Raw genomic sequence first — 72,089 nt, 5'->3', positions numbered from 1 at the left:
AAAGGCTGAAAGGAGACAGGCAATTGAGCAGGAGTACCAGGTTTTGTACTTCGAACTTTATACAACTTTCTTGTAATTTACTGATGCATGTTTACCAGTCTTCCCTGAGCTGCAAAACATCACTAATCCCATTCTAGTTTTTCTGCTCATCTAGATTTATACTGCATTCCTCAGCATTGTAGCTTGGTCATCTTATCTCAAAGAATTATATATATTTGGATGCATCACCATTAGCTGATAGGTGACCTATAAAAACAAAATTCAGTAAGATGAATTTGTAGCTACATATGTAACACTCTGATCCTTATGAGATACCATGAATTTGTCTCCACTGCCTGTGCTGGTGGTGCACACAGCTAAAGAGCTGAAAATAAGTACTTAAGACCATTTATATATAAATATATATGGAGAGAGAGAAGCATATAAATATATATACATATTGAGAGACAGTATGTACACATTCATATGATGTTCTTTGAAGAAAAATGTTTCAGAGGACAAAGCAGAGGGTCTAATAAAAGGGGTCATTCTTAGGCTTGAAAACCAGTGGTTTTGTATACAAGGAAAACCATGGATTTATCATATGTATGAGTATGTATAAAGACATGTGCATACATATCTTCAGATCAAAATATATCTTTCTTGCACTGAAGACACAAGACCTGGCCAGGCAAATAACATTGACCAGACTTGTATTAATGCCCCAAGTGTCTGCCAAGTGAAAATCTGCCAAGTCTCCAAGAGTGAAAACCAGGTGTTCTAATCTCTGCCTGCCTCAGCCTCCTTGCTAGAGAATACAGACTGCTCTGAGTCCCTGTTTCACAGTGTTAGAGCTGAGACTTCTGAGGGAGTATCCATAGATATATCATTTCTATTCTTCCCACATGTTTTAAAATCTACACTCCAAACCCTTGTGCATTGTCCATTTCTGTCCATCATTCACAGCCAAGTAAAATGAAGGACTATGAATAATGGTAATGTAAAAAGCAGCAGGCAAATGTGATCTACAGCAATGCTGGTTGGGGAGTAGCATGTCTGACTGGTCTTGGCTTGTGTTTATATGGGCTGCTATTAATAATAATCTATAATAAACTTCTTAGCCCTATGATAAGCATCATGTTCAGTATAGAGTTTGAAGATTTGGATCTGTCATTAGAAACTCTGAACCAACACATACATGACCAGATCTGAACCATCTGAATTGCTGGAAGTATAACTGTTCTGCAAAGCCCACTACAGTCAGGTCTGCTGCTGTGAGAGCAGGATTTACAGGCTCTCCCGAGGAGAAAGGTCACACTGGGCCAGGGTGGTTTTCAGGACTCACCTTCTGGTTAGTGATATTGTTAGACACGGAGAATATTTAAACACGGTTTATTGCAACTGGCAAATCGAATGCCATGAAGTGATATCTGTAACAAGGGAACTAAGGAAAGACTAAAAATGTAATCCCTAATCTAAAGCATCTGACATGTTTTCTGGACAGTAGTTTGATATTACCCAGATGTATGCTCACAGAGATGCCTTTGTAAAACAGAAACATCCATCATACTGAAACAAATTTAATTACAAAAGTTTTACTTTTCTAGTCAAGCTTTAATTTCAGTTATTCTTAATTTCACACTACTTAGCCTCTCCTTTTAAACGGCATTCTGCTGCAAATACATCATGCTAAAGCTGTTGGAATTATGAACATAAAGGAACACAAAGCTGCTTCCTAAAGACGGAGATGAAAACTTTCAAACCCCTATGTGTCTAATAGAATATGTTCCTTGTTCACTGCAATAATTTTTAATTATGAATTTATTAAAACAATGAGCAATAATAAGCATGAGCATGGTGGTGCATGTGGTGTTAGATCACAAGGACAATGGAGACCTACCACCACCCTGGCCTATAGTGTAGCTTGGACAGACTGCTGCTATAGGCTATTGTGCCTCTGTTTGGTAGTGCCAAAATACTCACCTCCCTGAGGTGAGCCCTGGAACTTAGTAACCCATGCACAAACCCCACTAGCCTAGGCGAGGCCAGTGGCAAGATTATCTTTATGCATGATAATTTCTTGTTCGTCCTAACATGTAGCCCTGGCTAGGGTCTCAGCTAGCCATGCCCATGTTACCATGAAGTTTGGGGTCAAGCTCCTGTCCCACAGGAGTGTGGTGCACAATAGCTTGAGTCCCCATGGCTCAGACCTGTCTTCCCATGACCAGGCTGCCTGGGCAAATGCCAGCCAGAACTCTGCAAACAGCAAGAGAAATCCATCAATGCAAGCAAGGCAGAACCAGGGCTGAGCTCAGTCCCCAACCCCTTTCCTTGAGCAGGCACCCTCAGACATGCCCTCACCAAGCAGGGCATGGGCTATAAAGTGAGGATATCCTTCCCCAGCCACTCTAAAGCTTTTCTTCTGTGTGGGAAGTCATATGCATGTGTCAGAAAGCTTCACTGAAGCCTGAAATAGTCCCTGAAGTCCTCCCGTTGTTTAAAAGTCCTGTAGTGTCATGCTGGCTTTCTATAACATGTGAGTAGTAAAAGTAGATAATTCCATGCTGATTACTTAACATTTTAAGTTGCACAGTTTATATTGATACAAAATATATTTATCTGTGGCCTTGCTCCTCTGAGACCTGTAAAGAATTTAATTCATCCATAGAAAACCTTGAAGACTGTTGCACTTGACCAAAATCTGTATTCCTGTGTCAGAGAAGTGCCTTAATGGTACCTTCATCCTTTAAATAAATGGTGATTAGATCACCTATATTCTCTTTTTAAATAAGTGCCATAGGCTGAGGTTTAATCTGCTGCTGTTCATACCATCCTGCCTCATTCCAGCTTGAAAATGATAGTGCTGACTGGAGCAAAGTGTTATGAGGGTTGAAGTTCACATTGTAACATGGGAGGCTTCCTGTACTGGTTGCTGCTTCTGGGTTCTGGGTTTTGGGTGCTGGCTCCTTTCCGAAGGCATGGTGGGGAGACAGGTTGGAGTTGGGTAGCATGCTGGGGGTTTTGTTTTTCTGTCTCATGCTGTTTTATTTCTTTCATTTTACCGTGCTTTCCTGCAAATAGGCTAAACTAAGGTAATTGCGATATTATGGTATATGCTATGTTATCTTTTTCTGCAAGTAGGCTAAGGTAATTATGAATTGTTATGTTATATTAAACTCTTATCTCTTTATCTCAACCTCAAATTTTGTGTGTAACCTTTCCCTCATTTCTGTGTTGGGGAAGCAGGCAGGTTAACCTGTTAGTTTTGCTTTAAACCATTGCAATAACTATATCACATCCGTATCTAATTGTTTTGAATCTGAAATTATGCTGAAGACTCTTTCCAGAAATTCTAATATAGAAACCCCCTGCCATAAAGTTGAGAATATGATAAAATCAGCTTTAAGCAGCTCTGTTGTGCTTGCAAGTAATTATTTACAGTGCCAGTTTGGCGAGGGATGCTAGTGCCTAGGATCCCAATCCTGCTGGCACTATGAGGCTGAGGTGAGATTGGCCTTTCACCTGTGAGGGAGAACAATAACAGGTGCCCACGATGACCTGTAAAAAGCAAACAGTGAAATACCGCTTGCTTGCTTCCCTCCCAGGTCTGGGAAGTCTTACTTGAGATTTCCAGTCTTTGGCAAAGATATAATCAAAGACTGTCTTTTGTAATGTGAACAAATCGTGTGTGGTAGTTAATATTATTATTGGAAAAAACATGCAGGTTTTCAGATTCTTTTCAGAGTGATGTTGTTGATTAATTTTTCTAAATGGTTTCGCAAGTATGTGCTCCTAATAAAGTACACCTAAGTGACCCTTGTTTTTACTGTCTGCAAGTAGCCTGCTATTTTTAGCGTTATGGAGGAAATAGGATGCAGATGGAATTAACAGGTCTGAATTTATATGCTCACTGCAGCTTCCTCAAGGAGCTGGGATTTACTTGTTAGAGATGAGTGGTCATTGCTTGGCTAGTTAATGTAAGTATGTGCTTCAACGGCTGATTTATCTCTGTTCCTTGAAGAACTGAGTTTGTAACAGTAAGAGTTCATATATTTTTTCTTCTTAAATTTCATAATGAGGAAGGGCCTTCATTATAACTAGTACTTTCAGAAATATTTAGCCTTACATTAACTATAAGAGGTTTCTGAACCTTTGTGGGTATGTGTGACTATTGGTCTGCAGTGAAGAATACAGGGGATGAAGGATTAAGCAATAAAGTTATGAGAATTTCTCTTAATTACTGATGATCTTGCAATTTGGCTTACAACATTTATTGAAATATAAGGGTATGATGCTGCATATGGAGAAGGAGACCACAGAACCTCATAAATAAACACAGCTTTCTTTTTCTGAGTACCTGGGGGAATATCTTTACTGGATGCTAATACAGGAAGTAAGTGTTTGATAGTCTACAATATAGAGTAGTAACATTTCTGTACCAGTGCTACAGATTCAAATTTAGCTTATTATTTCTAAGTCTAATTTTGGCAGCAATGATTCTGTCTGAGAGGTTTCATATTTACAAATGTGAATTTTTTTTTTCTTCCTGTTATTATTTCATGCTCACAATTATTTTTGGTGGTGAAAATGTAACTAAAGTAGGGCAGACACAGGTTTCCATTCTCAAAAGCCACCCAGAGCATTTCTTTCATAGAGCATGAAAATTTGAGGCAACATCTTGGTTTTTTTTGTAATGAAAATACAGTTTCTACCCCAAGCAGGGTTGAATGGTGCAGCTCTCCTGATAGGCTTCAGGCTAAGAGGATTCTTGTCACTCACTCCAGTCACTGCCTTAAACAGAGCTCAAGGCAGCTTTAATATGTGTGAAGTGTCATTTTTGCTGTGAAACCTTCTTTTGAATAAGAATTTGTTTCCTTCAGGAAAACCTGCTTTCCCCTCTGACTCCTTATTTGTAACATAACTATTTAAAATTTTTAATTGTATTTTCTCCTTTTGTTTAGAGCTGGCCACTGTAGCCTAATACAGTATGGTTTTACTACTGCTAAACTTCCTTTCCCTGATTAAAAAACTGGACAGTTGGTTAGCCACTACTTTATGAGCAGTTAAACCATTCAGCACATCAACACTAGTTCTGCATTAGCACCAACCCTGGGATTCATTACATGGTTCAGCAGTATAGAAACCTAATGCATTATGTCCCAGCAGGGTTCGCCTCAGCCTGAATTCTGTCTGATTTTCACAAACAAGTCAACAGTCTTGCAAGAGGCATGGTTAAACTAGCCAGCTTCTCTTTGGAGCATCCCTGTACACTTTCAGTGAGTATGTTAGTGAAAAGCACTGAACTGACACCAAATAAGAAGGCTGGGGGAAGACAAGAAAATGGTCATTCAACCACACACCAACGAAGCTTCCAGCAGTTACTGCTGTCCTCTGAGATGGTGTTTGTTGTGTAGAAATGCAGCCATTAGAAATATGAGAACCATCTGGTTCCTCTCTCCTTGGAGAGCAAACAGCTATCTGCCAAGGTGGGCTGAAGTCAGATGGATTATTTCACAATAAAAGCCTGTTTTCTTTCTGTAGTTCTTCTCAATCACCCAAAATAATAGCATCTCTTTATTTTTTACTAAGTACTAAGTATAGTTATATGAGGGGTCTCCCACTTAGCCCTCTTCTCTATCTGTTTGCCCCTTGCATCCTCTCCCTTCTCTTTCACCATTTCCATTTAGTTCCAGCTAAGTTCAGTATTTGCCTTTGAATAAAGCAGTGAAATAGCCGTGTAGTCAATTAAACAGTAAAGATTCATTTTCATCCATGAACTGAATTTTATTTAATATATTTCTTTAAGAATTGCTGGGATTTTCAAAGAGTTTTATCTCAAGGAAAAATCAAGGCATAGTTTTGAATGACTGCTGTTTTCTCATAGACTTCTACTACAAATAAAGAGGAGCCATCTAAGAAATGAGACAACTTATCAGGACAGTCCAGTTCTTAAAGATGATTATATGCAAATGTGGTCTACCAAATGAGTTTGACTTCATTTTTCCCAACGGAGCTTTTAAACTCTCAGCAACACTCCCCCTGCGACTCCATTCTTTGAGAAAATGACAAACTGCATGATACCAAATTTCAACAAATTTGTGAAAAAGAGAATTCTTCCTGGCAAGCAGAGAAACAGCAGTCTACAATTTGGAAATACATATATCGGTGTTTGGTTTCTTGCTGCTTCAAACATACTTTGAGGCTTCATTTAGCCTGAGATCAACTGCTGGTTGTTTATATAGGCTACTGGCTGTTTACATTAGGTCAATACAGAGAATGGGCTGTTTATACCAGACCAGCAACAAATTCTGCAGCACGCTCTGTGTCTACCACTGTTGATTTTTCATATGACCAGAGCTGCAAAGAAATTAAAAATTCAGCTCTGGAAATAAACAAGCAACAAACCCTTCTATACATGTAATATTCCCTCTTGCCTGAGAAATGACCAGCACCATAATGTTTTACTGGTATGTTCAAAAACACACAGCATGGGGAATTAACCTGGCACAACATGAGTGGCAAATAATGGGGAGGTGCTGAGAAGAAAGTGAATGGACCGAGCTGATGTTTGTCTCCACCTACAGGGGACACAGAAGACTCATTTATAAGCACTTGGTTTGTTTTAGCTGAAAACGAAGATTCGAGGCACACTTCATTCAGGGTGTAGCTTGTTCCAGCTCTAGTAATGAAAACACTCCTATTTAATTCAAAGTGTTTCTTTTCTAAAGTACTTCACAGGTTGATCTGACAGCTATATACAGAGCTCAAGTCTCCCATCCTGGATGAGCAATTCTATTTTTATCCTTCACAACTTTTGCAACACTACTAAAAAGTATCTTGACCACAGGTCAACAGGTTCCTGTAAAGCTGTGGGAGAATGTGAGTTTCTGTCCTGTTCTTAGCAGGATCTGAGCTGTCAATGTCTATCCCTATGAAATTCATCCCAAAATGAAGGATGACTTGGGCCTCAGCTGCCCACTGACTACCATGGCATTCCAGGTGTGCCCCTTCACTTTTCCAGGAAGGGTGCTACCTGTGGAGATAAAGGATAAAGTCCATCTTTAACTTATTTATCCTGCTGCTTCCAGTAATCTCATCAAAAATGCTGCTGACTCTCCTGGTGCTGCTAGGGACCTTAACACTCTGCTGGGTAAGTATGTATCCCTGGAGATCAGAAATACCTCATTGTTCCTGGAGAATGCAAACTTGATGCCTAAACCTGAACTTTTTTTTTTTTTTTGTACACATCTCAGCAGTTTTGCTTGCATTTGTCATATGACTCCAAACACATTTTTATTTCCTTTTGATTCTAGCCCTGCAGCTGCCTGTGTGTTTTCAGAGCTATGACTCTAGGGAGAAGTGCAATGAGAAAGAGCATAAGGTTGACCAACAATTATCCAGAAAGGGATTATTTCATCTACTGCCAGTTAGCTAAGCACCATTAACAGCTGATGGAGAGAAAACTCTCCCAAGGGTGATTCTTCCAACTAGATACAGAAATGAACATCATGTCTCGTCACACCTCATCTATGGACTATTGATTACAGAGGAAGCCTAGATGAGTAGCTTGCATTAGATATCTGACTTCTCAGTGACTAAGATGAAGGCAGAGGAATCCTATCTCATCTCCCCTAGTGCTTTGTGAGTGATCCCATGCCTGTGTGAACAAGCTTCACTGAAGTTACCAAGTATGGGAGTTGCAGATGCGTTTTGTGGAGATGCATGCAGAATTTGCAAGTCTTTCAAACTAGTCAGTCCCACAATTATTTAATGTGCCCAATCCTGCCACCACAGGAGGGTCATCTGGTAACTCCATAGCCAAAATTCAGGGTCTGACAGACCTGATTACCCAGTTTCCTGTCTTATTGGTTGTTTTTTTGGTTTTTTTTGTTTGTTTTTAGTTTCAGATGTGCATTTCTATAGCTGTGTCATACAGAATAAAACATTAATTATAATGTTAACAATAGATTTTATTAATAAATAGATTGTCACTGGTTTAGAAAAGCTTTGTTTCCATCAGGAACTAGAAGCCTGTTGGGGCTTCCTAATTTGTCCTCAAGCCAAGAGGTGATTTAATAAATGGTCTCCTCTCAGGGTTGACACACTTAAATCGCAGCAAGAAATTACTGCCATGATAGTTTTTCTGTTTTCTCTGAAATAATATCATCAGGGTGAATATAATATAGTATCAAGGCTTTGACCTGGTTTTATGTTTCAGATGGGCCCTTCTCAAACACTCCATTGTTACAACGCTGGTTCACAAGGCACCTCATTTGACATTTCTCTCCAAGTGTTGTGTTTTTTTTTTCTCTACCTGATTTTCTTGTGGCCATTGAGCTTGAAAACTCACCATCCTGAATCTCTGAAATTTTGCAGTTAAATGATAAAAGAAAATTTGGACACATTCCTGACAGTTATACAAGAAGGAACTGAAGCGTACAAAGAAACAGGAGCCTTAAGTTTTGGCAGCATTCAGTAAACTGTCTCCCCTTAATAAATAACTGACATAATTTTCAGTTTTTTATTTCTTTACAGATGCCTCTCACTTGGAGCTGGCTTCATCCCAGCCAAGAGAGGAGTGAAAACTGATGATTTCAGTTGGCAAAAGAGTCAAGAGGCTGAGGCTAAATGCTGCAACACTCTGGGGGGAAGCAGGGAGCAGCAGCCACTTGAAAAACCTTTTGCGAATAAAACATGTTCCGTTTTATCTTCTTTAAAAGGCTTTTCTCTGCCGTTTTTAACATAGAGCATGGATGTACTCTATGGGAATCTGCTTCCAACACTGCTTCACAGACTCCCTTTTCTCATGTTTCATGCTAAAGAGGACAAGCTGCATAGTATGTAGCAGCTGTGTGGATCAGGTTTGGAGAAATGAAAAGTGTTCATCCAGGCAAATCAATACCTGTCAGAGGGGATAAGGCATCTGTACCTTTCTTTCCTTCTCCCCTAAACGAGCCCCCTCTGCCTAGGCTCACACACTGGAAAGAAATGTTGTTGTACAACTGCCAGAGTTGCATTCTCACTGGGGCTGCGTCCATTCTTCAGCCCCTCCTGACCTGAGGAGGAAGAAATGTACCTCTTGCAGCTTAAATGCCTGTGTCTGATGTGAAGCATCACAGGCACTCCTAAAAATGGAAGAACAAAAATCCCACTCCAGTATTTAAACTTCAAATTGCCACCCTGTTGAGTTGCTGTTTGTGGTAAGCTTTGTCCCAGTGACTGTAGGCAGGTAGGAGCAGCACCCAGGCCCCTAGGAGGAGTGCCTGCTTTTCTATGAAATTCATAGATTCATAGAATGGTTTGGGTTGGAAGTGGAACCTTAAAGAATCACTTAGTTCTAATCCCCCTGTCACAGGCAGGGACACCCTCCACCAGACCAGATTGCTCAAGGCCTCATCCAACTTTGAGCCCCTTCCAGCAAACTCAAAGCCCTTCCCAGCAAAGTGGCCTACACTGGTCTTAACCTCAGGGAATGTCTTCTGCACCATGCAGGACTGGACCTGCAGCTCACACTCTAGCCTATTGGTACAGTATAAATTTGGAATGACTTAGGATTTGAAGCACTGTAACCCGAAGCAGAAATTTGCCCTTTGCAACTGTGCTACTGTTTGATGGGGCTCTGTGCCTGCTTGTTTAACGCAACTACCGCTTCAGTTTTCTAACAACAACTTTAAGTGCCATTCATCAATTTGGGCTGCTTGGCTTGTATTACATGCCACTGATTAACTACCATTAAATCAGCAGTTAGTGTAATCAGATATAAACATTCCTTTGTGGCTAAGCTGTTAAACTTTTTTTCCTTTTTACGGTTGCATGTAACACATATCGGCACAAGACAGGCTCAGTAATTTCACATTACTGAGGCTAAATTATGTTTGCGGGCTCCAGAAATGCTTCTGGTGCTACCAGGCTCGTAAACACCTACCTGGCAGGGAAAAGCTACAACTTCTGCTCCAGAGCATTCAGGGTTTAACAGGACGTGACCTAGTACAGTGAGTGAATTTATTACATAATTATGGGCATGGGCTTTGGGCAAGCAATTGACAAGAGGAGTTCAGAATTTGATTTCCTGTTGTTCCCCTCTGATTTTCACTCTGGGTCATGTTCATTTGTGTAAGTCAGCACCCAACTCATTACAAGGAGACTGTGTTTACAGTTTAAAAGGAGAGGGATGTGACTCCATGTGGTTTTCAGCTCTGGGAACACTATTGTAGTCAAAAGTGGATTTTGATTTTTCAAAAGGAAAGATTTCATGGATACTGATTTGTAGAGTAGAATTAACTATATTTTACATCCAGCTCCTCATTCTCTCTCCATTGCTAGACATTCTTGTAATTCTTAAAGGCAGAAATTAAATATGCAGCTGCACTAATACACACAAACCACTTTCTTATACACCTATGCAATACAGAACATAATGAAATTATTACTTGAAACTATCCGAGTTCCAATGTTAAATCATAAGCAGCAAAAATGGATTTTTGCTGGCTTCACCAGTCTATCACCACAGGTTTCTATTACCTCAGAGTGCAAGAAAATAACTAGAGTTGTAGCATATCTGGAAGACGGATTAACTTCTCTTTAAAAAAAGAATGGCTGTCCAATAGAATTTTTTCCAAGTCTGAGTGGTGTTTTTATTGGATTTTCTGATCTGTATTAAATCTGATAGTTTTTTTTACTATTTAGATGTCACTATATTGGCTTTTAGATGCTTATATGCTTACACTTATGCATAATTATAGGCGAAAATTTACACCAACTGATATTGTGCTAAATAACCTGTGAGCTGGACATCAGACTAGATTAGCTGTTTTAAAAATTAAATCTAGTCTCCGAAACACACACACACCCCCCGCCCAAAAAAAAAAAAACCCAAACCAAAACAAACAAACAAAAAAAAGCAGAACATTGAAAAAGTTTAATTCAAGTTTTTGGGAATTTTTTGGGTTGTTTGGGTTTTGTTTGGTTGTTGTTGGGTTTGGGGGCTTTGTTTGTTTGTTTTTTCGTTTTGGTTGTACTGTTTGAAAATCCTGTATGGATTGTTACACTTTGGATAGTATGTTTCTTTTGCTTTCATGGAAACCTGTAGTTTCACCAGCTCTATTCAACTGTTTTTCCAGAGCTGTCAGTCTTAAAATGGGAAAGTGAGAAAATTTGGCTTAGCTGCCTGTGTTGCCTTGCATTATGTTTGATGATTTGAGAAACTTATGGTACAGATGACTTGAGTTTCCAAAACCTGGTAGTGAGCCATTCACCAAATGTGTTCTCCCTCACTCTGACTATGAGAAGGGGAATTTATATGGCTGCTCTTAATATTTTCTTCAGGGGTGTAAACCTGTAGAAATTGGATTAGTATGTTGACTCCCCCAATTAACTTTAATCTAATATCCTGCCTATTTAAATTAGTGTAAACATTGGTGCATAGAGTTAAGGGAAAGAGTTGAACTGAAGAAGATTTATTTAAGGATTAGTGTAGTAGCTAAATTAGAATTAAATCCAGGAAGTAAACATCCCAGCAAGGCAAGTTGTGGGAAACAGGAGACCACAGCAAAGAGCAGTGGTTTGAAACAATAATGTGCCACCATGGGAAAAGAAAGGAAGAAGGGGATAGACAAGTAAAGCAAGCACTACTGTACAAATAAGACTCTAAGCCTATTACTGCCACACAGGTTCTGGGGAAATTCCCAATTAAATGCAATGGAAACACACCTTTGTCTTTTTCATCTTTCTTGATTTACTCAGTTGAATTACCTTGTGGACTGAATTACCCACAGCAAATAGGATAAAAGGATACATTTGTAGAAGAATCCCTGAAGGTACAGAAATTATCAAATTTGCTGGTATCAAGTTTACTACATCTATCAAGGTTTTGTTAGAACCTTTGGACAAGAAAATGAGAAAAAAAGCAGCTTAAGTCTCTGTTAGGCAGCACTAGGAACCTAATTTGCCTGGGAAATAAAAGCATTAATGTTTCTCAGAAAAGATTTTATCTCTGTCCTGTCCAGCAATGCCATGACAGTTCACAGAGGCTGGGCCCCTGCTCTCAGTGCTAGTCAGAAGTTGCTCAGCAGTACTGCCCTGGCACAGAAATTCTGGTGTGGAGCCCAGCTCCACAGAAGGCTCACCTTGAGCTCTCTCTCACTGACAGGTGTACGATAACTGCATGCTCACACTTTGGGAATGAATAATCAGTCGGCAGTTGTTCTACTTGTATCTGTCTCCTGTAAAAAGTTAAAATCTGGGCATACTCCTAAATGAAGTATCTTGGACTTCAGGAGTCCTCCATGTGCTGAAGGCCAAAAGGAGGTGACTATGCCCTTGGGCTGTGAAAATCTGCCTTCCAGATTTCAAATAAAAGTCCTAAGCCTGCCTCTCAGTATTTGTTTAATAGTACCTTGGGTAGAAATATGGCATCTACTGAATTATCATGTTCAGATCTGAATTTCTGTTGGCCGTTTACCTTCCAGGTATCAATTTGATCAAATCTTACCGAACTGGTGACAAAAAACCTGACAAAAATTCAGCCTGTGGTGACATGGCTGAACGCTGCTCTGGCTGAGTGATTTACAAATTAGTTAAGGACTAATTTCCTTCCTATATACTCAACAGCCTTAGTAAAAGTCAGATGTTCTCTTTTACTGTCAGCCCTTGACAGAAAAATCAGCCCATCGCTATAGTGCTGCTGAAGAGAGCAAAGGCCCTACATTAAATGAAGCCTTGCCTACAAGGAGCCAATGTAGTGCATCAGTGAGGGGCCTGGAGCTGCCAGCACCCAGCTGGCGTGGCAGCGCTAGGTACATGTGGAATACTTTCTTCCAGCAGAACACACAGATTGTTTCCCAGCCATGTATTTTAACTCATTTTTTAAATTGTTTTGGCAGTTTCATTGCACCTTATATCCCCCAAAAAACTGAAATGATCCAGCCAGCTTATTCCAAATGAAAATGTGTGTATTTCAAATCCTATGAGCTATTGCCTTGTAAAGGCAGACAGCTTAGTATTTAATCATTCTGACTGAAGCAGCTTCTAACAAAGTCATTCATGACATAGAATCATAGAATTGTTAGGGTTGGCAGGGAGACCTCACACTAGATCAGGCTGCTCAGAGCCACATCCAGCCTGGCCTTAAAAACCTCCAGAGATGGGGCATCTACCACCTCCCTGGACAACCTGTTCCAGTGTCTCACCACCCTCATGGTGACGAATTTCTTCATAACACCCACTCTGAATCTACCCATTTCTATTTTTGTTCCATTCCCCCTAGTCCTATCATTACCTGACACCCTAAAAAGTCCCTCCCCAGCCTTCTTGTAGGCCCCCTTCAGATACTGGAAGGCCATAATAAGGTCTCCTCGGAGCCTTTTCTTCTCCAGACTGAATAGCCCCAACTCTTTCAGTCTGTCTTCATAGGAGAGGTGCTCTGGCCCTCTGATCATCCTTGTGGCCCTTCTCTGGACATGTTCCAGCACCTGCAGATCCTTCTTGTAATAGGGGCTCCAGAACTGGATGCAGTACTCCCGGTGGGGTCTCACCAGAGTGGAGTAGAGGAGGAGAATCACCTCCCTCCACCTGCTGGCTACGCTTCTTTTGATGCAGCCCAGGATGTGATTTGCTTTCTGGGCTGCAAGTGCACACTGCTGGCTCCTGTTGAGCTTCTCGCCCACCAGCACCCCCAAGTCCTTTTCTTCGGGGCTGCTCTCAAGCCAGACACTGCCCAGCCTGTATCAGTGCTTGGGATTGCCCCGACACAGATGCAGAACCTTGCATTTGGTCTTGTTGAACCTCATGAAGTTGTCGTGGGCCCACCTCTCCAGCCTGTCAAGGTCTCTCTGGATGGCATCCCTTCCCTCGAGCGTGTCTGCTGCACCACACAGCTTGGTGTCATCAGCAAACTTGCTGAGGGTGCACTCAACGCCTCTGTCCATGTCACCAACAAAGATGTTGAATAAGACTGGTGCCAGTGCTGATTCCTGACAGACTCAACTTGTCGCTGGCCTCCACTTGGACATGGAACCATTGACAGTCACACCTTGGGTGCTGCCATCAAGCCAGTTTTTTATCCATTGAATGGTCCATCTATCAAACCCATACTTTACCCATTTGGAGACCAGGACGTGGTGCAGGACAGTGGGGAGACACACATTCCCTAGTCTTCTTTTTACCATTAATACACAAATAATACAGAAATTTAATACAGAAATTTTTACTGTTTCCCTTGATCTCCCTGGTGAGATTTAGTTCTAACTGAGCTTTCACTTTTCTAACCAGGTCTCTTGCTGCTTGGGCAGCTTCCTTATATGCCCCCCATTCTAGCTGTCCTTTCGTCTACACCTTGTAGAGCTTCTTTTTGTGTGACAGTGTGTCCAGGAGCTCTTTGCTCATCCAGGCAGGTCTCCTAGCATTCTTTCCTGCTTTCCTCTTAGTGGGTATACATTGCTCCTGGGCACAGAGAAGGTGATCCTTGAATACTGACCAGCTGTCCTGGGCCCCTCTTCCCTCTAGGGTGTTGCCCCATGATACTTAGGCCAGCAGATCCCTGAAGTGATCAAAGTCTGCATGCCTAAAGTCCAGGGTTGTGAGCTTGGGATACATCCACCTGGTTGCCCTGAGGATCTTAAATTCTATTGCTTCATGGTCACTGCAGCTAAGGTTATCCCTGAGCCTCACATTGGTCACCAGTCCTTCCCTATTGGTGAGAACAAGTGTGATGGTTTAGAACTGTCTTTTTAATTTTTCTTTGCAAAGTTCGAGCAGAGAAAACGAAGGAGTGTAAATAAGTCACTATTGGGTGTAAGAAAGCAAAATAATGATTGTTCTAAACACTTCCATTGGACAGATAGAAATGTTTAAGAACCGCTACTCAAAACAAGTAGAGGCAGTCAGGGCAACTTGCTGGGCTGTCTGGCTGCTGCTTCTTCTCTTCTGGCTGGAGATAACACACTGACCTTGGCGAGCTAAGTTAACAGCTTCTCTGCTTCTAGATCTCTGCCTTCTGCCCGGGGGGTCTGGAGGGGAGGCCCCTTGGGAGGTCCCCTTTGGGGGGAAGCAAAGGGAGCTTGGTTGTGCTTTTCTGTTGATTGTATATATTTGTAAATGTTGTGAATTCTGTATATTTGTACATATTCATTGCATTTCATCATAGATTGTAGATTTGCTTGTAAATACAGCTTTCATTTGCTTCCAGACTGAGCTAGCCTGGTTATTGTCGGTGTGGAGGGATTTCAGCTCACACTGATACAACAAGGTCCAGCATAGCACCTTTTCTCATTGGTTCCTCTACCATTTGGAGAAGGAAGTTGTCATCTATGCATTCCAGGAACAACCTAAGCTGTGTTGTCCCTCCAGCAGATGTCAGGGTGGTTGAAATCCCCCATGAGGACCTGGGCTTGTGAACATGAAGCCATGTCTATTTGCCTGTGGAGGGTCTCATCTGCTTGGTTCTGCTGGTCAGGTGGCCTGTAGCAGACCCCTACAGTAACATCACCTTCCCCTGTCTTCCCTTAATCTTCACCCATATGCTCCCAACCAGCTCATCATCCTTCCCCAGGTGGAGCTCCACTGATTCCAGATGGTCACTGATACAGAGAGCAGCACCTCCTCCCCTCCACCCCTGCCTGTCCTTCCTAAAGAGCTTGTACCTATCTATCTCTATGTTCCAGTCATGGGAATCATCCCACCAAGTTTCAGTAACAGCCACTATGTCATAGCATTCTAGCAGTGCAGTGGCCCTTAATTTGTTCTCTTTGTGGCCCAAGTTGCGTACATTTGCATAGAGGCACTTCAGCTGGGCTGTCTGTGTGACCCTCTTGGGTGAATCCCCCTTGATTTTCTTGGGGTGTCCCAGTGCTTTGTCCTTGGCTTGCCTCAGGGCAACAAGTTGAGAGCCCTTGCTAACACTCCATCCCTCTGCCTCTGGTGAGCTGCCTCAATGTTTGTCACAGGCAAGCACCCTAACCCTAACAACCGCTTCCCCCTTCAGATCTAGTTTAAAGCCCTATCAATGAGCCCTGCCAACTTCTGCCCTAGAATCCTTTTCCCCCTCTGGGACAGGTGAATCCCATTGGTTGCTTGCAGCTCTGGTGCCCTGTAAACTGAGGTGTGATCATAAGATCCAAACCCCTGTTGATGACACCAGTCCCAGAGCCGTGAATTGACCTGTTGGCTCTTCCTAAATGTTCCCTCACCCATCGCTGATGTCGGAGGGATGGAGGAGAACACAGCTTGAGCTCCTGATCCCTTTACCGGCTGGCCCAAGGTCCTGAAGTCTCTTTTAATTGATTGTGAGCCTCTCACTGCTGCATCATCACTACCCACCTGAAAAATCAGGAGTGGGTAATAGTCTGAAAGACTCACAAGGGTGGGAAATTTACTTACAACATCCTTTACCTGGACACCAGGGAGACAGCAGACCTCTCTATGAAGTGGGTTCGGTCTGCATGTCGGGCCCTCTTCTCCCCTCAGCAGGGAGTCAGCTACAACAATGACCCTTTGATTTTTCTTTTCAGGGTCAGTTTTCATGGCTGGCCTGAGGCAAGTAGGCCTTGGTGGTACTTCTGGCCTTTGTGGCACTTTTGGCCTTCATGATCTCTTGTCCTTGCTCATAACCAGTTCCTCCTGCAGAGCCTCATACCTGTTCTGCAAGGGCACTGTGGGTGGTGTGCTTCTTAAAGGAGCACGTTTGCTCCATTTGTATCATTTGTTTCATCCGGTAGCAACCTGTTCCCATTGACCCTGCACATGTGAGTTGCTACAGGAAGACTGGGGGGCTTGATGATGAGAGGATATCAAATCCTCTGCTCCACCAAGAGTTAACTCTTGTTCTGTGTTCATAAAGATCAGTTTGTGAAAGTTACCAACTTCCCTCTCACTCTCCCTGATGCTTCTTAACCTACTCACCTCTTCCCTGAGTGCCATCATTTCATCCTGGAGCTGTGACAGAATGTTTTGGAACCATGACTGAAAAACATCATGTGTCTTAATAGCTTTGCCTAAACTGCCACCCTGTTTGGCAGAAGATGAAAGGTACTGATCCAGGAATGACTCAAACCCTCCTAGTGCATCTTCTGAGAAGGAAAGAGTGCAGTGTCATTCTACATGCAACATCTCCTTACACACAGGGGAGAGAGCTTACGAGGTCACTGCACAAAATAATTACTCTTGTTCTAATCTTCTTCTTCACCTGCATGCTGAACACCTTGCCAAGCAAACCATTTGCAACCTGTTCTGGGTGGAAGTGAATGGTAAATATGAATGCAACATTTTGGTGTTCCTTGTTTGCCTTAAAAAAGCACAGGTGCATCAGCAGTATTAAATATGCAGCAACAAGATCTCTGGGTAAAAGTGCAGCCACAGACTTTGTTAATAAACTTCCCCTGTCTGTGTAATTCAAGCTTTACCCAAGCCAAGTTTCTTGGGTTTAGAGCTTCATGATATTTTTAATAATGTTGCTTGACTGGGCCCTCAGTTGAGGGGTGCCCTTGTGGCCTTGGGGTGCCCTGCCACAGCTTGAGTGGTGGAAGTGCTGTGTTGGGGGCTGAGGGTTAAGCATTTGCACTAAGGGCTGAGAAATCTTTCTGCATCCCCAGCTCAGCAAAGGCTGCACTGCTCCAGTCTGTTCTTGCAAGGCACTGACTGCCCTCACTTCCTGCCATGTGCATGCAACAGAAAGCAGCAGGTATAGAGAAGGCAGAGGAGCAGCATATGTTCATCCCTAATCACCATCTGCTTTAAGGCTCTGTTGCTCTTTTTCACAGTGCACAGTACTTCACTTTGGGAGTAGTACCCCTGGGACAGCAATTGATATCTTCTTCAAGCTAAGCAGATCAGTATTTTTTTCTGACAACACAGGAGGACTTTGGTCTTTGATGAGTCCTTTTATCAGATGCTGGGGAAGAAAGGTCTTACTATAAGCATGAAATGGACACGGTCTCCATAGAAAGGACAAAATCTGTCCATAGAACAACTTTCTGAAGTCCCACAGCATGTAAATAATTTAATTCTGTTTAATTCTGTTACCCTGGAGTCCTAAAGAGTGACAAGAGGCCCCTTAGTTTCAAATGGAGTATAATGAGAGTGTAGAGAGTACTATTTCAAGGCAAAGTCCATATGGCTGTCTCTGAAAATCAGATCCAAAGAGGTCTCAACTGGAGGCCAATCTGGACCTGTTTGTTGGTGCCCTGACAGATCCCTCAAGAATGTACATATTGGGGGCTTATATTATTCATACTAAGACACTTTGCTGCCTCTGCCAGTGTCTGCAATCTCACCAGCTTTACAGCAGACTGGCAAGGGAGAAGTTTTGCTTTATAGCAAGAGAAACCTTAAGCTAAGCTGGCAGCATCAGCCCTGGTTGATACTTGGTTGGTATTGGCTCTCTGCATGGCCACAGCAACTCTTGTACGGTCCTGAGGGAGATATTTTAGCATCACTGTGATAGGGTGGCTAGGGCAGGAGAAGGCAATGCTGTTTCTGTAGCTGGGCTCATCTGTGCTCGTTAACTGTGCTTGTGAAAGTACAGCCTTGATGTAGGACCCACACAACTCAGTGGGGCTTTTTCCACTGACATCAACAGGGTTTTGGATAAGGTCTTTGGACAGGACAAGCAGAGAAAAATCAAATTCACTGTGGTATCTTAAGGCCCATTTTATTAATCCTGTGTATAAAAACAGGATCACATCTGACTAGTGGTTTCCTCCACTTGTTTAAATAAATTCAACTGCTCAGCTTCTGATTTTCCCACCAGAGCTGCACATTGGCTGGCCCTGTTTGTGGAAAATCAGCAAGCACGTTCCAGCTGGTGTGGGCTATTAACATAGGAAGCCAACACTGGGTCAGTTCTCCTTGTTCCTCTTACTGGCTATAGAGTTTCACAGTCTGAGATATTAGTAAATATTTATGTTTAATTACTTTCACTTAAGAAAAACAATCACAGCCAAGAAAACTACAGAGCAATTTAATGGGTTTTAACTTGCCCCACTAAACTGCCTTCTTAAACATAATGAATTATATGAAGTCATCTGGTTTCAGACTCTCTTGAAGAGGTAATTTAATTCAAATAAGGTTGCACATTACAAGCTTCAGTGTCTGAAAACATTTATAGTGCCAGCAACTGTTCCATTGCCCTGAGTTATTCTGCATCCTGAAAGACAATTACAAGCTAAGCTTAGAAAAGTGTGCTGTGGTTTGGTGTGATAGATGAAATTGCTAGGTTCATGCCTCAGGCAAGAAGCACTGTGTGAGTGTGTTGGAGTCTCCTTTTACGTAAGACGGTCTGTGTTAAAACAAAACCAGGAAAATAAATACAGCATTAGCTGCTCAGCAGAACTGTTTTTGAATCTTTTCCACAAGAAAATAGCTTACAAAAGGGCTTATTCCCTCTAGGTCCTAGATACAATCCTGCCTTTCTTACATAGGATGTATAAGTTCAGGTAAATACCCTTGGTCCACTGTTGCAATATGATATAACATAAAGACACTTCCATTCTCTAGCACCACTGCAAAGCTCATACACAAGCAGAAAAGAAGGGGAACATTGGGTTACCTGTGCAACTCTGTTTTTTTAACCTGTGTTCTTCCATCTAGAGATCTGAACTATGTGGAGGACTAGAACATCCATCAGGATGGGCTTTTTTACTTCATGAGACAAATGGTTATCATTGCTTTGAGTTTGGCAGTTAAGAGACAGAAAGTCTTTGTCACAAAGGTTGTAAAACTTTGTGAGGCTTTCAGTGTCCTTTAAATGTTGTCCTTTAAGATAATTATATATTCTGAAGCTCCTTATGGGGCTTAACAGCTTTATTTGCCCAGGACAATTGCACACCTAGTGAAAAATGCTGTAATCCAAAACCTGAGGTTGGTCCTGTAAACTTTCCAGATGTGGATTGCTAAACTTGTGAATGCTGCTAGATGTTGTTTGTGAAGTATGTAGCCTGCTTATGTTATGTTATGTTATCAACATGTTTGACAGATGCACAGGGAAAGCCCCTGTATCCTTGATGTTGCCAAAAAGTTTGATACACGACTCACATTTTGCAATTTCACTCATCCACTATGAGCACATACAATGAATGCAAAACTCAGGAATGATTTCTGTACTCGAAAGTGCTGTATGTGTCCTAAACAGTCCATGCATAAACACAATGGCACTTTAACTCTTCACCATGACTAGCTGTGAAGATAATACTTTGACAACTTTTGAATTGCACAGTGAGCACAGGCAGCATTTAGTTTTAAATTTTAGATTTAATTTCAGAGTTTATGGGGTCATAATGAAATTTCAGTACAAGGTTTTTTGATTCTTTGTTTTCCAGTCATGTCCTACTTCAGATACCTTTTCTCCATCACTTCAAGGCTTGTGTGAGAACATGTACATTCATTCCTCTTTATTCATTTAATGCATTTCAAGCCAACTGAGCACTGAAGGCTCTGATGAGCATCTGTACGAGTAACAATATCATCTTTTAGATTGTTTAAAGTCTTTGAAGATCACCTCATAGAATGGCAGAGTTTTACTTTTCAATAAAAGATTTGTGGGATAAGGATTGCCCCTTCTCAGGAGCATCTGGCTGAATGGAACCATAAATTTGCATGCTCTGTAAAACTGCATGACTGCATTAATTCAATCTGGTTGCAAGCTCTTCACTTCTGTTCACATCCAGCTAGCTCTCATTGATAATTATCTGCTTTAAAGTTTTACCCTCATAATATAAAAATCACGTCTGAGAAAACATTGCTGAATATGCTTGATGAATATATGATCTCGTCTTTAAAATAAACCATGTATAAAGTTGCTTAGGTATTCTTACAGAAGACTTCTGATAGGATTGAAAGTGAACATTAAAAGTGAGGAATGAGAAAAAGTATTCTTCATTAGAAGGGATTAGATTTAAACCTTTCAAGACAACTGATATTTTTTTTCCTTTTAACTCAAACCTGAGTCAGCTGTTGAATGGAGCTCAGAGATTATTTCTTGTCAGTACCTATCAAAAAACCCTGAGATCACTAAGGCATTTGAGCATGTTGCGCACATAAAATTTTCATTGCTCTCAATGTCGCAGTTTTACTATGTCTAAAAAAATGTACTCACCTCTAAGAGTACTTAGCCAACTTCTAGGAGAACTAATTTCATTTAAAATCATGGTCAGTAATTAGTCTGGAAGTTAAACCATTAATTTTAGTGTAGTAAGTCCATGTTCACATTAAATTTTATTGCTTTGTCTGAATTTTAAAGGGCAAAAGTAGGGCAATTTCAGGCCAGTGTAAAGTTGCAGATGCCTGTATTTTTCTGTTCACCTTTTTCGAAAGAAGAGCTCAGTGTTTCAGACTTTTAGTGCTGCACATCCCTGAAATAAACCAGAATAGTTCAGGAAGATTAGGATCAAACTTTTGGAGTACACCATTTTCATGTGAGGATCTTCTCACCTAAAGATTATCTGTAAAGTGCACAATAGGCTTCACAGTGCACTACCATTTACAGTCAGTAATGACACAGATTTCATGAGTCCTGAAACTTGCTACCTACGCTTAATAAATGTAAAGATATGTTGCACCAACTACAAATGCACTAAAGAAAGGATAATAATATGAGTGCAATTAAAGCTAAGCCTATTTCCCTTTTTTCAAAGGCTTCCAAACATTTTAGATGTTGTAAGACCATATACAGAATCAAGGCATCATGTTTCATGTTAAAAATTAGACATTCAGCTGCAACTTTGAATGTATAGGTCGGAATCAAACACAATATTATCACATTATTTGAGTTTAGACTTTTTATGTTTCTATTCAAAAGAAAGGAAATCCCTGATACCAAGACAAATAATCTGTGTTCTGAGCCAAGAAATCCTCAGGGAATTTGAAGCAGGGAGATTATAAGAGGCCCTTTTAGGAGTCTGGAAAGCAGAGGGTGACATTAGGTGGATATTAACAAGAGTTGCAAGTGCTCAGCTTTTAGGATGAGGCCACTTCCCATATGTTGGCACAATGACAAAGATGGAAGATTGAATGGTTTTTCTAATTCATAATTCAGGAATATATACACCTTAACTAGAAGAGGATGAAAATATATCTTTAGAATGTTTTCAGTGCCCTAACATATCCTAAGCACTGAAGCCAAGTCTCAGCATCATTAAAATAATAGATGCAAACAAGAACATGCTAGCCAGTAATCAACAACAGTTCCTTTCCCAGCCCTTACCTTTTGATAACCTATTAGGTCACAGTGAGACGTTCTGCAGCTTTGTTGTCATACTGACTTCAGAGGAAAAGAAGGGAAAAAAAAAAGAGAGGGAGAGAAACTCCCCCAGCAGTGCCAGTGCATGGCCTTGTGCATGGCTTCATACTTAATTTTAACAAGAAAAATTGTTCAGGGGAAGACTGGACAGGATAAGAGTTCTCTCTGAACCTTCTTGGAAATTAGTTTTGGAAACATGTCTAGCTCCGGCCCAGGCTTAAAACATCATCTAATATAATCTAAACTTCCTTGTTTGTATCTTGACCTCTGTTTGTAGTCATAGGTAAATGGTTGAATACACATTCTCTTGAATAAATGTGTAAATAAGACAAAGTATTTACATTTCAGATGGATCATCATTAAGATTTCAAAGTGTCAATAGGACCAGCACAGGAAAATATTATTATTAGACTTGAATGTCTTGGAGAGAATGTGTGAGAAGAAAGGCTAATATCAGGGAATCAATAATCTGTTCCTAGATGCCTTTAAATTCCACTTAGCAAACAGGAATGAGTTTTGAGTGTTGAATGAAGAAGCAAGCTACAGAACCTGCACTATGCTTTTAAACTACAGCTGGCTAGAACATGATATGCCTGAAGGCAATATTTTTAAGTTTTAAGGTAAACATTTGGAGGTTTACAGAGAAAATTGTTTGTACAGCATATTTGATTTAGTATACTGCTAACAGTCCAACTTTTAATTGAAATGTACTAAAAAAAATAACCCTACTTCCACTGACAGTATGCAGTTTCCTAGAAAGCCACATAATTGCTAGTAAACATCAGTCCTCTGGGCCAGGTCTAGAAGACCAAAGTCAAAACTTCAGTAAGTTAACATATTTCAAGGTATCCGAAAGAATTCCTCTTACCTCTTGTTACCTTACAGCCTGCTCTTCTGCAGGACTTTGACCATGCCTGTAAACTGATAAAAAACCTCTCCTTGGAAACTTCCCCTGGTGAAGTTTCTGGTAGAACCTTAGGCAACAAATAAAATTGAAGAAGGAGAGATCCATACATCAAACCTTATTAAGGAGTGATGGTGGCACTTTGTAGTTCTTGCTGTTGGATTAAAGATGTAAAACAAACTTTCCAAGGCCGCTTCAAATGCCAGCACACACTGACCTGCAAAGCTGTCACATAGGATTTGCATGAGATTTTGGACATTTTAGTATGGCCTACTTAGATTTTATTTCTCATAATTGCGGGACTTTTTCTGTTTAACTAAACTTCTTAAACCTGTACTGCACAATGAGGTATTGAGAACCATGTGTTCCATGGTACAGAAAGATATGTTATGATTCTTATCTTCCTGAGACTGTAAGAAAATAGTTCTTTGTCCTCAAACTCATTAAAAAGTTATTTAATAAAGAACTCGAAACCATTATCAATATTTACAAAAGGAATGCTTGAGAGCTGAGTTATGTGTTTTGAAATTCACAGAAGGCTCAGTGCATTGGAGCAACAATATATGTGATAGGAAGTATAGCTGACATTTCCCAAATATGAAAACCAGATGATGGAAGGTTTAGTTTCTAGGAATTGGAGCAGTAGCTGAGAGCTTACTAGTCTTTCTGAAATATTTTCAGCCCATCAGGGTGCTCAAAGAATATAAAATTCTCATCGTTTCTGGAAAAGCAGTTGAGATCAACATGATCTTGCTAGATTCAAAGTTGGCTTCAGTTTTTGACCCAGGTTTGGTGACAAACAAATTTTAAGGAATTTTTTCCCTGAATAACAGTGTATTGTTGTGGGGTTTGTTTGTTTGTTTGTTTTGTTTAATTTTGGTGTTTTTTTTTTTAATTCTCAGGATAAATAGAGGCAAATTATCAAGGTATGTTTTATGAATAGTAAAGGGAGTTTTTACACAAGTATGTAGCTTTTTTACTTACAAAATAATGCTTCAGACTTTGTTGTCTGGTATCTGTTATGGTTTAGAGAAAGGTGGGAATAAAAAATGTAAGCCCTGTGAAGTACAACCGCATTTGGCAAAGGATATATCCATCTGCCAAATTCAGTAGGAAAAACACCTCCACAGAGAGATGTACTCATTAACTGCCTCTCTAAGCAACTGAAAGCTTCAGAATCTGAAAAATCCTCAGAAATTCTTTCAATCCTTAACCCAGGGGTGCCAAAACCTCCCTAGTAGGTCAGTCTCTGCCAGCCAAGTCTTCAGGACTCTCCTGTTCTTGTAGGGCTCATGCTGAGCTATGCAGGTGTGAGCACCCAGGGAGGCCTGACACTGCAGCCACCCTTGGGGCTCTGCCAGCTTCACAGAGTGCATATAGGCATCTCCCCTGGGTCTGTGACAATGCATTTACTTTTCTAAAGCCATTCTCAGCAGACTGGCCTTTAAACCCATTTTTTGTGTTGTTAGAGTTAAACTCACCTTAATTGCTGGAAAATTCTGTCTCTGTTTATTCTACTCACCATTTAAGCAGGGACTAATTCTAGATTCTTTTATGCAGCAGCTGATAAAAAACACCAGAGTACAGAATAATTTCCATAATAATTTGTAATACATAGCCCAACACGAGTAGTCATAATGTAGAGAATCCCACCTGGTATTCTACTGCCAGAATATTCCAGTAAGAGTTAAGGGACAGGGGACAGAATCTAGTGAGGCAGTACAGCGATTCAGGTATGTAGGTCTCCTGGATCACAGGACAATCCTAACCACCAGTTTACAGGGTGAGGTAGCAGTACAGAGCCTCAGTTTCTGCTTTTTCACAGGAGCCACCTGCCCAGGGGTGTTTCAGGGTCTGAATACCAAGTGCAGAGGCATTACCTTTCAGCCTTAATACAGGCACCTAACTCTATATTGCATTCTGCACTTGCTGATAAGTTCAAGTGCCCCTTTTCTCAGGCTGAGGGTTGTCTAGACTAGTTTTTGCAGTTCTTCTTGGGAGTTGTAAAGCAAATGTGCCACTTGTATGTCTAGACCAAGAACATTGGTCTGGTCTTATTCACACTCAAAACTAAGAGAACAGTGCTGAAGCAGGTTAGGATCAGGATTAGGACCAAAAGTAACAAGCACCATATTAAGCAGTAATAACTGCAGCCTAAGGCATGAGACCTGCATAAACATAGTGATGCCCTATTGTGCATGTACTTACTATTATTGCAGGCATATTAATGCCTGAAAAATTCTCAGGCACGGCCCAGCCAAACACACATATATTCAATTAGAGAAAAGAGTTATGTGAGATGCTCATCCACATGATGTGTGAAAATCCTGAACTGCTTCTAAGTGCAGATCCTGAAGTGTTTTTAAACATCTGTGGGGTTTTTTTTTCATGATGCGGTTGCTTTTTCACACTTGATGCAGTCAATGTTGATGCTGTGCTTTTTCACTCTGAGCATACTTCACTGCTCATGATGACAGGGCTACATATTTTCTATACTATAGCAGCACTTGATTTAAAAATATTCAAGCAAAAGACAAAAAAAATTAGTAATTTATTTCTCATATTTAATTACACTCCAATGTCTTTACATCTGTATGTTACAAGGCTTGAAAATTGACTGGAATGGCAGCAGTGTCACAGACCAGACACAGAAACCAGTATCATGGCCAAAGGTGGAAGCCTAACAACCAAGTGCATTATTTTTCCAGAAATTTCCAGAAATTGGTGAGTATTCAATCAATACGCTAAGGCTGAGCTATAAGCAGTAGTTGATGAGGTCTAATCCATACATCTGGAAACAGCCTGTGTATCAGAGAGAATACATGCAGAGGGGGTTGCTCTTATATTTGTGTCCCACGTGTTTGCTTTTATTTGATTTTGTATTTGTGTGGGAAAGGGAAAGAGGAAATTCTCTGACATTTTCACATGCCTTTTTTTTTTAAAGTGACTCTGAGAAACAATTCAAACATCTTGTCTATTCAAATGAGAAGCTGTAAAATGACCTGACATCTTTTCTGGACACAGTTTTGGGTTCTCTGTTAGAAAGTATTGCATTACAATCTCTGAGAACCACCGCTTGTCCTGCCAGCATCCTTAGAGGTAGATATCAAAGGCACAGTAATAAATCACAGATCCATGTCTTCCTCTTTGCCCTGTCTTTGTGAACAAGTAGATACCACCCCAGCCTGGCCTTTGTATTTCTTTCATAATTTTAATTCAAGATTGTTTAAACCCTCTAAATAAACTACTATTCTTGCAAAGGATTTTATGACCTGGCAAAATATTCACATTGGTATTTTCCATAATCACATATAAAAGCTCACAGCTCCTACAGCTCTTCAAGATTATTGAAGCAGGGGATTTAAAATAAAAACATTGGTGGTGGCTAACTATGCCTGGATTAACAAAATGTCAGCCTTTGCTAATTGTATGCAGGAAGAACAGAATCAGCATTGCGCTTTTGGAAGTGTCCTGATTGCTAAGGTCTCAAAAGCCTGGAAGAGGAGGAGAAAGAGGCAGCTGAGAAACTGCCATTTTCACTGCTGGTTGAAGGAAGAAGCAGAAGGGATGACCAGAGGAGCTTGCTACATGGAGGGGAAATGGGGTGTGCTGGGAGAAGGTGGCTCTGTGGTGAAGACTGGAAGGACAAGAGCACAAATGGAAAGACATAGGCATGGCAGCCATACTTCCTATGGCCAGGGCAGCAAGGCAGGCAGAGGGCAGCCACTTCCAGGGAAATGCCAGGGCTCTGCCCCAGCAGTTTTAAGTCAAATGCTTGAATTTTAGTCTTTCTTTCTTTAATACTGGAGCTGCCCAGAGCCACAGGTTGCCCCAGACTCTGGCCTATCCTGGTTCCTCAGAATAAGTTCCTAAAGTTTTTCTTTGAATGGTACTTAAGGAGTGTGATGGGTTGAAAATTCCCCCAAACATAAAATTGCCAGATCAGCTGAGTTAGAAAGCAAATGAAGCTGTATTTACAAGCAAAGCTACAATCTAGAAATGAAATGTAATTAACATGTACAAAATATACAATATTTACAGGTATTTACAATTTATAAACAGCACAAGAGCCCCCCTGGACAAACCAGAGGGCTACTAATAACCGCCCCACTCCCTGCTCCCTTCCCTCCCCCCTGCACACATGGGACAAGAGAAGGAGCTGAGAGTTGTTTGTTAATACTCAACCACAACAAAGCAATGCAGCCAACGTTAGCAAAGCCAGCAGAAGCAGGAGCTAATATCTGCTAGAGTGAAGAAGTTAAAAAAGAGAGAAAGTTAGCATATACAACTAGATTATGTCAGTAATCTGTCCAATGGGGTTATTTAGAATTTACCATTATTTTCCTTTTTACATCCAATGGTGATTTATTTAAATTCTACCACTTTCTGTTCAAGGTCTGAAACTACCACAAGGAGAAAAGTGAATGTCATCACCTCCAAAACTGCTACAATCTGTAGTGTTTAAGTGGTATTGTGAAGAAAACAGAACAGTTGGAAAAAAAGACTGGCAGCAATGAGATCACAGGAAGATCCCATGTCATCCAGACTGACAAAAAGTACATTTGCCCATGAACCAGGCTCAAAATAAAGAGTCTGCAGTGTGAATTCAGGCCTGTGCTATGTCATGATGCCATAGTTCATGTCAACAAGGTCCACAGCCACACATAAAGAAAAAACCAGAAAGTGAACAACTCACCTAGACAACTCACCCAGAAGTTCAGTGGCAGTAATTTCAGGCAGCTGCCTGCACCTTTACCCCATTATGTAGTAGATGATGTGACTACTATTTTTATATAGACATTTGTACCCCAGCTGAGCTGGCAGGTTTTGTTTTTCTAGGTGCCAGGCAAAAACTAGGACCTTGTCTTAGACTCTCTGGACTTGAGGCTTGCTGCCATGATATGACCAAACACCCAGTTTTTGAAATGTGTGAGAAGTGAGCTAGTGCCTTTGGCATATCTCTTCAGGGAAGGATCAGCCATGGGAATTCACATTGGCTTTTTAAAACAATTACTGAAGTAGCTTTTCGGGATATCATTCAGGGACAGGGAAGAAGGGCCTGCCATGTGGGAGCTCAGCCTTTCCTCCTGGCATAAAGAAAGAACTAGGAGAGCTGAGCAGCAACTGAGAGGAGTGAAAAAGTACTTGATATGCTTGGACACATCTGCCCATCCTCAGCTTACCTAACTTCACATTTGCAGAGATGTCAAACAGGTCCACATGTCAGGAGCAAGAATGTTGCATGGATTTTGAAGGCACTTTCCAAGCTGCCCTCATACTTCTGCACATAGTCCTGCCATTTTATTAAATTCTTCTGAAGTTGCTCCTGACCTTAGCTAAGTGTTTTTCTACTGACATCAACTTTTGCCACTTCACTGCACCCCTAGGCTATTAATGAAGCATTAAACAATATTGGTCTGAGTCCTGCTCTCTAGGGTACCTCATTATTAATCTCTTTCCCTACTGAATTGGCCATTTATTCCACACCCATTTATAACCAGATTTTAATCCATGACTGGACTTTACCTCTCATTTTGTGGTTACCAAGTTTCCTTAACTGTTTCTTGTATGGGTGTTTATCAAAAGGTTTTTGAATGTTCACATAAATTATATCCTCTGGTTGTTCTTTATCCTTTATTTTATGAACTCTTAAAAGTATAAAAGGACTGACTGGTGAGATTTATTCTTATAGCAGCTATGCTACTTTTTTTTTTCCTTTGCTTGAGATTTGATACTTCCCTGCAGATTGTGAAATATTTAGAGCAGTGACCCTCTGTGTGGCCTCAAGCAGTACCAGATATGTTGTCAATGTTTAATTAATACTAAAAGTGAATGTAATACACTGCTGACTTTCTCAACTACTTCTTTGTAATGAAGTTAAGCTAGTAATGTAAAATTTCCATGACCTTGCCTGTCTGTGTAAATATTTACAAGGTCTTTATCATGGCAGTAACAGATTTCCACATGCACTAATGGAGTTATCCTTGTAACACCTCTCTGATACAGGGAAGCTTTAATCCGAACTGCCTAAAGAATCAGGGCACACTGAGATCTGGTACATAAAAAACCAAACTGCTGTGCTTTGAGAATATAGGCTAGGAGAAAAAACATCTTCTCCCACTTACAGATGGTGTATTCACAAAAAAAGTGCAAGAATCATCACAAATCACAAATGTAATCAAAAAGGCACAGTGTCCCAGTTTCTCTTTCCAAGGTCTCTAACCCCCAAAGTTAATTTTTCCTTTTGGAAAAATCCAGAGCACCACAGGTAGAGTCCAGGCTTTTCCTTTTTTTGCAGACTGTCTGTGCTTGTAGGTTTTTTTGTTTTTTTTTTTCTGGCTCTGATAGTGACCATTTATTTTGGACTCACACCACACAGTGTTTCATTATGCATTTTTGCTCCAGGCAAAACTAATACAATTGGCTGCATCTCAGCTTGCTTCAAGTATACAAGGAGCTGGGTTTCCTTAGAGAAAAGGAAGAAACATCAAAAAAAAGAGATATTGTTTAAAGTAAAATCACTACAAAATTTTTTCCATGTAAGAAAACTTTATAAAGGCTACAAAATGCACCTGTGACAGGGTCTATCACTGGTCCCACATCCCTGAGAAAATAGAAGCTTCCCACCCTGCCCTGAAAGCTGACAGGACCTTGGCAAAGCAGGGAATGACCAAGAGGTTGGATGTGGAGGAACCCTCACTAAAATGGCATTCAGAATATGGACTTGTGTTTTCAAGGGACTTCTGCCTTCATGGCTGAGGCTAAGCTTTCAAAAAAAATCCCCTCTTCTTCCACATAAGCAGACAGAACAGGTGGCCAGGAATTCAGAAAGTTATGAACCCCTTTAAAGAAAAAAATTAACTCATAAATGTCAAAGGATAGTGACGTGAGTACAAAACACTTCTTGAAGAACAAACTTGGGTAGCAGCAGATCTGAAGGACTCCAGCTCCCAAACCATTTTTTTCAGTTGTGCTTTTAAAGTGAGATCTTGAAGCTACACACGCTTGAAAATATGAGGCTTCTTTTATTGGAGCCTGCAGTCAAAACCCTTTGAGACCAACAGTGAGACTCACTTGAAGATGCCTGTTTGTGAGTGTAAAACCTGGGACAGTTGAGCTTAGCTTGCCGCTTTCATTTCCATGGACCATGCAGCCAGGCTAGGAGCACAGAGAGGGTCAAGAGCATGTGTGCTTGAAGATGCACCTGGATGAGCTGGGATGCAGGCTCCCAGATCTCTTTCCCATTGCCTGTTCCTGAAACACAAGGCCATGGCTCTGCAGAAAAAAAAACATGTATTTCCCCAAGGAGCAAGGAGGTTATTGCCACAACCTTAATCTTATTTAGCATGGTAGTATGGTTTTAATTTTTCTGTATTTGATCCCTTGGCTTTAGGAATATTGATAGAAATAGGGACTTGAAGATCAAATGAAGAGTAGCCTGTTGCACATGAAAAAGTACCCTTCAGTCCTCCCTCTCTTGCAGTGATTCAGCTTTTCCAACTCTGCTGTGTGAGGTAAAAGCCTCACATACACAGAAGCATTAGCAATGCCTGCAATGCTTTCAGCGTTTGCATTCAGTCTTGAAAAAGAACCTTGGCTGCAGGAGCAGATATCACCTACTCCTAAATTTTCTTCAGCAGTGGGGAGACCGGGGATGTGGGTGGTGGTGCACAAAAAGCTGTTGCCCTGTTTTAATGCTGGCATGGGTTGTTTGCTGCTCGCTGCAGCTCGCTGTTGATTTTAGTCAGTAGCTCTGTTTATGCATCTGTGTTGGTTTTTCTGGTAGCCCATGCTAAGGAGGCTGGCAACCCCTCCTGGCCCAGCTGTGCTGTGGCGGCAAGAGCTGAGCCAGGCCGGGCAGAGCTGGGCCGAGCTGCACTCCTGCCTTGCCCTGGCACCCCTGTCCTAATCAGTGTCAGACCCCGGGTGCAGGCTAATTAGAAACATGGAAGGGGCTTTCTGTCTTTTGAAATCCGTCTCTCAACATCAAAGTGCTTGGTGCAAGTCATCCTCCAGAGGTCAGCTCCCATATCTAAATGAGTAATGTACTTCATGGTATCTGTTGGGAGGGATATAGTGAAGAAAACCAGCTATGAGATGGGGCATGATGTGAAAAACAGGTGGTTTGGTTTAATGGCTTGCGGGGCATCTGTTTTGCAGTACGGTTGTGTTCCCCTAAACACTACAAACGCTATGGGTGCACAGCCTCTGTGGGCACACAACCTTTGTGGTGCCAGGCACTGTCCGGCCTGAAGTGGAGCATTCTGGAGGACAAGTAAAGGGCAAGAGAGAAGGGGGCTCTCCTTAAATCTCCCCACCATGGTGATCCTCGCGTTTCACTGCAGACCGTCTCCTCATCCTGCAAGAAGAGTGGGCACTGTCTCTACCTCGGGGTGATGTACACACCCCCCCAAAAACACCTGTCCCAAAGCATCCGGGGTGAAGATGCCATGGCAAAGCAGGTCCCCGGATGCTCTCAGCCGCACCCTCGGGACTGCCTGCATTCCCTGGGACACTCTCTGTTTTCGTGGCGGGTACGGCCCCTCGGAGGAGCCCGCTCCCCACGTCATGAGGTTGTTGGCCTCGGGTCGTCCCCGATTTGGCCTGTAGGAAATACTCCGGGGAGATCACGCTTCTGGACGGCAACGTTTCCAGGGCTTCCTCCCTCCTTAGCTGGCACAATCGCTCCACCCGCGCCATAAGAGAAGGCGTTGGCTAGCATCAGCCAAGCTATAGATCCATCCCAGGCTGTATTTTCCAAGGGCTGACGGGCAAACCGCCGTCGTTTCCCCAGAAGGGAGATTCACTCTCGAAACAGGGAGGGCAGCAGATGTCCCAACAGCTTTGGGAGCGCGTTTTATACCGCTATGAACCCGCTGTCTGTGCAAAAAACTATCCCGGCCTGCAATCCGTCTTTTTCCACACGTGTGAAACAGCACTGACTGCAACAAGTACCGGGGCTGGCTTGGGACATCTGCAAAGAAGCTGCCCCTGCCATGGCTGAAAGGTAAAAAACCCGCTGCTCCCGCTAAGTAAGATTAGGAAAAAAGCCGCACATCACCCCAACCCCCCAAAGAAAAACCCCTATGGGATACAGCAAGAATAAAAGCTCAATCCGTCAACAACTGCAACGTGCTTCCCCTCGCCCCTATCCGTGGTCCCCCGCAGCTGCCCAGAGGGCAAGTGTCACTGTCCGGGCGGTCGGAGCGAGTGAGTATCGCGTAGTGACTACCGCACGGCAATGTGGAGGATCCACGGATCATCGCGCAACGGGCTTGTGGCCGCGGAGACTGGGAGACACGGAAAGGCCGGAGCCTGCTGCCTCGCCGGGCACAGATCTCGCTATCCCGTGATATTTGTATTTTAATTGGTTATTACGCGCGCCCTCCCTGCCCCCCCTCCCCCCCCGCCCCGGTTATTTTTATGTGGTTAGTGCCGGGCTCCGGGAGTCCTGCTGGCATAGGGCTCCCGGCTCGGCGTGCCGTGGAGCGTACTGCGGAGGGCTCTCAAGAGGAAGCGACTGACGGTCCACCTCCCAAGGACATCTCCCCCGGAGGCTGCCGTCGCTCTCCCACCTCCTCTCGGCCTTCCCGCCGCTCTCCGACCGCTGCCCCAAGGGGCCTGATGAGGCCTGGGGGTTGAACTTTCCCGGACCCGTCGCTGATTCCTTCCCCCTCCCCCTCCCCTTTTTTTTTTTTTTTTTTAATGTCTGATGTGTATTACCTAAACGGCTCGCCCTTACCCCTTGCTGGAAATTGTTTCCCCCTTTCATTGTGGTGAACTTTGCCTCGCCTGACTCTTTACAGCTTTTCTCTTGTTGATGGGCTTTCCTTTGTGGAAGTTTCGCGGGCTGATTGTATTTGTTAATTAGTTGCTAACAGCATCGTAATTCGGCCTTGATGGATAACCATGTCATTAGCACTCACCCCTGCAATTCACATTTCCAACAGGGCAGGGACCACCCCATGCCGAGACCATGATTTGTGGCCGTAGTCCCGTGTGGGTTACACGCACCGCCAGCCTGCGCCGGATTCGTGCTGGTGGAGCCGCGGCCAAGATTTGGCAGCTTTCATCCTTGCTCGGAAACCCGCAGCTCTTGGCTGCAGTCGTCTCGTTTCATTTTGGAGGCGAGAAAAGAGGTGGGGAAAGGGCATCAGAACCAGCTCCTTTGTGTGGCTCTGTAGGTACGTGGGTGCTTAAGCAACCCCCCAGCCCCCATATCGGCTGCTGAGGACGAGGGCATCCCGCACAAACCGCTACCGGTAAGACTTGCATGGGACTCATCGAACAGTCGTCTACTCCAGCAGCTACCGGCCTCCCTCCGCCCGGCAGCTGCCGGGACCCCGGCGTCTGTCGGGTGCGGTCGTCCTGCTCCGCCCCGTCCAGCTCCGCTCCGCCCCACGCGTTACCCGCCGGAGGCCTCGGCCGAGCCTGGGAGATGTAGTCCCGGCTCCCGGGCTCGCCGGCGGGGCTTTGGCAGGGGACTACGTTTCCCAGGCCCCCCTGCTGCTCGGCCGGCCCGCGGGAAGGGCCGGGCTGTCAATCAGTGCGCGTCGGCTGGGGTAGCGAGCCGGGGATCCCCCTATCTTTCCACCCCGCCGCCCCTCCTCCGCGTCCTGCTAATAATAAGTGCTTCAGAGGCTTAAAAGCAGGGAGGCAAGTGTCATGCGGGCGCAACGTAAACGGCTGAGCTCCGGGTGAGTGCTCTGGTCCGCTCTAGAGTCGGCACAGCCTGGAGGGCAAAAAAAAAAAAGGGGGGTGGGGGGAAGAAAAAAAAACCCAAACAACAAAAAAGCCTCGGAGCTGGTTCCCGGGGAAGGGGCGAGAGGAGAGAAACCCGAAAGGCTGGACGAGCCGCCAGTGAAGTGGCGATGAGGCGCAGGAAGACGGCAGTAGCAGTCGGCTGCTGCCTCGCCTTCCTTCTGGGCACCCTGCTGAACGTCCTCTTCATCCCCGGCTCCGAGCACCCGCCGCCCCGCGATGTGGCTCCCCCTTCCCCGCCCGGCTCCCTCCTCGACCCGCCGGAGGAGGAAGGCGGCGGTCGGGCTACCCTGACGCAGCAGATCCGCGAGCGCTACGAGGAGGTGCTGCACTACCGGCAGCACCGGGCGGCAGCGGGGCGGCGGCCACTACGGCCGCGGGAGCGGCGCCTGATGGACCTGGCACCGCCGCGCACCTCGGCGGAGCAGCCGGGGCCGCGGGGCCGAGCGGCGGCGGAGCCTCGAGCCGGCGCCTCGGCCGAGCTCTCCCTGGAGCCGCCGCTGCTGGGCTGCCGCGACATCCGCAATGTCAGCGGCGTGCAGTACTTGGGCTCGGGGTACACTAAGGCTGTCTACAAGGCGGTCCTCAACCGCACGCTGGCCGTGGCGCTGAAGGCGGTGGATTTCGGCGGGCACGACATCGCCCACTGCGTGCGGCAGTTCTCCTCCCTGGGGGACTGCTACCGCCTGGCCGCCTACAAGATTGTCAAGGAGATGATTCTGCTGCAGCGGCTGCGCCACGCCAACGTCCTGCAGGTACGCTGGTCCTGCGCGGGCGTCCGCGGAGCCCCGCCGAGGTGGGTGGGTTGCGCCGATTCCCCTTTGCTTGGCCCCGCCGCGGATAACTTGGTTGTGCTACCGCCGCCGGGCAGAGCCTGAGCGGGGCCCCCGAGAGTTTTCCCCCGAATACACTCCGTGGGGAACAGCAGCCCCGTCGAGAGGCGCGGTGGAGGGGCGGTGGTGCTGACACAGAGGTGTTTGCGGGCCTGTCTCCCTGTTCCCCTTCCCGTCGCGGGTCCCTAGGCGTGTCGCTGGCTTTCCGCCGGCAGCCCTGCACTGCCAGCGGTGTTCGTCTTCCCGCCGGCCAGAGCTTCGCTCCCGCAGGGCCCGGGGACCCTGGCCGGGGGGAAAGGTGCAGGATGCAGCCCGTTGCCATTGCCGACTGGTGCAAGGTTCACCTCACTGGCAACCTCCCGCCGCCGGCCCCGCGGCTTGCTTTCTGATCGCTGATCCTCGGAAACAAAATTAATACTGAGATGAGAAAGAGGGAGAGGGCTTTAAAAGGACTCGAGACATTAAAAATCACTCTCTAGATGTGGGAGTCTTGACTGCGGGAGCCGCTTGCGGCGTCTGCACCCCTGAAGAGAAGGAGGCGCAGGGGGCAGCCCTGGCAGCGTATGCGGCGTGTTTCGGCTGCCGCAGGCACTGAGCCGGCGCCGTGCGGGATACACGCAGCCCTGGCACGGGGACCAGCCCACGGAGTAACCTACTGGGACGAGCCGAGTGTGAGTCAGTGCGCCGGCATTGCCGCACTTGCCAAAAGGGCTGCATAGTAGGACTGTTACACATCAGCATGAATCTCAACGGGTCCATTTGGATGTAAGTGCTGGTATGGAAATTCCTATTGGGTTTCGCATAGCATGAGCGTTGCAGTAGAATAAAAAAATGAACGTTAGACCAGACTGTCTCACAGTAGGTGCTTTTTGAACTGGAGTTTCGTGCTTCTTCAGCAGCAGCAGCAGGAGTACCAGCTCCCCCACGAGAACTTAAGATCCCAACGATCAAAGCTCTCGAGTTTCATATACTGTTCAAAGAAAGGGTACTCATGATTTATCCACGAGAAAATAGTTACTAACCTTCCTTTCTCCCTCCCTGCCTCCCTCCCTCCCTCCCTTCCATTTCCCATGTTCTTTCCTCCGTGGTGCATCTAGCAAACTACAAACAATTCTGCTCCTAGTAAGGGTGTTAGTTGCTTCTCTTCTTGTTGCTGTGATGAATTCATTTTGGGAAACCCGTGCTTGGGTGCAGGCATTGTTACAGATTGGGTTGACAGCAGGAGATACACCCTACAGCTGTAAAGGCCAAGGGGATTTTTTTTCTTGCTCAGTGGAAGTGAGTTGGCCAGAGTGAGCTCGAAACATACGTTTTTAGTGGTTCAGGTTATTTTGGTAGGCACATACCCGTGTTACTCGTGTGTGGTTCTCTGCTCTGGAAGGTTAATTTGTAAATAGCTCATCTTCCTCACACAATGGAAGGGGGCTGCTTTGTCTGGGAAGCGTCTGGAGCGGCTGTCACGGTGTTTCCACGTGCGCGGGTAGCAGGGAGGCCAGGCAGTGGGTGGGCAGCACTGTCAAGACTGCCTGCATTACTGTTCTGTCTGCAGCACGGCTTGAAGGAGCCACTGTGGTTCACCCCTCCATTTTGGGATGTCAGGTGCGTGATGAAGGGGGAAATGAGATGTGGCATGTTCCTGGGTGAGGAGGGCTGGGGCTGAAGCAGCTGGAGGATGAGTAGGTACGAGTACTGGGAGGAGAAACAGGCCCAGCCCTGTGTTGCGAAAATGATGTCATGGGCAAAAATCACACGTGTTAATTAGGGCTTCATATTAACATGCCACCCAATTTAAAAATAGATCACATTTACATGTTTTCAGTTTAGTTCTGATTTTGTCATCATGTTTTCTTTTGTCTGTCCTCTGGCTCCATCAGACCCTGTCAGTGCTGTCTGGCTGAGATCCGAAGAGCCCTGAGCCCATGAACGTCACCAAACTTTTGGTTCAAAATATTTCATTCTAGAGACTTGTAAGGTGAGGTTGATGTGACAGGAGTGAGGGCTAAACATTTGACAAGACCTTACCTTGAAAGGAGACTATAAAAGTTGACCTGACAGTTTTTTTCTAGACACAGTCAGAGCAGCAATATGGGCCAGGAGCAAGTCTAATATGCTGGAGTGGTAAAACGGTGCAGGAAATGGGCATCACCAAGCAAAGTGAAATTCACTGGTTACGCCTCTGTTAAAATCGTGAATGGGACAGAATCTACATAACGCAAGACTAATTTTTAGCTTGTTTTCAGTGGAAGCTGGCCCAGGGCTTAGAAATCAGTGTCCAGGATTTGATGCAGAGGCAGAGGACATCAGTTTAAAACCAATATCCTTCCCTTTTCTGGCTTTTTGACAGGTGCTTCAGCTTTTATTGCAGCAGTAGGACCTGTACTGCCAAAGGCATGACCCAACCTTTACTGGGCCAGCAAAGGCCCAGAGCGTTTCTGCCGTTGTTCCTTACCTCTTTTTGGCTCATTGCCCCCTCCCAGCGGCTGCCGACATACCCAAATACAAGCTGGCTGCTATAAATAGCTTGAAGGACATGACTACCCTCCTGCCACCCACCCCTGATGAGGGAGGGCAAGGCTGGTGTACAGCCTGAAGCAGTCCCCCCCTGCTCAGTGTAGGAAGAGAGGATCCAGGAGGGTTTTGGGCACGGGGATAAGTGATGCTTTTCCTTCTGGTGCCACCTGTGAGTGCTGCCTAGCCACCACTGTGGCTGGGGACGGCGGGATGCCTGCAGTCGCGGTCAGGGGTATTCAGGGTGAATGCCTTCATGAGTTTCTTTTGCTGGAAATGAAGTTTTGTGTAGGCTCTGTCCTAGGAAAGCGGTTTTTCCTGTAAATCTCTGGCAGCTGACAGCCTGAAGTGTAGTTTGTAAGATAACAGACTTGTTCTTTACTGTCTCAGCAGTTCCCATTTCTGGCCTGTTTCTTGTCAAAATCAGCTTCTCTTTTTTTTCTCTTTTTCTCTTTCTTTCTCTTTTTCTCTTTCTTTCTCTTTTTCTCTTTCTTTCTCTTTTTCTCTTTCTTTCTCTTTTTCTCTTTCTTTCTCTTTTTCTCTTTCTTTCTCTTTTTCTCTTTCTTTCCCTCTTCTTTCTCCTTTCTTTCCTCTTCTTTCCTCTTTCTTTCCCTCTTCTTTCTCTCTTCTTTCCCTCTTCTTTCTCTTTCTTTCCTCTTCTTTCCTCTTTCTTTCCCTCTTTTTCTCTCTTCTTTCCTCTTTTTCTCTCTTCTTTCCTCTTCTTTCCTCTTCTTTCCTCTTCTTTCTCCTCTTCTTTCCTCTTCTTTCTCTTCTTTCCCTCTTCTTTCTCCTCTTCTTTCCTCTTTTTCTCTTTCTTTCCTCTTTTTCCTCTTTCTTTCCCTCTTCTTTCCCTCTTCTTTCTCTTTTTCTCTCTTCTTTCCTCTTCTTTCCTCTTTCCTTTTCCTTTTCCTTTTCCTTTTCCTCCTCTTTTCCTTTTCCTCCTTTTCCTTTTCCTTTTCCTTTTCCTTTTCCTTTTCCTTCTTTTCCTCCTTTTCCTTTCCTCTTTCCTCCTTTTCCTTTTCCTTTTCCTTTTCCTTTTCCTTTTCCTTTTCCTTTTCCTTTTCCTCCTTTTCCTTTTCCTTTTCCTTTTCCTTTTCCTTCTTTCCTCCTTTTCCTTTTCCTTTTCCTTTCCTCTTTCCTCCTCTTTCCTTTCCTCTTTCCTCCTTTTCCCTTCTCTTTCCTCTCTTTCTCTTTCTCTTTCCTCTTTCCTCTCTTTCCTCTCTTTCTCTTTCTCTTTCTCTTTCTCTTTCTCTTTCTCTTTCTCTTTCTCTTTCTCTTTCTCTTTCTCTTTCTCTTTCTCTTTCTCTTTCTTTTTCTTTTTTTGCCATCCTTTTAAAAGACTTGATTGTACAATATATGGTAGAGGGGAGAAGAGCTCTTTCCAGAAGGTACCACTGCCTTCAGGCAACACGTTTACATAGCCACTGCGCCTTATACCTAGGGAAGGAGCCAGATATGTCAGCTCCAGCAGACGTGGCAAATGAAGTCTATCAAAAGAAATGTGGAAACCCAGCAAGAGGGAGAGTGGTTTCTCATTAGCCAACGCTGAGACGAAGGCATCCTGCCTTCCTATTTTAATTTCCATGCTTTGCCCTTCACTAAAACTGCCTGTATGCTGGCTGCAGTGCCAGTGCTGGGCTATGCCCCCCTTGTCCTCACAGCCTGGGGCTGCCCGGGGTTCCCTGGCATGGAAGGTGCAGGTGCAGCCTGCAGTGATAATATATTTGCTTTGGAGTGGGAAAGAGAGGTAGTTCATTAAAGTCGGTTTTATAGTGAAGTACGTTGGGGAGGAGGGGGAACTGGGTCACTGATTTATTGTAACAGAGGATTTAGCGACTCGCTAATTGCTCTGCAGTCGCTCTGTGTCAAATGAACGGTGCTTGAGCTCTTCCTTTCCCTCCGTGCTGTGGTTTCTTTTCTTGCAAAGTTCAAATGCTGCTGTCTGGTTCCTGGCTTTCCCTGTGTTTTAGTGGGAAAGATGATTTAGTATGCTTTAATTCCTCCCTGCCCGTGTTTGAGGAAGAAAAGAAAATCAAACCATTTGCAGTTAATTTCGAACAATGAGCACGATTGTAAAGGCGCGGAGGCAATGTTTGATTTACTGTAATAATGTAATTATAGCCCTGGAGTATCAGAATTAAGGGTGTTGCCGTTCAAGGGCAGAAGCGGTTCTTTGGAGGAATTCTTTTGCTGAAGCTGAAGAGAGGGGAGGGAAAGTTTGAAACTACAGGCCTTCGGCAGAGTGCAAGCTTGTTTCTGTGACAGCTCTTTATCAGCACTTCTAATGTGAGTCCACAATGATTCGTTTAAAGAGCTACTTCCCCCTTAAAAAACACAAAAGGAGGGAAAAGGTGGTTTTTTTTCTTCTGAAGCCAATGGAAGACACCACCTGCTAAAAACCAGTGGTTTGCTGACTGCTTAGATGCAGCCGTTTTGTTTGGCTTATTGAGCTTTAAGGTAAAATTAAAATATGCAGATGAAATACTGAGCTGACATCCACACTCAAAAGTCACAATCCAAGTTACGATGTCAAAGCACTTTCTGTATGAATTGGTTCAGTTAGCTCTGGTGTCTTTGTAACTGATTGTTTTAAATGGTCATGATTTACAGAGATAGTATTTATCACTTGGAAAATTAATTGATTAAAATAGTGCTGAAAACAATACATCACTTGTTGACAAATTCAGTAGACTTAAGATGTGCTAGCCGATCATCATATCTTTAAAGCACCTTTTTTAACATAAGATTTTCTTTTCTTTGCATGTGATAATTAGCAGACTTTCCACCCTGATGATTTCTCTTTACATATGCATAGCTGGCAGGATAGGATAATTTTAATTGTAATGTGAGAATTAAAATAATAAAGCTTGCTATACACTTTGGTTATTCCAGGTGGAAGCAGACAGTCCTTCCCAATCTGAAAAAAAATCAATTTACCATTAATTTCCAGTGAAAATACATTTTCATAGGGAGTGTATGGACTCTTGAAGATCTGGTCCTTCCCCATTCTTCTTGCATGAATCGACTGTTGTTAAGCCTGGGTGGAAACAGCTCTTTTCTGTTGCTAGTGTGTGGCCATTGAATCCCCTTTGTGGTGGCAATGCTGCAGGATTCCTAGCAACAAGCCTTGATCTGCAGTTGGCTGAAGTTTGGCCATAACAACTTTGGGAACTGCTGATTGTGACACTGGCTGGTAGATGACTGCATGGAGAGTTTGTCATGCTGAATTTTGGATGGTGCAGCAGAAGCTCAGAGGTCTTGAAGAAAACCTTCCAAAATCAAGAGCCTAATGAGAATTAACCTTCTAGGATGGGGCTAGTTGGGGTCTGACCATGTGGTCCGCATGCAGTTATCGATAGGGGTTTACTACAAGTTAGAGGGTCCTTTTAGACTGGGAATTTTCTCAAGTAGCTTATTTGAGCTGCTTTTGGGACAGGTTGTCTAAATATTAACGAGGCCACCACACTCAGTGCAAGACCAGACTGACACCATCTGTTAAACTGGTGTTGGAATCAGAGGAACTTCAAGTCTCAGGCAGATGAGCCTGCCAAATCCTGTTGAGGTGACGGGAGAGGTTCACAGTGCTTGCGGGCCACCTCTTTCCTCTGTAAAAGCTACCATCACTGCTGCCTGGCAAACAGTGATGGAACTGCTTCTTTGTTCCAGTCACTCCACTGCTTGATATTGCCATAGGTGCACCTTGCAGGAGATGAGGCATCTGAGTCACTTGGGCATCCTTTGAAATTGTTACCGGTGGTCAATGTACGGTGTCAGCACTGGCCACTTACGTGGGTAGACAGAAAAAAGCAGGCAATGCCACCTACTGATGGCTTGATGGAGACAGCTTGCTGCTGCTAACAGATGTCCCCACAGCCCCAAGGAGCTCGCAGTGGAGTGGAGAAGGGCAGAGAGCAGTCAGATGTGGTTTGGCGAGGAAAGAAGAATTACACGAAGTGCTTCTTTATTGCAAGACTGCTTCCCAAAAGGCCCAGATGTTATCCTGCACTTTTAAGAGTGAAGAAAGGATCTGTTAACAAGAATGCCAGAGCTGCTGGAAGCACAAAGCTGATACAATTGCAAACCATCTCTAACCATTTGTGTCACTGGAAGGCATGCTCTGTCTTGATGATGAAGTTGCCAAATAACGTTTTTTCCCCTTTTGAAATGCATGGGATGGCAAAGGTTGTTCAACTTGCAAAACTGATGGCAGGACAAGCTTTCCATAAGGCACGTGCCATCACATATATTAAAAGGGCTACATCATCCCTCCTTTTGAAAGCGGCATTCATAAAACTAATCCCAATCATTTGTTGAATGAGTTCTATGATGGCTTCTCAGTTTTATGTACCATGTAAATCATTCCAGAAGACTCTGGTTTGAATTTTGCCTCCTTTATGGGAGCTGATGACTTGCAACCTCATCCAGTTTCTTCAGGGAAGCCTAGGACTGTTTCTTCTCTGCAGCAGCTTGAGGAGATCACTGGTCACCATGGCATGCTCTCTGCTTGCAATGAGTGAACAAGGCCCCCCTTGAGAGTGGCAATGAGTGAACAAGGCCCCTTTAACCCATCAAGATCCTGGCCTCGAAATTTCTTATGACCAGGGCAGAATTACGAGGGAAAGTTTTTAGAATTTCTCTTTTCATTCACCACTCTCCCAAATGTGAAGTAGCTGGGTAAACCTCTTGTCCCTGGTATCTAGTGATAGGACGTGTGGGAATGGTTCAAAGCTGCACCAGGGGAGGTTCAGACATGACATTAGGAAGTATTTCTTTACTGAGAGGGTAGTCATACACTGGAACAGGCTTCCTAGAGAGGTGGTCAATGCCCCAATCCTGTCAGTGTTTAAGAGGAATTTGACCAATGCTCTTAATAACATGCTTTAACTTTTGGTCAGCCCTGGAGTGGTTGGAAAGTTGGATTAGATGACTATTGTAGATCCCCTTCAACTGAAATTATCATATCCTACCCTATTCCATCCCATCTTTGCAACAGATCATTGTGACCCTTTTGTATATGCCGTGTCTTTTGGTTCCAGCCTACCATGGTTGGCCAACGAGGCAGGAGATGACCCTGGAAGGGCACACCAAGGCTCACAGAGCTGTGTTTCTCTGACCCTCTGCTCACTGCATGAACAAAGACAATGTTGGTGGACGCAGGTGGAATGTGAGGTCATGCTTGGAAGTGTTGCAGCCATGATTTATGAAATGTCTGTACCAGATATGCAAGCTGGGTTTTATTTTTTAAAGGTTTTCAAGGATGTTTGCACCAACACAGTCATCCAGTGGTTCATGTAGATGCCTTGTGGCATGTAACTCTCATTGCAATTTTTCATTTCTGTGATGGCTGTGAAAAACTTGACAAGAACTAGTGCTCACAGGCATTATGCTAACATTAATATTCACTCTAGACTAATTTTAAAGGATTTGTTATTTTTCATCACACTTAGCAGAATTGCTGGTTTGGGTAGTAGACACCACAGACATGGGTATTTTATATTGTTTTATGCCAAGTGTAATTTGGAAAGAGTTGTTTGATTTGGTTTTTTGTTGTTGTTTTTTTTTTTTTTTTTCTTCTTCCTTCTTGGACTATGTAGCTATGGATAGACTCCAAGCATATTTTCAAGATTTCTGTGACATGACTCAGATACCTAAGAAAGGAGAATTATACAGATGAATCTAATACGCATTAAGCTTTTCTGAACATGTAATGCACAGAGGCTATTTGTTTGTTTTGTATTGCAAATCCACATTATAGTGAAGGGTTAAACTTGCTGTGCAGTGGAACTGAATGCAGTGGCTGTGGGTGGCAGTCAGGGAAACTTCTGGTCTGGCTAGTGAGATAATGAACTGCGTCTCCAGTGATACTGTCTTGTTTCAATCATGATTGATCTATTTGTCTTCCACTGGAAGGCTTTACAAAAGTAAGCTGCTCATGTGACTAAATATTTGCAAGGTTGGGCCTTGAGCTTGTGCAGTGCAATGCAAATTCAAAATGCTATAAATGCTTAAGGAAAGCAAGGAGAGTAAAAGGGAGGTAATGTTAGTCAATCAGAGTAAAAGGGAGGTAATGTTAGTCAATCATCATAATGTGGCAGAACAGCAGGTATATATTGATAAGCATGCGCACACATACATATGAAGTGCGGACATAACTGGGGACCTCTGTGAATATACCAACAGATATGGTTAGATATGTATGCATATGTGTGTTTTTAAATTACACATTCCCATTTTCTGTTAATGTACTTCTGTGTTTAGTAACAGGGCCAGCTGTGAGATTTTTGTACATTCTAGCTCTTCTGGAATAAAGTGCTACTTGTAACGATACATTTATAAATAAAAGCCTAGGCAGGCCTTTGAAATTGGAGTTTAATTTCTGAATTGCCCACTGCTTGCTCTCAACTCCAGTATCCAGCAGTGGAGGAAATCCTGCTGCACAGCTGTCAGCACGCAGTTTTGGTCCCACTCTTAAAAGCTTCTGCATGGTGCTGGGAGGTGCTCTTATGAAAGTCTTTTCTCAGTGAAGCTCACCACTTGGCAGGGCTTGGTTGGTAGATTGCAATGAGGAAGATCAATTAACTTCTTGTGCTCTGTCTCTATATATCCTGTAGCAGAAAAGTTGCTCTTGCATTGATCTTTCTTAGTTTTAGGCCTTTCAGGAAACTCATCATTTTTTCCAGGGACATGCATGTTCAGTTTTGTAGATGCTTTGGGGCTGATTAGGTATGTCAGTATTTTTAAATGGCTAAATATATATTTAAATATATATAAAATGTATTAAAACATAGATGCAAATATGTATTACATATAGAAACACACGTATACATATGTAATATACACACAAGTGCATAAATATGTGCATGTGTGTATATATGTGTATATTTGGATATGTATATACTATCAGCAGGGAAGGGAGATATTTAAAACCTCAGAGATAAATAGGTCTTAAAGTGGCATAAACATCTCAAATCATGTATTAGTAAATCATAGCTGCATCAGACAGCTGTGGGAGTTCTGCTCTTGCAGACACTGTCCCAGTGTTCCAGGAATGAAAGGTGAATCCAAGGATTGGTTGCATAAAAAAAATACTACATTCACTTTGATAGCAGTAAATTTGCAAGAGCTTCTAGAATGTGCTGTTGTGATTTTTGGCATGTAGTAGCTCAAACAAAATGCTCACCAAAGGGCTACTACCATTGGGATCTTTTTCTTTCCTCTGAGCACTGAGTTGCTACAGAACACATGCATCTTTGGTTAGATAAGCCTGGGTTCACACATTTTTGAAAATCAAGGCTTTGGCAAGTGTTGGCTACTGCTGCTCTTCATAAAAGTGAGATTTTTTTATTTTTTTTTTTTAAATTGCGCTTTTCTATTGTGGGCAGCAGCCAAAAGAGAAGAGAATTGGGGTTCTAGAAATTACTTCTGATGTAATGCAATTGAGTCTGTCACTTTACAGCTGGTAATTTTTTGTAGCTCCCATTCTTTGAGTGATGGAAATCTGATGGGGAATTTTCCGGGTTTTGTGCTTGTAGAGAAGATGGTGAACATTAACGTCTAAAAACTGAAATATTCACAATTTGTTTCAATTTTTAGGAAAATTGCATGATCTGCAGAGGTGAGTTTTGCCCTTCAATAGCTGTGGCAGCGATTCCACCACAGTCCGGAAGCCAGGCAGAGCAGGGCTGGCTGAGCCTAGGCTGTGGAAGGTGGCCAATTCTATCCTTCCTGACTTAGCAGCTCCTATGTAGAAATGTAACACTTCATGGAGGTTCTGGCTTGATAGTTAATTTTTCTGAAAATCCATCAAGGGTGTGTGCACTAATGCAGGGAGGGCTCGTTGTTTGCCCAGACTTAACTCTGCTGCTGACAGCTTAATAAGCTCCTTTATTTTGTGTTTTTATTCAGTTAGCTTGTCGGCTTTTGTATAGGGGCTGACCTCTGCTTTTGCCTTCCTCCCCACACCCCAGCTCTTCTGAAAGGACACCTCTGTCCCTGTAATTTGTAGCAAAATGGAGTTGTAAAGGGAGGTGAACTGACTGGCTGTAGGTTCATGGGCTCTTACAAAGCGATACTAACTTTTGCAGGGGCTGACCTTGTATGCCCAGCATGCCTAAAAACTGTTGCAGTCAGTGGGAGTTTTTAGTGTGTAGAAGCTAATGCAGGACTGAGCATTTATGACTGAGAAAAATCTAACTGGTGAAGGAAAGATTTGTAAACAGGGCTACTCAAAATGAATTAATGGCACACGATGTGAGAAAAAGTCAACATTTCATATCTGGCATATGCTTTTCTAAACAGGCAGAGATGCATCCTTATATTGTGATTGTTTGCTATTACAGTCTACACAAATTGGGGTAGCATTTAAATGCAATGACTTGAGATAGCAAAAAGATGTGGGACTGTATTTCTTTCCATTCATTTAATTGGAACCGTGCTGAAAAGGTGTATGAAAACCATCACTCTTGAATATATCTGAAGTGTAGCTTTGTGATGCTGAGAATGATGTTCAACTTAATAGAATTTCAGATAGAGGAGATATTTTGGCTCTTCTTTTGCTTTCAGCGATATTCAGTTTCCCTATGTGGTTATTTTTCTTGTTACTGTATCCATCCATCTATCTGTTTCTTACTTCAGTGTCTGGGAATACAAACCATTTTGTCACATTTCAGAGAAATAAAATGGATTGGGGAAAAAACAAAAGGAAAAAAAAGTATTTTAGGTTGTACCTCTATACTTGTTTTTGTGTCTTAAGTCATCTTAAAAGAAAGGTCTAAGAATTATTGTCTTGTAATATTTTGCATCTGTATATATTTTGTATTTTGTAACATCTGGGTGCTGGTTCATCAGGAGGGGATGAATGGTAACCATTTTAGATACTTAACTGGCTGTTGGGACTTGCCCCGTTTGTAATCATGGTAATTGCACATGCAAATATGCCCATGTAATTACATGCGCATTTTTGCATTTGGCTTCAGGAGTTCATTTAGTAAAGTGTGAATGTGGCCCAATAAGTCCTTTATATCTCAGACTTCTGTGCTTTTATAACTTCTATATAATTATGTAGTAAGAATGTAATAACAGTGCATCTGGAAAGGCTTCACGTGAGTAAAAGAAATAAGGAGTTCAGGTTAGATTACATGTTTTTTTTTTACTTAGACCTACACTAACTTGCTTAGTACTGTGTTTTTCAGCTTGTGAGATTAAGTTCAGCAGTACTCATGCAAGAAACTTTCTTTTAAGAATAAAGAGCAATTTATTATGAAATCAAAACTGAGTCAGGTCATTTAAGTGTTCACAGTGGATATTAATGTAATAAAATATACATTGAATACTCAAATACTTAGGAAGTATTTTGCCAAGGTACAGACTTGATACTAAAAAGAAAGATTTATTTATGAGCAAAGTTTTTGCTCTCTGAGAACAAATTTGAATCATTATTACTATTATTGACATCATGGACTGAGACAAAATAGACCCAGGCAGATACTGTTACTCCTCTCTACTTATGTGTTGATATGCACATAAATAGATAGCAAGACTAATTTCTCCTTATTTTGTGTGTACAGATATGTAGGTATTATGTTTTTATAACCAAATGAATGTGTAATTGTTGTTTGTCTTCTGTATTTTCTATTCCTGGACAGATTTTTACAAACATTGAGAATGTCTAATGAAGACTGCTATCTTTGTTTGTATTCAGTGTTACTGTGAACCATCAGTTATTTTAATACTGTCATTTCTGAGTCTGGAATGCTTGCTAATTTTCCTTGTGACTTTTCCCCCATTGCATAGTATTACTGTGCTGAAGGCAAGAACTGAACTCTGCAGATGATACAGAAAAGATGTTACATTTTGACAGTCAGAAGTGAGGGGTTTCAAACCTACAGAGCTTCATCTTGCCTTCTTAGTCTGCTCTGCATGATAGATGTGAAACACCGAGTGAGGTCTACAGAATCCAGCTTCTCTTTTTAGAAAAGATATATATGGTATCAAATATTTTAATTTAGTTTCATTTCTTGTTAGTTCAGAAGGCTTAAAAAATTAGGCTAATGTGATCCTTTATAGTAGTTTGCAGCAACAAAGATTTAAGTCCTGTCAATAAGCTGTACAGCAATGGTGTCACATATGATAAGGGACAAATGGAAGTCTGGTCTTGAGGGCTCTAAATTAAGAAATGATTGCAATCTTTGTCATGATTGTGGCAGTAAAAAGAAAGGTTGCTTTTCCTATTTCAAATGTTCATATCGGCCTCTATCACAAATTCTCTGGTGTGCATAGATGCCAAAGCTTTTTTGGCATGTTTTAAAATAAATTCTGCTACCTTTTTTTTTTTTTTTTTTTGTTTAGGTTACTGTGGATGTTTAAGCAGCTGTTTTGAAGCACAGTGCCATTTTTACACCAGAAAGAAAAATTGTTTACTTCTTTTAAATTTTTTGGCACCCTTTTTTCCTTTAAATGTAGACAGCTACAGTCAGAGCTAGCAAAACAGTTCATAACAAATCTGGTATTTGCTGACTTTGCAAAAAACTCTTTGCTTTTCTGCCTTGGGGGGTTGCACGCTGTAAGAATGTGCTTGGTACTCCAATCTGCCTCACTCTGCGCCCTCCAGCGATGGCACTCTCTGTGTGGCTGTCTGCACTATTGGTGAATTAGGGTCAGTCCCTGCTCTGGTCTGCATGAGCCTAGGTTCTTCTGCAGGACTGTATCTGAATCCCCTCAGCTCAGAGTAGACCCTCATCATCTTCTCTGAGCTAGTTAAAACTAAAAGAGGTCTGAAAAGTCCAATTACTCAGGGCAAGGAAGCAGAGGAATAGCAACAGGGTGTATTTTAGTGCAGCATTTTCACACAGACTTTTATTGTGTGGTTTATTTGATGGGGGCAGAAATTACATTTAATTTTATTTCATGTGCATGTGGTGCTGGCTGGAAAGTTACAATCAGATCCTTATCAGGCTCATCTGACTGCCTCTTTGCTAGGGCCTGGCAGTGAACTTGTGAAAGCCTGTCCACCAGCCCTGTCAGGCATTGTCCCACTCCATATAAAGAAAGATATCTCTTCTCCACAGTCTTTAAATATTCTTGTGCAATTATTTGTGCAAGTAAAAATTAATTATTCAAATGTCCTTAAAAAGCAGATACAGGAAGGAACTGGAACACAGCTGGAATTGCCATTTAAGTGCTTTTAAGTTGAAGAAGCTAGTTGCAGATAGTATTTTGGAGTATTTGCCCTTCTTTAATGATACTGTGTGCAAAAATCCATCAAGTATAGCAAGAAGCAATTTCTGGCTGGGAAGAGATAAGTTCTGGCATTTCAATTGCTTTTCAAGATTCTGTGTTGAAATACATGTTACCACTCAATGCACAAACAGTAGTCCTATGGGGAATGGTGTTAAAATCTATTTTGCAACGTCTTTTGAGCAGAAAATCAGTCTTATTTAGCCAGCTATTGCATAGATGAAATGAGTTTTCCTTGGATAGAATACTGTTTCTGTATTCATGGATAGTTTAAATTATTACGTATTTTTTTTTCTTAAAACATTTGTGGTGAATTGACCCTGTCTGTATGCCCAGTGCTCATGAAAGCAGCTTTATGACTCCCCTCCTCAGCTGGACAAGGGTACAGAAGATTACAATGAAAAATTTGTGGGTCAAGATTACTAAACAATTACTGTCGTGGGCAAACCAGACTTGACTTGGGGGAAAATTAAATTGATTTATTACCAATCAAATTACAGTAGGACAAGAAATAAAACGTTAAAACACCTTCCCCTTACCCCTTCCTTCTTCTAGGCTTAACTCCCACATTCTCTACCTCCTCTACCCCCATGGTGCAGGGGGATGGGGAACTGGGTTACAGTCAGTTCATCACATGTTGTCTCTGCCACTGATTCCTCCTCAGAGTGAGGACTCCTCACACTCATCCTCTGCTCCAGTGTGGGGTCTTTCCCACAGGAAACAGTTCTCCATTAAATTCTCCAATGTGAGTCCTTCCCATGTGCTACAGTTCTTCTTGAACTACTCCAGTATGGATTCCTTCCATGGCGAAGTCTTTCAGGAACAGACTACTCCATGAGGGTCACAACTCCCGCCAGCAAACCTGCTCCAGCGTGGGCTCCTCTCTCCATTGGTCCTACCAGGAGCCTGCTCCAGCTTGGAGTTTCCCTGGGGTCATGGCCTCCTGTGGGCATCCAGCTGCTCTAGTGTGGACTTTTCCACAGGCTGCAGGTGGATGTCTGCTCCACCATTAACTTCCATGGGCTGCAGGGAAACAGGCTGCCTCACCATGGTTTTCATCGTGGGCTGCAGTATAATCACTGCTCTGGCACCTGGAGTGTCTCTCCCTTTTCTTCACAGACCTTGGTGTCTGCAGGGCTCTTTCTCTCATGTGTTCTCACTCTTTTCTCCTGGCTTCAATTGCACAGTTGTTTTTTTTCCCCCTGCTTTTTAAATATGTTATCCCAGAGGCACTACCACTGATGGGCTTGGGCTTGGCAAGCAGCGGATCTGTCTTGAGCTGGCTAGAATTGGCTTTATCAGCTTCTAGTAGCTTCTCACAGAAGCCACCTCTGTAATCCCCTGATACCCAAACCTTGCCACATGAAACCAATACAGCATTCATTGAGATAAGATCCTGTACTGAGGGAAATGCAGGAGGCACATCACTGGCTGTATGATGTCCACAAGAGATTCTACTAGCTAATTTAGGAGATTCAAGGGAGTGTTCCTCAAATGAGAGGTCACAAAAGCTATTGGGGGGCAACTTCAAAGCAATACAATGTATAGAGCTCAGAGCCTTGCAAGAAATGCTTACATCTCATCCATGGAGAAATGTAAAAGCATGTTGAGATATGTTGCACTGATATTGCCTGGTTGTGATTTTTTTCCAGCTTTATGGCTATTGCTACCAAGATAGCAATGACATCCCAGACACGCTGACAACCATCACTGAACTAGGGTCGCCTTTAGAGATGATTCAGCTTTTACAAACATCCTGGGAAGATAGATTTCGAGTGAGTAAAAACTGTTTCAAAAGGTCTTTTAAGAGAGTGATGAATACAAAATAACATCAAGCATAAAGCAGGGGTTATATATATGCAGTGCAATTCACATTTGTTGAACATTTGCTTTGCATGTGATTACATCTTGGATTAGAAACACAATTAGCACTCGCTTTCTGCAGTGTTTAAGGCATGCTATTTATTTTGTCTGTTGATGTTATCTAATTGTAGCTGGTTATATGCTTTTTACATGATATCTTCAAACACTTCTTACTTGTTAAAGCTTGAGGCCCAGGATTTTTGGCATTAAGCATTGTGCTCTGCAACTGGGATTTAAACAATAGAAGGATGTTACATTTCTCTCCTGATCCTTATCATTGATTGGTTTTAGAATTATTTTCTACTGCTTCCTGCTCTTGTTCATCTTTTACTGGGGGAAGACTGAAGTAAATGTATACAGATCTCAAACCCAGGTTGTATGCCATGCTGGCAATTTATCAGGAGCATGAAGGTCACACTTAATTTGTCCGAAATGAAGCCAGACTGCAGCAATGCTTTGATCGAGACAGTGCTGTCTTCCTTGGTGTATACTGGGATGTGTCGTTGGCTGAGGTTAACTCCCTAAAATATTGCAAGGCAGCAGCAGTCTTTATCTAAAACACTTTGGATTGCATGTCTGCATCTGCACCAGAAAATAAGAAACGCGCTGACTGATCTGGGAGATGATCCAGCAAGGTGCAGCCCACATCTGTACTGTGCTCAGCAGAGGTGTGTGATACAGAGCAAAGCCTTCATCTGTGTGCTTAGAGGTTGTCACATGGGGGCATTTGCAGCCCCAGCCTGCCAGCAGGTATACTGGGCAGCAGCCCATTAGGGTTGATCACAGAGATGCTCAGTGCAGGAGCTTTTAGGCATTTGAGAAGAGCCAATAATTTCAGATGACAACTTTTGTATTTATTTGAGCTAAATTCTGGGTTAATTATCAATTGAAGATATGTGTATTATATGTTAGTTTAGGCTGGATGTGCCTTTTGTATATACAGCATATTGTAGTATGGCACATACATGAATCCTGTGTTGTTCTACAAGGAAGAAAAGGGTGCTCAAGTCTGACCTCTCAGCTATAGGCATCTGTATGTGAACTGTGGTATCCTTAAAGTAGGATAAAAATACTATTTTCTGGTCAAGCAAGGAAATAATTACAGAAGTGTAAGGTAGTCCTAATGTTCCATAGGTGAAGGGCTTATGAGGGGCAACTTCAGATGCACTCAGCTTTCATGTGAAGGATGCATTTAGGTGCTCCCCTGTTGATACTGTTTATTTATTATTGAATTTGCATTTGACTACTTCAATGCACATTGCTGTAACAATGTATTTTAACAGAAAACAAAGATTATATATAAACAATAAAAAGCTTGCTAGACTGAATTAAACGTGTTATTAATTTCATATGCAGAATAAGAATTCCAATATTTAACTGTACATATTAATGCTACATTTACATTAATATGTTACATAGGAAGGAATGCATGAATTGAAAACAGTACTGTGGTAAGAAGTCTGAGTTCAGCATTCATCGTGTTTGGAGTCTGCTAATAGTTACCCAAGTTTATAACCTGCAATTTAAAAGTATGGTATCAATGAAGAGCTCCCACCCCAGCCTGAAAGTCGCACATGGGTGTCTACCAGGGTAGACCCACCAAGGTAGATGGACTTACATGCTTGCCATGAAGCATTAGAAAGAGTTACAGAGGAGCTGCGAGGCTTACCTTTCTGGGAATTTGCTCCTTCTCCCCTGGAAAAAGTGGAACATAATAGGAACAGCTGGAAAAAAAACCCACAACTGTAAAAGCAGTCAAAATGCAGGATCAGTATGGAAGCAATGCAGACACTGTCTACAGTTGGGGCTCCAGGCATGGGCACAGAGGGGTCTAGCCAACACTTCCAGACCTGGGGTCTGTAAAAGAGCAGAATCAGGCTGCGTGGTCAATGCCTGTGTGTAATGTGTTATTAAAAGTTAATGCTTTTATTTCTATGAAAAGTAAGAATAGCAACAATGAACCCTGCTTCAAGAAAACTGTGGGAAAGCACTGGTAAAGAAGCTTATTTTGGTTTCAAGTCTAAGGGTTTTACAATCAGCTAAGTTAATCCTATGCCACCTTAGTGGCAAGACTGAATTTTGAGAATGTCATGCTTATATTTAAAAGATATTTATGAACATCTCTTCAGCTAAAGTGGTTTTGCTTATATACTTTGTACTGAGAAAATAACGCAAGATACCTGAATTTTTGCATTTCAGATATGTCTCAGCTTAGTTCGGCTTCTGCATTACTTGGCTCACTCTCCGCTTGGCTCTGTGACATTACTGGATTTTCGCCCTCGGCAGTTTGTGATTGTGGATGGGGAACTGAAGGTGACAGATCTGGATGATGCCAGCATTGAGGAGAGCTCTTGCACCAGTAACAGTGACTGCTTCATGGAATTCCCTGCGAGGAACTTCACCCTACCCTGTTCGGTTGAGGGACGGTGTCAGAGTATGAACGAAAAGAGAAATCTCTACAATGCTTACAGGTATGTGATTGTATAAGGTGAAAGAGAATTGAAAGTGGACAAAAAGTCTCCAGCATCTTTCATAGTTATTCACATCAGTGAGTACATATTGTTTCAGAACCGTTGCTTAAGAGTAAGTGAAGACATGAATAATTTGTGATAATATGTGGCATTTATAACTTTGGAGATGTTTTGTATACTTTGCATGTGATTCACCACTTGATCTAATTGTATGCTGACAGAAATAAAGATTTTCACAGGAGTGAAATAGAGGTGCCCACAGAAATGGGGACCCTTTAGCTCTGGGGTGAGATGATTCAGGTGGCTCCTCAGTGTGAGTTAAGAGGGGTTGTCACATGTTTTCCACCACTAGCTGAGAAAAGGCCTGGCTTCATATTTAGAGCTGAGTTAGAGCTCAGCTCTTGTCCTGCGCTCTGGCTCAGTGCTTCCTGACTCACCAGAGCCTGCCATTGTAGGGTTCTAACAGGCTCCTGTGCAGCCATGGGGCCATCGTGACCCTCAATTAGTGATGATCTGGGGTATAATCCCAAACTTGTAAAGGACAGAGTGCTCCTAGCCCCTCGTCTCTGCTTGGGTGAGAGCTGGGTGACTTGCTCCTGGTGCTACTCCTGCTCCGTGGCATCGCTGTGCCTGCGACAGGGGATGGGTCGCTCCTGACTGCTAGGCCACGCTGAAGAAAGCGTTCAGGTGATGTGTCCATCTTCCAAATTGGATTTTAAAGATTTCTCAGAATTCACAGCAGAGTTCTTCTAGGTGATAGCTTTGTGTTTGTATTCTGGGTTCTCCCCTGTCGGCCTTTGTTCCACTTGGAGCTATGCAGGATACTGGAAGAGCTGTATTGTTGCTCTTCAGGGAGCTGGTAGCTGATGCCCAGTGCCATGCTCCTCCTGCTGCCACCACTTCAGCTGACAGGCATTGCTGAGGCAAACAGCATCCAGGTAGAAGGATGGAAGATCTCAAAGCAGTGCCATATGGTGTGTTCATTTCTTGGACTTCCCTTTCAAGTATCATGCCATTCACTGCCTGTCAGACCACAGTAAGAAGAGGCTTCTCCAGAGAGAGTCTCTGCTTTGGTCCAAGGATACTCACCAGTGTGCATGTTGCATTAGCTGACCTCGCTGAAATGGTCTGCACCACATGACAACCATCTGCAGTTCTGCAGTGCAGCTTGTAATGTGTTCTGCAAAACTTTCCATTTCCGTGTGCTTGACTTAAAGATCTTACTTGGCTTGCTAGCTTTTGGTTGAGATTGTTTTACTGGTCTGGATAAAAAACCTTAATAGACACCCATCCATCTTGCTTGTAAGTGGGGATGTGTTTGTGGTGTGGTGGGCTTGCAGCAGGTTGCTGGTCTGGCTGAAGGAAGCAGTCTCTTTCCGTTACAGTTCTTGGCCTGTGAGCCATGCACCAACGTGTAATGCTCACACAGTGCCCCAGTGTTTGCAGCCCCTGCTTTTGCTTGATTTGATAGAGACAGTGGCGTGTTGTTCAACAGTGGATTCGTGTTATAGTAGGCTGCTACCACCCATTTTACAGCGCTGTCAACAAACTGTGCACTTGTCTTGAAAGCCTAAATCCTCACTTCATTAGGGGTAGGCCACTAAATTTCAGATTTTTATGAATGCACTCATTGCTGTAGGATTAGAGATGCCTTCAGTAAAGGTTGCTGGTGCCATTAGGTTGAAGTCAAAGGCGACCATATGTCAAACAATGAAGAAACCCCTTGTAATTGTAAAATACAGCATACCCTAGCCTTGAAAGCATAATTAGCCTATCTAGCTGGTTTCTTTATGAGGTAAATAATTAAAGGAGAGAAAACATTTTTGAAAAAACTACTATGCAAGAACTGGTCCATCTTGATTTTTGCATAGTTACCTTCTGCCACAAATTCGTCATTATGGGTTTTCCTCCAAATGTTTGGAGGAATAATTTTCAAAGGACTGGACAGCTTTAAAAGTAGGGATAATTAATATTTTGAACTATTAACCAGTGTCAGAGATGAATTCTCCATTACAATTTAAAGTTAAGATCGTATTGTTCTCAAAAAGAAAGGAAAAAAAGGCTGTAGGAACAAATGTTAGAGGATCTGACAATTCGTGTTATGCAGATCACAAGGGAATACACTGGTCCTGAATATAAATGTTCCTGCAATCAAGTTGTTTAGGCACCAGTGTCTCTACATGTCAGAACTTCTTATGTGGGTGTTTGCATTAGAACAAGTCATATATTTCTACACCCACGGAAAAACAATAACCTTCATGACTTGCATCCATCCAGCACAAAGTAAATGACATTTACTGAAGTTTTGTAAAGAACTATTCAACATCAGTTGGAGTTTGCTTTATGGATAATCTCTAAGCAAAAGCAAGTGAAGTAAAATCTACCAGACAAATTATTCATTACAAATGTTCTGCTGCTCTTTAGATTTCTGTACGTACTTATATGGATGTTTCATACTTATCACTAGAGAAAACCTACGTGGAGATAAACCCAGCTGTGTCTATGACCAATTTTTGCTGTCAGTAAATCTATTTTTTAATTTATGCTTGTGCAGGAGATCTGCTGTGTTGTCTGAGCCTTCTGAAATGAGTTCTTGGAGGTTTCTGTTTGACAATGTGGTCCCTGTATATGAAAAAAACATTTATTGTGCTCTGTGGGTTATATGTAATGCAGGGTAATTTCCTAATTGTGTTCCTATTGTACTTCTTACCTAATATTTATGTCTGATAGTTCTGCTTACATTGTCATATCCTGAACTGCCCATTTCCATCTTAGGTTACTATGACACTGAGTTTCCAACAGGTAGTAATATTGGCAGAGTAATAGAAATTTAAAGGAAGAATGTGAAAATTAATTGTACTTCAAGTTACGGTAAAGGCATATTGTTTTTTATTTTTGTAATTAAAAATGTTAAAATGGAGAAGGTACATCCGTCAGTGAATATCTACCTGAACTCATCTTCAATTCAGATAAATGATGAGAACAGAGAAGACATTCTGAATTGCAGTGGCACTAAAACAATAGAGGATAGCTTTCCCTTGGCAATTAATTTGAATGTCTAAGAAAACTGTAGAGAAGAAAGTAATAGTCAATTATTTGAAATGAGCAGATACTGTATTTCTGCACTTTAGAGTCTGAAAAAAACCCAAAGAGTTGATGGCATCCTTTTAGTTTTTTTAAAGTATAGACAGCTTTGCAAATAGTCACAATCCGTGGAGCTTAACAGCAAATTTCTGTATTAATGGAACACTTACATGTAGTTACAAGGCAGCTTTGTGTGTAACAGTGTGGTCTAGGTATGCCAGACAGCTATGTGAATAGTCTCAGCTATGTATTTATTTGACTGTAGAATATGATTATATTTCCTGACTAGGTCAGTGACTTATTTGCAATAGGAATTTTATTCCTTATGTTGTTTAATAGTTACCAGACATTTGTAAATTATTTTTAAATTTTTTCAACATGGATTACTTCTCTATTGCAGGTTTTTTTTTACATATCTTCTTCCACACAGTGCTCCATCCTCACTGAGACCATTACTGGATAAGATAGTCAATGCAACAGGTAATCACAATAAACATGATAATGCCAAGTAATTTCCTTCTTAAGTGTAACTAACATGCTTTGGATAGGAAGGATGCTGCTTTTTATGTTCCCTGCAATAGAACCAGATTGTTTTTCTATCCAAGATAGAGTTTCCCCAATACAGAGAAGGAAAGAAAGGCACCATATACCTGAGATTTTATGCAGGCTTCACAGAGGTGCTTCATAGAATCACAGAATGGCAAGGGTTGGAAGGCACCTCTGAAGATTGGGTCCAGTGCCCCTGACAGGATCACCTAGGGCAGGTCACACAGGAACACATCCAGATGGGTCTTGAAAATCTCTAGAGAAGAGACTCCACAACCTCTCTGGGCAGCCTGTTCCAACGCTCTGTCACCCTTAGAAGTAAAGAAGTTTTTCCTCATGTTGAAGTGGAACTTCCTGTGTTCCTGTTTGTATCCATTGCCCCTTGTTCTATCACAGGACACCACTGAAAAGAGACTAGCACCTTCTTGACTTTTCTTCTGACACCTCAGCACTGGAGTGAACTGCATCAGATTTCACTTCCTTGTAGGGTCTTGAGGAACTCCTGTCCCTGGCAAGGGGAAGTTTAATGATCAGACCAAAACACTTCCCAATGCCAATGGTAGCAGTGATGCTTTTATACTTAAGAAGCCAGAGGCTAGTGACATTACCATTGTTTTTAATTACCAAAGTAGTGCCTTTGGGACAAGTGTAGTTGTATGTGTCTGTAAATCTGATATGAGGGGTATCGGTGCATTATCCTAGGGGTTTCTTGGACTTCCCTGTATGTATCTGAAGGGGAAGTTAATGATGCTGAATTACAAGCAAAGCCTTTGGAATTCACTATACTGGCTAAAGTTAGTTCCTTGTGGGGAGCTAACTGCCATGTTTTCTGCCTGTAGGCCTGGGGTTCTCAGCTAGATGAGGCAGACTTTGACATGCATGGCTCTTGTCGGATACGAAACTGAGTTCATAGTAACTTGTGGGACTTCATGTCCCTATTACAACGTCACCATAGAGCAAAGCACCATTGGACTCTAATGCTTAGAGCTTTATTTGAACACAGCATGGTTCTGTCCTGTGCAGGTTGCTCCTCATCTAACTCATTCTTTTTCTGTGCATTTAAAGGAGAACTTCACTGGGGAATAGATGAGACAGCTGCTCAGCTAGAGAGAGTTTTGAATCTGTATAAGAGTGGAGAGTACCTACAGAACACAACCTGGATGCCGAAAGCTGGTAAAGAGGTCTTTCTTGAAACTTAAAATTGGAGATTTTGTCTTCATTTTAGAGTTTGAAAGGGCAAATGTGCAGAAAACAAGGCTCAGTGGCCCTTGAAATCATGCACATGATAATCTGTTGTCTGCTTTTTGCTTTCTGGATGCCTTCTGAAGCCTTTTTCACTAAATGGCATAGCTGGACATGCACAGATGTGAGCAGGCTGTAATGGGGATAAGTAAATCCATAGCAGATTTGTGGAAAATGTATTTCATCAAATCCACACACTTCTCTGCTGTTGAGTTTCAGAACATGGCCAACCAGCTGAGGGGAATTTAACCAAGCTACCTTACTCCTATGGAATTCTTGGGATTTGGGGGAATTTCTTGCAGTGTAGGCACATACAGATTGAAAGAATAACATTTTTGCTTGCTTTTTAAGAGAAATCATGTCCCTCAGCTTCTGCTAGCAATAGATTAAAAAAAAAATCTCAAATTTTTGCAGCACCACAGGTATGCAAAATGCTATTCAAACAGTGATGATACAAAGGGATGCATATTCTTCCTGGAAGGATAGCTTGTGGAATTACACACGTCAAAGAAGATTATGTGTGATGAAAATGGCTGCTAAGTTTAACAACTGAAAAAGCTGGTTTGCAAATTATTTTTGCATACATGCAGTACGCATGTCAAGCTGTCAATGTAATTGACTGCAAATTGATAGGAAAATTATGACTTTGCTCAGTAAAGAGGGGAGGATGTGTTCTAAATGAAGATGAATGTTGGCACAGGGAGTTTGAAAAGTTCAGTGTAGCATTTGCTCTGTGAAGGAGGCACAGGAGCCGAATTCATTCCTGTCTTAGTGCTGTTAACCTCAAAGGGCCATGACACCAGGGATGAATTTGACCCGCTTATCAGAATAATTCAATATTTATTTTGTTGTAAAACTGGCAGGAAAATCGTTGCAGGCGTTCATTTAACTTTCTAGTTTTCAGCTTTTCATCATAATCTGTGCTGAGTGATGCCTGTCAACGCAGCAAAATTATTTTCAGCAGTACAATCAATAAGACAAACGTCCTTTGTTGAAGAAGTGCCAAGAGGTCTAAAATTTTTCTGTGATGCTGGTTGATTACAGATTTAACTCCAAGATGAAGTTTTGAATTTTACGTGGTTGTCATGTTTGTAAAGAATCTCAGGGAAGCTTAGAAGAGCAATCCTAAATATAACAGTCCAAATTTCTACTAATACGGAGCTGAGCTCCATGTATATTTGGCTACTGTAATAATTACATATTTTTGTGTTAGTTTAATTCTGTAGAGTCCTGGATAACATAATGCAGAATTCACTACCCATGTTCGTGGTCAGTAATGCCCTGATGTGCCTTTTTGATTTGTAGGACACCACTCTCAGTCAGGTACTCTACAGCATGAGCAAAGATGTTGAAAAGCTGTAGGCAGATACTTAGCATGTTTGGCAGTCTACATTAAAGACCGAGTGTAATATTGAGTTATTTGATAAGAAAATGACCTCAACCAATGTCAAGCACAAGGAACTGGATATCTTAGTATAAATTACACTTAGATGAGATGTGTTTTCAGACTTAGCTGCCATCCATTTAAGAAGTGCAGGCCTGTTTCTTGTTTGTTGTAAGGCTGCTTTATTCAAACAGAAAAGGGATTGTAATTTATTTCTATTTTAAGTCTCTTTCATTGCCAGAAAAGTATGAAGAAGTCTCATAGTGTGGCTGAAAATATTCCTGACTATCCATTCATATCACTTTTACTCCAAACATGTTCCCTCCCCTGCTGGTATTTGATTGGTAATATCATGCTGGTTTTAATTTTTAATGTTCTCAGTCCAGAGAATATGGAATTAGAAATTATTAATTAGAAATTGCCCAGAGATTACAGAATGAGAAATTCTTCTGTGGTACAGTGAAGTTGCAGGCGATGGTGACAGTAGTGCTGAAAGGGACTGCTGTCCGTGTGTTCAACCTCTTCAAGGGCATTCCCTGTGAGCTGATACCCTGACCTCTAAAACTAGGGCTGAACAGCTGAGCAGAGCAGGCTGAGTATTTTGCATAACTCTTGATGGGCAGTTAGAGTAGGAGACAGATGAGAAGGGACAACTGTGATGCTTTTCCACACTGGCAGCTGAGGTCCTGCTTTGGCCCTTTTTGGGGTCTAGGAGGACACTGTGTTACTCTGAAAGGAATGAAAAAACATTTTTAAGATTGTGGGGTTTTTATTAAACCTTTGCTGCCTTGCTCTGAAATGTAAAGTTCAAGGAGAGTGTTTTCCAACCTAGTACTAGGTTAAGATATGGTTTGGTTCTCAGGCCAGATCAGAGTTAATCAGAGCTTTGCATTCTTATGCTGTTGTGCCAAGATTGGGCAGGCACAGGTTGGCATTGATTTTGCTGCAGATGTTGGAAATTTCACAGTGTGACTGGCTCCCAGGATTTTTACTCTCAAACAATAGAAATTGCAGGAATTAGTGATGCCAGTCTCCTCTGCCATCTAAAGGGTTGTGACAAAATAAGGCCTTACTGCTGTGTGATCTATTTTGAAATCCTAAAAGCAGAACTGGCGAAAAATTAAAATTCAAGTACTGCAAGAATTTATTGGGGGTTTTTGGCTTTTTTTTTGGGGGGGGGGTGGTGAAGGAGCAGGCAGCGGGCAGGGAGTGGAAAGAAACTACAGAAGGTTCAAGTAATGGTGCTTTAGGATTTCTCTTAGGAATGAATGCTTTGAGTTTTCAATTGCCTTGTACAGAGCATTGTAAATTTGTGTTAAGAAAGAAGATATCATGATCTTGGGCAAGTGATCTAGGGCTGTAATTAAAACATAAACTTCAAGGAAACAGTCTATTATCTATCTGAACCCATGTTTTTGAAAGGAAGACCTCCCCTCCCTCCTGTGAACACCGTGAAGTGAGAAAGGTGATACTGATAATCAGTAGGGAAGTGACATGAAGAAAGTTCTTCAACCCCAGTGTTCCCATAAGTAAAATTTAACAAGATGACAGTCATATTACAGAAGGTCTTGGATATTAAGCTTTCACTGTGCTTCAGTTATAAAAGATTTTATAGTGTTGTAAATTATATTAAGCTCTGGACTTTGCCTTAGTATCTTAGGAACAGAGCAGAGGTGTGTGAGACATTTGATAGCTATATATGTGTTCTATAATCATAAATCACATTACTGTTAATGTTGATACAGGGACATTACAGTGTTTAAAACAACACCATGAACAAATAACTTTTATATTTCTTTGACTGTTGGTCTCTCTTGCTGGAGTCCAAAAGAATGTGAATTAAAACAAGAATCATGTATTTCTTCTGACATATGTTATCTAAAAATGATTAAATCATTCCATTAATTGCCCAGATTAAGAAGGCTGTTAAAAAAATCAATTGTTGTTAATTAAGCAGTAAAGTCCTGCCCCAGTATCAACATTTTTATTGCTTCAATCAGCTGATGCTGATTTGTACCAACTGGGTGTCTGGCCCTTGAAATAAGCTCCGGCCCTTCAGTTAACTTAGAATTTACTCAGAATGCATCAAATCAGCTAATGCTAGTAAATCAGATAGCTTTGTTATTCATTAAAGCTAATAGATGACCCATTATTAGTCCTGAGAGTGTGCAGGCCCACAGAAAGGCATAACTAGCTGCTGTTGTTAGTTAAAAGTACATTCTCAATCCTAAAAAACCTGGGAGGTTGGACATAAAGCAAACACTCTGTATTTTCCTTTGTTTTAAGACAACTTGGCAGGATTATGCTGTATGTAAATGTTTACAGTGCAGCAGTGTTTTGAAAAAATATTTTGCAGAGTCACTATAGCAACCTGCTTAGGAAATTGCAAATCCACCCCAGAATTATTTAAATTGAGGTGGGGGGCAGGGGGGTGCATATTCATGCACATCTGTATATGAGAGAAATTCTGCAAGGTTGCTGGAATATTGAAGCTGTTTGTATATCCTATGGCAGGCTACAATGCAAAGGCATGCTGCTGAAGGCCTTGAAGGCGCAGTGGGGAACACACTGCAGTCACAGTATCACAGTACGTTAGAGGTTGGAAGGGACCTCCAGAGATTATTGGGTCCAACCCCCCTGCCAAAGCAGGATCACCTAGGGTAGTCTGCACAGGAATGCATCCATACAGGTTTTTAATGTGTCCAGAGAAGGAGACTCCATAACCTCTCTGGGCAGCCTGGTCCAGTGCTTCGTCAGCCTCACTTTGTTTCTCCTCATGTTGAAGTGAAATCTTCTATGTTCAAGCTTGTACCCATTGTTCCTTGTCTTATGTGCACCACCGAAAAGAGATTGGCCCCCTCCACTTGACACCCACCCCTCAGATATTTCTAGACATTGATAAAATCCCTTCTCAGTCTTCTCAAGACTAAACAGGTCCAGGGATCTCAGTCTCTCTTCAGAGGGGAGGTGCTCAAGTGCCCTAATCATCCTAGTGGCTTTCTGTTGGACTCTCCCTGTTGCTCTTGAACTGGGGAGCCCAAAACTGGACACAGTATTCCAGGTATGGTCTCACCAGGGCAGAGTAGAGAGGGAGAAGAACCTCCCTAGACCTGCTGGACACACTTTTCTTGACACACCCCAGGATACCATTGGCTCTCTTGGCCACAAGGGCATGTTGTTGTCCCATGGAGAACTTGCTGTCCACTAGGACTCCAAAGTCTTTCTCTGTGGAGCTGCCTTTCAGCAGGGCAGCCCCTAACCTGGACTGGTGCATGGTGTTATTCCTTCCCAGATGCAGGACTCTGCATTTGTCCTTACTGAACTTCATGAGGTTTGCCTTCAGCCAGCTCTCCAGCCTGTCTGGATCTTGTTGGATGGCTGCACAGCCTGATGGGGTGTCAGCCATCCACCCACCACCCCAGTTTTGTATCATCAGTGAACTTGCTGAGGGTATTCTTGATCCCCTCATCCAGGTCGTTGGTAAAGATATTGAACAAAACTGGACCCAGTACTGATCCCTGGGGAACACTACTGGCCACAGGCCTCCAAGCTGACTCTGTGCCACTGATGACAACCCTCTGGACTCTGTTGTTGAGCCAGTCCAGTCTTTGCAGCCCAGATTCCCACTTGATCTGGAACTTGTGTGTCAAGCATTTGTTTCCCAGGGACATGAGGGCTGCCTGGTGGCCAGCTCAGGAGGAAAAGTGCACAGGGCTGCAGGCAGAGGCAGAAAGTCTCCCCCTATGCCCTGCCTTGCACAGAGGGCTTTCACATCAGTAGCCAGACAATCTCAGTAGACAGGAGAATACAGGAACAGGTTGCTTTGCACCCATATGGTACTTGAAATATGGTGGGGCTGTATAGCTGTATTGTGACCCATTGGTTGTTGCTCACAAGTATCTTCATCACTGTGCAGACCACAAGCCTTATTCACTGAGCAACATGTTCTACTATTGCTGAACTTCTCCAGGTCCAACTTGGCAGTGTACAGCAAAATGCTTTCTGCTGATGGGCTAGGTCCTCAACTCCTTTCAAGAACTTTAAAGGAGACCCTGAGTATCTGTTGCAAATCCTGAGTATCTTTTGCAAATCCTGTAGGTATCTATCTGTAAGCATAAATATCCTCCCCCCTCCAGCCCCCCATGACCCTGGACACCTTTGGGCTCATCCATCATCAGCATCATTGTTTCTATGAGTAAGTGGGCCAGATACAGTTTACAAGGATCTTACAAGGAACTGGGCTAGCTGCCTTCAGTAAATCATTGTGCACTGCAGAGATGGCCATGGGTACAGAGCAGCTCTACAGCCCAATGAGCAGCCTTGGGATGTGGGGCACGGAGCAGGAAAAACACTCCAGCTGTGTCATGTTAACAGGAATAAAATGTAAGGGAACATGTAGTTCTTCTCCTTATTTATTTGTGTTTCGGTGACAGCCTGCATACCGATTGAAATATGGCTTTACTGTAAGCACAATAGAAGCATATAAAAAGAGACAAGCCTGACTTTGCTTCCAGCCCACACACAGGAACAGCCAAAGGATGGAAATACTCACCAGAGAAGCAGGACTATCTCCCAGTCTGATGGCAAACCCATGTCCTGCCAGGCCTGTCTGTCCTTCCAAACAGTTGGGATTAATCAGAAATGATCGAAAGCAGAGACACATGGGATACGCCTAGTATGTCATTTTTCTGAGACGTACCAAAAAATAGCTTTCTGTGGCACAACAACGCAGACAGCTTTGTGAGGCTTGTTGTCATGTTGAAGTGTAAGATACTGAAGCATGAATGAAAATTGCAGCATAAAATGAAGCATACTAAAAACTTAAGTGTAGTGTTTTCTATTTAACATCCAGTTCTCTTCTCCATAAGCTCCTTGGGAATCAATGGAGACTGTTTGTAGAGCAAAGCACTGCTCGATACCATTTTTTTCTGAGATTGGCAAGATCTGGCTCTTTCTACTTTTCTTGTAAGCAAAGCAATTAAAAGCAAATCCAGAGCTGACTGCCAGTGTTCCTCTTTGAGAGTGGAGGAAAAGGAGAGGAAAAGAAGCAATGTCGTTCCTCTCTCAAGGATGAGCACTGTTGCATCTCTGTCAGGGACTCATAGTGTATTGGCAGGTGACAATTAGGAAAGAGAACTGGGCAAATTTCCAACAAGAAGCTGTAGCTGGTATTAAAAATGCAATCTGACTGCTGTGGCTGAAATAAATGGTCATTAGGACTGATTAAAGTCAGATTTAGGGTGATTCAAACAAGTTAAAAGGGGAAAACCACAGGCAGTTTCACATAGTTTATTATATACTTGTGGGGTTATTTATATGTTTCAGTCTAGTACAGTGAAAATGAGAGTGTTTATAGATTGTGTTCAGCTTTGGGACAATGCAGGCACTTTTTGATGGAAAAAAGCAGAGTAAAATTTTAGAGGATTTGCATTCTTTTATAGCTGTTGCACCACTCAGTGATGTTGCAGATTGCTTTTAAAGATACCTCTCTTACCTGTCAAGAAAAGGTGCTTGGTTTGGATATCACTGGCAGGGGCTGGCTGATATTGCAAGAAACTTCTAAGAGAGTTTTGGCCTGATAGAAACAGTGTATTTTGTTTGACCAGAGCAAACTTGTAAAAATATTTTAAAACTATTGAAAATATCACAAAAGTTTTGAGGATTGCCCAGGTTCAGCACAGCAAGATATTTTAAAGTTTTAAAATGTTTGCAGAACAGGAAAAGTGTTTCCTCATAGGATTTATTTGTAGAACTGCGAGCAGGGAATCAGCTGCCATATGGTAATGGCATAAGTGACATCAAGATTTGGCTTACTGGTTTTATTTGTTTCAATCCTCACAGAGGATGCTTTTTTGTTGTGATACTGGTAAGAGTGTCTTGGATTTCTCTGATCTATTCTTTGCTGATACCTTGATAGTCTGTGTCAAGTTGCGTATATGTACACAGAAGTGTAAATTTATGGCTGCATTTATAGTATTAGGCAAGTATTTATTGGTTTTTAAACACCATTAGTCTGGAAATCAACCAGAACTTTGACCTTTTTATGATGTGATTTACTGCCATGAGCCTTCAAATTCCATGGACTCCATTTAAGCAAGTTTCAGGTCTTGGCAAGACAAAAACCTGAGCTGAAGCTGTCCTTAAACAAATGGGGTAAGTAACTACAGTGTAATGACAAAGATGTTTATTTAAAGGTATAGGGAAGCCCAGCTTTTGTCAGGGCTGGGGCTCATATCATTGCTGGGACACATCTCAATGGAGGGGCATCCTTCAGGAGTGTCCTAGTTCATGTTAGACAAGTGCATTTCTTCACAGCTGGTACAAAAAAGGGCTAAGAGGTCAGCTCTCTAATTCATCTCTGTGTAAACAAGAGATTCCAGGGATATTTTCCTTCACCATGCAAATGAGGAAGGCAGCTGCCCTGCTTTGATAAGTGAGTTTTGGAGAGAAATGTGATTTCCTCAGACCAGTGCTTAGTTGGAGTTGCAATGAGTTTCTGAGCAGTTCTGACTGTAAGAGTTTAAGAGGACATCCGGTGTTGGCTTCTTAGGGTGGCAGGAGCACCTGGCTGGTTGGGGAGTGTGAGCCAGAGTGCAGGGCTATTACATTCCCACTCTGTGCTCTTCTTGGCTGCCTTCCCATTGGGATGCTCCTCAGGGACGCTGTCCCCAGGCAGCCATCACTGCTGTCTGTCATGCAAACAGGGAGAGGGGCTGCCTTCCTGCCCTTCCTGCTTGCTGCATCCTACTCCCTCCCTGCAGGCAGCCTATGTAGGAGGCTGAGATCCCGAAATTGCAGGCATTCATCAGTCTGCACCAGTTCAGGAGAGCTGCCAGAAGCTGCCATTGTGGAGCCTGTGTTATTCTGTGTATGCTTTCACCTAGACTCTAGTGGCTGTATTTTCCCCTGAATACTCCTCGATCATCTCACAGTCAAGAAAAATGCTCTTTCCATTTGGGTCTCAGTGCTGTGTACCTGTTACACTACCCTGTTCCTGTGAATCACTGCAGATGGTGGTAGCTTTTCTCATGTAGGAACTGGCGGGGAGCAGCAAGGAGAGCAGAGACAATCACAGGGCTCTGCTGCATGATGGCACGGAGGTTTCCATTGTTTCTTGCATCCACAAGCCAGGACCTCTCCATCACCATTGCACTTGTTGCTGGCCCATCTCCATCAATTAATTTGTCCAAACTGCTCAATTGATTTACCATGTTCAATCACCTTGAAGAAGTCAGTGAAGAGAGAGAACATTATCTCCTGACTGGCAGAGCTTCAGGTCACATAAATCACTGCTGCACTTTTGAAATCTGCTTATGTCAGCCGGGAGCCTAATTCCTGACAGCTGCACTGGGAACAGTGTTGAGAAGCAAGTTCTGCAGGTGTATTAAGGGGCATATCTGTGTGCAGAAGAGCAGTAATTCAAAATAAGTTCCTTCCAGATCAGTTCTTGTCTGCATGGATAAAAAAACATGACGTAAAGTGGAACTGTGCTGCCTAGTGTCCTGATGGCATGCCAAGAGATGCTGCAGCTCCTTCCCAGCTCTGATGTAGAGCCTGACAGGCTCCAACAGCACTGTCAGAAAGGGCCGACTCCCTGCTGATGTGGAGAATCAGGCAGATGCTTCATTGCTGCTGCAGCAAATGTGAATGTCCTCTATGTCACAGGGTTTGGCACAGTGCAGTGTTAGGTGGTGCTTCTTGTAGCCGTGTGAAGAAAAGTTGTGAATAGTCATCATATTTTATATCCCAGACAGTGTGGCGCATACCCCATACTGATAGTGGTGATACTGGTATAAGGTGCTGACAATGGTGAATGGATTATCTTTGCATTTCATTTGCATATACCATTTTACTGACCTTGGCTATGAGGTACAAATCAATACTGAGCAATTACCATACAGAGATAGGAGAATAGCATTCAATTACATTCGGTTATTGTTACACACTACAGTTGATCCAGAAATTAAAAACAAAGGGAGTTGACCTATCAAGCCAGTAGCAGTTTGATTTGTGCTGTCACTTTTCTTCAGAAGAAATAGATATGTATTTTTTGATGGAGACACGACCATTTGTAATATAAAACTGCATTTTTATGTTCTGGGGTTTTGTCTTAGCTTGTGTGAGTCTGAGTTTCTGAATTATTGGAAACTTCTTTTTCTCTTGATTTAAGCAGGGCATCGTCACCTCTGATTTTGCTTCTTGTTTGTGAATGTTTCTTATGATGCTTTTAATGAGCCAGGCTTAAAAAAAAATACATCTACTGCATTTACTTCCCACTATTTCATTGTGAATGAGCACTTGTGGATGTGTATTTTTTTTTCCCAGCTGAAGTGCTGGCAGTTTAGAGTAGCAGACACACTTACCATTGCAGGTGCTCCTGCAATGTGCTGCCTGAAATATTAGTAGGCTGAATCTGAGATGTCAGGCAGAAAATGCCTGAACCAAAGTGACTTAAGAACCGACTGTTAGTCAGAGCCAGCAGCTCTGGTTTCCATAATAGATGCAATGAGATGTATAAAATGTTATTTATTTTTTTGAGTAGGATGCAAAGGGAAGAGATAGGGGGTGGGGGAGGGAATCATCAATTTATGTATCTGGATGCTGAATAGAAATGTTTATAAATGATTAGTTGAATTTGCTGATGCATTCAGTAGAGAAACCTGTGTCAATGGCTGAGAAAGTGATAGGAGCTGAGAGCAGAGAATAAGAGGTAGCTCATAAAGGCAAGTGAGATTGAAGGGCAGCCAAAGGAGAGGAGTAATTGTCAGGGCAGTGTGAGGGCACTGGGCATGGACCATGCTGACATGCTCCCACTACTTTTTTTTTTTCCTCCTTCTCTTTGGAGGCTCATCAAGTGACTCCCCTTCTGTGCTAATCTGAGCAAGCAAAAAAAGTTTGCTTAATTAAAAGCCTGCCTTTTCTTCCTTCTCCAAAGGAGCTGGTGAAAAATGGCATGCCCTTCTGAGGGAGAGGGAGGTCTGGGAACGCCTGGTCAGGTGTCATGCTGATAATCCTGCTCACTGTTAAGTAGGACTGTGAGTCAGTTCATTTAAGTGGATGCTGTTTATTCAAAGGGACTTTCTTCCTGTAAAACTCCTAATAAAACCAGAGCCTCGACTACACAGTGGGGAAGGGGAAAGGTTTTTGTGTAGACTGTTTATTTACAGGCACTCTCTGGAGAAAAAGGTAACAAGAAAGGAGGAAAGGAAAAGGAAAATAAAGTGCAGAGATATAAACATGTTTGGGAGTAAAGCAGGACTGGCACAGTCTCGCCCATCACCTTTTCCATCATATTTCCTAAGCTGTTTAATAAACCTTGCCTGTTAAAAACAAGCTATTTGCTGGAGCCTTCAAAACCATTGCTTTACACTGGTTATTTGCAGAGTACAGACGAGTGCCTGAAGCTTTTATTCCTGATGAGAACTACAGGTGCTGGCCATCTTACCATCATAAGGGCTGCCTCCTCTCTGTGTTTGACGTCAATGAAGCCATTGAGATCTGTGACAGCTACTCCCAGTGCAAAGCTTTCGTCCTAACTAACCAAACAACTTGGACAGGTAAGTTGTGGTTGCAACAGAGCAGAAGCAGCAGCTGAGCCATGAATTCTGGCTGCCCTAAGTGTTTTCATACAGTTTGGGCATGCTAGGCTGGGTTGTGGGAGCTGCCAGCAACAACTAGAAGTGAGATAGTTGCTGAAGCCCAAGCTAAGGCAGTTTCATTTTTGGTGGGACTTCTTTTTGCTAGCTGTCAAGGGAGCAGGAATCTGCAGACAAACTCAGGGGATCTGGCACCAGAGGTCTACAGCACATGGACCATAGGCCTCCAAAATGCAGAGTCTGAAATTTTATTTTAAAGCACAGGAAATCTTTCCAATCCATATGGTGGTTGGAATCTGTGGCAAAACCAAACAGATTTTCCTTTGTGTCTATCTGGGACTTCCTGGCTCGTGTAAAGAGATGGATGCCCTGCCACTGTGCTTTAGCAGTAGGGCTTTAACAGGACAATGAGAAGGAAGGTTTTATAAACAGGTAGAAATAGAACTTCCTGGGGGAAATCCCATTTGCTACTACAACTCATTTTCTTGTTTAATAGAATACACTTGCTGAAAAGAAAAACACATTTTTAAAAAGGTAGTAGTCCCAATGTGGTTCCCCTGTGAAGGCAGGCAGTTGGTGCTGATTGCCATCAAGTGCCTGGGTCACTGCTTCTGCATCGGAATTGTGCCTATTTCAAGCAACTTCAGAACAATCTGAGAAACAGAAACGTTAAAAGTCTCTGCTAAAAATCTCTGGTTGAGGGGTTCAAAGAGGTGAATGCCACAGCTGCTCCCAAGCCTGCACCCCTTGAAAGGTAAAGGAAGAAAGACATGTTTGCCTGTAAGGTGCAGTGAACCAAATACATGTTCTTTCGTAATCTTCTCCCGAGATAAAACCCCTACTGAAGTGAAGGTGAATTTTCTTTCTATGACAGCTGCTTGTGGACATGGGGCCTTTCCCATCCTGTCTGCTGCATGTCATCTCCACTCCTCTTTTCTTCCTGGTTTGACATTTTCTTCTGGGGTCAGGTCAACTCCTCTGCGTCTATCTTTGAGAAGAAGGGTGGCAGATGCAAGTCATACCTTTGGAAAACCAATTAAGTCCTCACTCTGGTCCAGACTTTGGTGGGGTAAATTATTTAGGCCTTAGCTTTCTGTCTGTACTGCTGCGATCACACCATCTCTTAACCTTGAAGTCAAAACTGACTCTTGTGTGCAGTTGGATGCTTTAGTTGTACTTGGTTGAATAATATAAATATACATCCACAGCTAGGTAGGCAGGCCGATTGTGGTGTGTACACACATGCCTAGCAGGTCCTTGGCTCTGAAAGAATCACAAATGAGTAGAAACTTTAGATATTTTATGTATTTCAGAGTGTTTTAAGCAGTGTACTACCTAGATGCTATGTCTTTCTGCTTTTATTGTGCTTTTGGGAGATGTGAACAGAGACTGCTATGGAACCTAGAGAAAACTAATTTATATTAACCTTGCTTGTTGCAAACTGGTGACTCCTAGGTCATAATGTCAGTCTACCTCTAGTGAGACCACTGAAGTTAATTAATATACTAAAAAAGTAATTACTAGGGCACAGGGGACTTCTCAGGAAGTTCAGAGCAGCTCCTGTCTCAGGTTAAAATATTAAAAGCAAATGAGACATGGTAGCATTCATCTTACTTTCTATTCCCTTTACCATGTTGTTCCTGATGCATGAGCACTTGAGTCCCTGAAATCTCACCATGGAAAGTTTCTAAGTAGTTGAGGCATCCCACTTGCTACGTGATACTTTTTAAGAAAATAATGTTATGGGAGGCCCCTAGAATGATAGCTGGGAGGAAATAGCATTTGACTTCCTGAAGTTTATAGAGAAGGGAGGCAGAGGTGGAAAGTATCTCTGTGGCCTCTACTGCAAGAAAAGGCAATGATGATGTGAGTTAAAAGAGAGAGTTCAGTACTGGGTTCCCTGAAGAATGCACGAGATGAAGAAGAATATGAGATGTCAGTATTTTAAGGTAGGCAGCCTTTTGCTCATCAGTTCTAATCCCACCCTCTCCACTTTTCCTATTTGGTGCAGGTCGGCAGCTTGTCTTCTTCAAGATGGCCTCAAATCATATCATGCCTGATCCTGACAAGATAACATATGTGAAGGTGACAGACTGACACATAAAGTGGCTCAGTCTGACTCATGAGTGACAGGAGCTGTTTGTATATAAATATAGACAGCTGTTAGGTAGAAGGCAGCTGTGGCTGGAAAGATAATTGCACTATTACTCATTCTAATCTATAGAGTGCCAAACAAAACTTTAAAGAAATAACCTGCATGACCAGGATGAATGTGCAATAAAACAACATTTTGAAAATGTGATTAAAAAAAAACAACACCTAACCAACCAAGCAAAAAAGCAAAATACAAGATATGATACACTGTTAGGGTGTAATTTTGGTTATAAATCAGCTGGCAGCTCCGGCTTTTCTAACCAAGGTTAGCATCATGTTTCTGACCTGTACGTGTGTGTACAAGGATAGAAGTTGATAATGTCTGTGTTCTCTGCGCTGATGTTTATTTGAGGACATACAATCACCACAGAGCAACTGAAGCATATCATTTTGTAAGTGGAACAGCAAACATTACTGAAGACAATCAGCATTTGTGTTAAAGCTATCAAATATGTGATGCCGGCATATTTGTCAAAAGGAAGGAGTTGGTTATGTTGGTTATGTTTAGAATTGCAAGACTAGCTAATTTTAATTTTGCTTCCAATATTATCATAAACTTCCATTTCTAATTTAAAAGAGCCATTTTGTAGGTCTAGCAAATCACATAAGCATATGAATAGTCCCACTGAAAGAGTACTTAGCCAAGTGCTGAGTGCTTTACTGAATAAGGGATAGGCCTAAGCATATGCTTACAATTAAGCCTGTGCTTATGGCTTTTGTTGAATCAAGTTTGAATTGTTCAGGAAGCCACATCTCTGACATTCTGGCAAAGCAATTCAGCTAGTAGAACAGTACTAGTTGCAGTTAGTCCTATCTTTTATCTCCAAATCTTTGGTTTTCTAAGGCACTGCTTGCTAATTCTTAGAATGAATAAAGTAAATGACCTTAATAATGTCAAATAAATGGTAGCCTTAACTCTCTATAAAATGTGTTTTACAGGCATGGTGTGTCTAGAGAATTTGCTTTCAGTGAAAGTAATAAAGTAAATGCTGAAGTGACCAATGTCATACTGATTTGTAGTTTGTACAGTCAGGAAAAAAATGTGCTTTTGTTTCTCAAATTGTTTATTTTTGTAAAAAAAAGATAATAAAAGATAAATACAATTTCTTTCATACTCTATTTTTCTTCTTGTTTTAAATAAATACCTGAAGACCTAGACATAATATATTGTATGTAAACTTAAGCCTGGGATATTTTTTCCAGAAAGGAACTAAGGTTGTTCCAGTGGTTCCCCATGAAGCATGTTTCCAGGGCATGTGGTGGCTTTGTCTATGAGGTTGCCTGTCACAAAGCGAGAGTGA

General features: G+C 42.5%; 1 protein-coding gene across 1 annotated transcript; it reads left to right on the top strand.

Moving 5' to 3' along the window:
* The first annotated feature begins 33,982 nt into the window (after positions 1–33,982).
* PKDCC (protein kinase domain containing, cytoplasmic) lies at positions 33,983–70,731 on the top strand. Its single transcript, XM_054399090.1, has 7 exons — positions 33,983–34,627; positions 50,101–50,223; positions 52,511–52,782; positions 56,267–56,346; positions 57,478–57,585; positions 68,422–68,595; positions 70,646–70,731. Exons 1-7 carry the CDS (start codon positions 33,983–33,985, stop codon positions 70,729–70,731), a joined length of 1,488 nt encoding a protein of 495 aa, XP_054255065.1.
* The last annotated feature ends 1,358 nt before the right edge of the window (positions 70,732–72,089 follow it).

The sequence above is a fragment of the Indicator indicator genome, chromosome 2, assembly GCF_027791375.1.
Source record: "Indicator indicator isolate 239-I01 chromosome 2, UM_Iind_1.1, whole genome shotgun sequence".
Classification (NCBI taxonomy): domain Eukaryota; kingdom Metazoa; phylum Chordata; class Aves; order Piciformes; family Indicatoridae; genus Indicator; species Indicator indicator.
The sequence above is the reverse complement of the archived record's forward strand: the minus strand, read 5'-3'. Positions and strand labels throughout refer to the sequence as shown.

Excerpts from the sequence above, each read along its gene's own strand:
- PKDCC (XM_054399090.1), top strand. The coding sequence starts at position 33,983 with ATGAGGCGCAGGAAGACGGCAGTAGCAGTCGGCTGCTGCCTCGCCTTC. Across the intron at positions 34,628-50,100 it reads GCCACGCCAACGTCCTGCAG|CTTTATGGCTATTGCTACCA; the intron begins GTACGCTGGTCC and ends ATTTTTTTCCAG. Across the intron at positions 57,586-68,421 it reads AACCTGGATGCCGAAAGCTG|AGTACAGACGAGTGCCTGAA; the intron begins GTAAAGAGGTCT and ends GGTTATTTGCAG.